Source organism: Hevea brasiliensis, chromosome 10 (genome assembly GCF_030052815.1).
Source record: "Hevea brasiliensis isolate MT/VB/25A 57/8 chromosome 10, ASM3005281v1, whole genome shotgun sequence".
Classification (NCBI taxonomy): domain Eukaryota; kingdom Viridiplantae; phylum Streptophyta; class Magnoliopsida; order Malpighiales; family Euphorbiaceae; genus Hevea; species Hevea brasiliensis.
This window is the reverse complement of record NC_079502.1, coordinates 5,601,187-5,672,499: the sequence shown is the minus strand read 5'-3', so window position 1 is coordinate 5,672,499 and position 71,313 is coordinate 5,601,187. Positions and strand designations below refer to the sequence as shown.

Sequence of the window (71,313 nt, the reverse complement as noted above, 5' to 3'; positions counted from 1 at the left end):
AAGAACTGGCTCTTCCAATTCTTTAATGAAGAAGGGAGATCAGTAAAGAGAGAACAATTGGGCTTAGCTTGGAAGAACCAGAACTCATCATCCTTCCTTCGGGCGAGCCTATGTAGCTCGGCAAAGACTTTGGCCATGGGTTCCAGTCCCTTAGCTCGGCAGAGGCCCCGAAAGGCTATTCGAGTCTGCCAGGAGTTCGGATGCACTTGGGCTACTGAGACATGGTGGAATTTTAGGACGGCCTTATAAAATTCGTCCAAGGGAAAACGGAGCCCGGCCTTCAGTTGCTCTTCATACACCATGATGAGATCGCCCTCATCAAAGAAGTGGTCAGCCCGATGATCGCCATGGCATTTGATCAGTTGAAAGGAGTCGATCCGCAGATTGTACTCCTGGCTTATAGATTGGAGATCGGTTTCTCTCAAGACTGAAGGCAACTCATCAATTAGCAAGTTGTCTCTCCTCAAAGATGCCTCTCGCCTCGATCTGGCAGCCGGACCAGTTACCGAAACGAGGGCCGTGCTGGTTTGACCACCCGATCTAATTACGTCGCCCTCTTTCGAGGTCCAAGAAATGTAGACAAAAGACGGGCTCGCAGCTCTTTAACCCTCAGCGCCGCTCATTCTCAAAGAAACCGAAGAAGTTTAACTAAGAAAAGGATCAAAACTCTTACCGAAATGTGATCGGTGCTGGAAATACTTGAAGAAACGAGAGAATGTTGAAATTGCTAGCAAAGTGCTGAAAGTGACATAAGGGAGCAACTGATTGACCCTCTCCCTATTTATACCCGTCTGAGCATTTAATGCTCACGAAGTCCCAAGCGGTGCTTCGGTTAGCGGAATCGACCCGCTTTCCTGACACGTCGCGGGAAGGTTTCAGAAACACAATAATAAAATCGAATAAAATGAGATCGGCTAGCTAGGGTTATCGGATTGTGCGAATTTTCAAAGCCGCAGATCGGCTAATAATGATTTAGTTAGAGATCAGATCGGATATGCACATCAGAGATTGGAAAAACAACCAATGCAATAATTAAATAATAACCTTCAAATAAAATTTCATTTCATTTCCAAAAGGTCAGATTATATCATTTAGGCGATCTCAAGAGATCGGATTACATCATTAAGAGAACCTTTAAAGGTCAGATTACATCATTTGGGCGATCTCTAAAGATCAGCACTACATCCTACCTAGTAAGGACCTACATCAAAGCTTAGTCTTGCGGCTGAATCAAAAGATGTGTTTGATCAGAAAGCCAGCTATAGGCATCGGATAGATGTGCAGCTCAGATGGGGTGACTATGACTCTCATGATGGTGAGTGGAGTCATCGTCGATGTCATCGACTAGATCCGAGCTGTAGTCGGGACGCCCGATGTAGTGAGGAGCCAAATGAACTTCAAAAGGCGGTCACCGACATTAAGATTGAAATTAATAGTACTCTTGCCCGAGATCGGCCCACCAATTATACTGGTGGACCAATTCGAGATCGGCATGATCGTCGTTTTCGATCCTGATCGATAAATTAGTCCGGTTCCTTCACTGTCATTAGATATTGTTCCCATATTTCTCTGATCGTCGGGATCGTAAATTTTTAGTCGAGGAGCAAAGAAAACAGTCAGAAAAAGATCAAAAGCAATCACTATGATCGGAATTATCACCGGAGAAGCTAGAACAGGAGAAATGGAGAAATGGAAGGAGGAGAAGTGAAGTGTGGAGGAGTTTTTTTCGCTGGTGCATATATATAGGGCCTGATCATTTATTGCATACAGAAACCGAAGCGGATACATCAGTAACCGAAGAATTAATTGCTTTGACTTAGGCAGATCGGATAAAGAGGAAAGTTCTAGAATGAGAGAGATCGGGAAGCGATGAGGGACCCGATATGAGAAAGATCGGAAAAGAAAAGGGTCATAATAGAGAGATCGGAAGGAATAGAGATCGAAAAGCACGGAGAGGATGAGATGACTTCCAATAACTCTCTACATAATCAGAACCGAGGTAGTGAAAGCGTTGCAGGTGTGAGCAAATCTTCACCGCATGCCTCATTTGCAGAATCGCCCACATTGCTGACAGACGCGAAAAACAGTTATGGCAGTTCTGTACATCACAATCTCCACCGTTAATCATACTTGCAAGGACAAACCCGGAGCCCTTGGATCAAAAGCAGATAACAGGTTCGACGCTTTTCATTCCCAGCCCTCGGATCCATCTTGTAAGGCAAGATCCTGAGCCGTTGGATTAGGAAGAGAAAGGACATATATTCTGGATAGGATCCCATGTCACACCTTACCCCTCTGTAAAGCATAACATGATCCCGTAGAGTACCTAATGAACTACCGAACTTCACCTACCGATAACTCATTAAGTACCCTACAAGAGATTTTAAAACAATTTTCTTACTTTTGACAAGTGGTGAGCATTTTCTAATAGGTATTTAAAACATTTGATTAAAAGTAAATCTAGTTAATATTTTTGGTCTATTTTAGTTTTTCACAAATTTTATAAAAATTTTGACAGAGTTCTGTCTGTATTTTGAGAAACCAGTTCTTCAAATACCTGTAAAAAGCACTTCTAAAATTTTTTTCTCAATAACTACTTCAATTTCACAATCAAACTCAATCCATTTCAACAATTCCACAATGATTTCAATCAATTTCTCAAGTTCAAAATTCAATAATCCTCAAAATACTAGCAATACATTTCATTCAAATTAAATAAAATAGTTCCACTCATATTTCATTAGAGACAAAACAATTTATATTCATCATACTAGAAATTTACATTAAGAAAATTCAAACTAAATTTATCACAACTTTATACAAACTTTGTACAAACTGCTCAAGACCGATTTTACAAGTCCATACAATTACGTGCAATGTATATATCAAAATAAATATTTACAGTCAGAGTATAAATTATACCCGATAACTTCTAGCAGGTAACTCCCCTGTCCTCAGCAGCTCAATCTGCTGCTCCTCTAGTCTCTATATCTCATGACAAAGATACAAAGCTATCGCTGAGTGGTGAACTCAGTGGTGCACAAACTAATAATTTAAAACTTAATACAATTTATGTTTGACAATTCATAACAAATAGAATTTTAAAATTTCTAAATTCTTCAAAATTCATGACCTTCAGAAATCAACATTTTCATTCATGCAAATTATTCATTTGAATAACATTTTGATCAAATAGTAACTATTTATTTACATTTCTTTTAAATTTCGAAAAAATACAAAAATTTTTGAATCACTGAAAAATTATTTATTTCAATCACAATTTATCAAATCATGCATAGTTTAAAGGGCGTTGCCAACAATACACACAGTCGAACCCATGACCCAAAATTCACATAGATGCCGTGTTGTACACCACGACATTTCACATTCTCCCAATAACCGAGGCTAAAAGGGAGAAACAAAGACTAGCTAGTATATATGAGTACTCATTCACATCATTCCCCAACTGGCAAGCCAGAGAGGAAGAAACTCGCCCATCAAGTGGAGGAGTTATCTCACTAGACAAGCTAATGAAAATTCACAACATATTTTGTCATGTCAACTGTGGTTTCAAATCATATTCAAAACAATTTCTATTTACAAAGTGTTTACAAATCATCATAAATTCATGCTCAAGGTTGGCAACACATCAAACTTAAAATTTACAATCCTCAAAACAATGCAATAAATCCTTAAATGCATAAGAAAATTTATATTCAAATTATACAATTTCATTCAATAAGTTAAAATTCTCAACACAACAAAAATCATAAATCATACAATAAATTTATTTCAAATCAATTTGGAATTGAAAAATAACAAAAGTGTTAGTTGTGCACAAACCTCAAACGAGTCGCCTGTTGGCCTTGACTCGACTCCTCGGGTTCTGTCGCGGTATGCCTTTCCACTGAAACACACAATTTCACAGTGTTTCAGTACCATAACTTAGCATAAATCCAATAATAAATTTAACTTCACTTTTACCTAGCTCAAACGTGCTAAATTCGACGTTCTTGAAATTTTGTATTTCGGGTTACTATTCACTGCACTATTCAAGTCAAATTATTGACTTTCTAAGGCTTAATAGGCATGGGAACTCCAACTTCACCCACATACCACATTTTGGTCACTAAACTTGTTGGTTTTGGTTGTTTACTCAAATCCTAAGTCTTTTAGGCAAATTTGGTAAATTTCAGTTTTGGAGTCCTAAGTTGCACTATTCCATTGGTCACTTTATTGTTGGAATTTGGCAAAACTTCCTTCATAGAAAATGTTCCCCATTGTCTTAAGTTTATTGTCCTTTTTGAATCACCCCAATTGGAGTTTTGTAGCTCAAGTTATAGCTAAAATAGAGTTACTATTCACGTGCACTGTTCATGCTGCAATTTTGGTTCTAGCAGATTTTTGATCTAACTTCGTTCAATAATTTGATCAAGTTAAGTCCATAATTTGGTCTAATTTCCTTCATACAAAATGTTCTACTATGTCTTAGGTTTCCATCGGTTCAAGATTCACCTAAATCGAAGTTTTCTAGAGAGAGTTATAGCCATTGAAACTTTACTGCTCAAATGGCAATTCTGCAGTTTTGCAGGTTCAGTAACTCAACTTTGCTCAATAATTTGATTAGGTTAATGGCATAATTTGGGTTGGTGTTCTCATAAAAGTTTTAGATCTATATCTTATCTAATTACTGGTAAAATTTTAGGTCATTTTGACCTTCCTAGCTCGAGTTATGACCAAATGAACAAATAATACTGTTCATTTGGTCAGTTTGTGCAGTGGCAGACTGCTCTTACCCAACTTTGGTCAATTGGTTCACTAGGTTTTGGTCAGTTTTTGAGCATGGTTCCTTAATGAAATTTGTGTCATTTTATGTCTATTTTCATCCCCAATTGGTGGCATATCAATTGGACTTGTAAAATTTCCGTTTTGGTCCTTCAAAGTTGGCTTGGTCATGCTGCTAGTAGCATGACCATTCAACCTACGAATTTGACTTCCATTCTAATAATTCCCACACATCTCCTTTGGTCATTATTGACCATTTTTCACTTCACAATAGGTCAAACACATCATTTACTCATTTCTCCAAATTTTTGCCTCAAAACCCTAGGTTTCAAACCCTAGGTTTCAAACCCTAACCACACTAATTCATTGTAATTAACTAATTCAAAGCATATAAACACAATCTTTCAACTCATTCAAGCATTTTAACATGTTTAACTCACTCAAACTCATGCAAATCACTCTCCCCTCCCTGCTGGACGAATTTCAGTTTAGTCCCTCATACATATTTTTTTTCATTTTAAGCATATTACAAGCTAATTTAAGCTAAAAACACAACAAGTAAACTAATTCTTGCACCTTAAATCACTAACCTTTGTGTAGCAACTTCTAACTCTCATTTTTTCCAATTTTCTTTCTTCTTTTCTTCTTTCTTTGATGACCAATCTTCTTCCCAAGTTGCCTAGACAAGCTTTAACTATGGTGGCTTACTTTTCTATGGTGAAATCTTATAATATGCAAGCTCAAAATTAAGCTTTAATGGAGGTTTTGGTGTGGGAGAGAGAGAGTGACGTTTTTTGAACAAGACTTGTGTTTTATTTTTTCTTTTCTTTTCTTTTCTTTTGTCTTTTATCTCTTTAGGAAGACCAAAAATCCAAATAAATAAATTAATTAATTATATTCTTTATGGCATCATACATGAGGTCATGCATGATGTCATGCATGATGTCATCACCTTTTAACTTTTCCATTTTTTTTTTCTATTAGTTCTTTAATTTAATTTTCGATTCCGAAATTTTCTTTTCTCTGATTTTATTTGATAGTTAGGTCAGGAGTCAGCTCTCGGGGTCAATTGACCAAATTGCCCCTCGCCGGTTCATCCCGGTTTGTAATTAATTCCATATTTCTTCTGGCTCCCTGACCTAATTATTTGACTGGCTTAACAGTTCTTTTTCGTGATTTTCTCTTTTTCACTGTGTTTATAAGGGTCCTAAGGACCGCAGCATCACTTTTTACGGTTCGAAATTTGAGTTTAAATTGACTTCACAGTCGTTCCCGAGAAGGTCACCCATCGCTATGACTCTCGGCTCATTTAACTTCTTATGTTCTGTTTTTCTTATTCATACTTAACTAATTGGCAATTACTAATTATTTGTGTTTATGGCTTCTCTAGTTGTCTTAAGTATGGTTCTAATCCTCTTAATTGTCCTGACTCGACTCAATAATGATGAAATATACTGTGCTATACAAATAGGGGTGTTACATCCCAGCCGTCCATTTTAATTCTTTTTAATTCTCAGAAATCGGATCATGTTCTTTGAAATCCATACCTTCCGTCTCTACAGGAGAGATCCTGACCCTTCATTAGAAGCACCCGTTCCCTATAAATATTTGCATGCAATACTGTAGAAGGGACGGGCAAAAAAAGGTGGTGGTGATTATAGTGGAAAGGCTCTGAAATCTAATTCAGTCTTGCTACTTTGCCATTCTGAGCTTTCGGGAAACTTTAGAAACTAGTTTTCTTAAGTATCTATATTGAAGGAGTCTTGGACCCTGAAAATCTTCATTTTCAGTCTGTTCATTACTCTGTGATACCATTTTTTTGTTCGGTTTCGTCTTCATCACCCTAATACCAGCATATTATTCTCCAAGCTTAATCTCATTCCGACCCGGTTACCATCGCTTCAGCTCAATTGCATTCTGACCTGGTTCCTGTTATTTCAAGTAAGTTTTAGTCTTTTGGCCATCAGTTTCCACCTCTATAAGATTCGTGGACACTAGAGTTAGCTCAAGAGTCTCAACCTCCCCACAGGTAAGTGTCTAGACTATTGTTTCACTGGATGCTTGTGTTTCAGTTTATCTGTTTTTATTTTTCAAATTTCCATTAAGTTCAGTAGCACTAAAATCCCAATGTAGATTATTCAGGCCGATAGTTATTTCCTGATGTTTACTTCTTCTATTCGTCCGTGAACCTTATTTATTTCTCCTTAGCTTTCATTTCCTTCGAAAATAGGTGTTCTGGTTGTGGGCAACTTGTAGGTAACTTAATAAAATATTGGTAGAAGTATCTTAACGTAAAAGTTTTTTTTCGAACAAATAAAAATAACCAAAGGTTGAATAGTAGCTCAGAGAAAAATTTATGAGGTCAGGTTACTAAACGAGTCCAGGAGATAGCATAATAGAGCGGGAATCGAGATAAGATTGGATCCCAGATTAGTAACCGAAAGAGATCGGATATAGCTAGCCAAAGAGTTCTGACAAGGAAATCACCTAGGAAATCGGTGAAAAGTTTGATCTTATATCACTAACACTCTAAGAGAGCGGGAGAGAGTTTTTACCTGATTCTCATTTAATTAAAATACAGAGATCGGAGGAGAGTTCTTATCCGAGATCCTTCATCTAAATTTTGAATCGAACACTCTAAGAGATCGGGAGAGAGTTCTTACCTTATTCTCATGTAATTAAAATACGGAGATCGGAGGAGAGTTCTTATCCGAGATCCTTTATTTAAATTTTGAACCGAACGCTCTAAGAGATCGAGGGAGAGTTCTTACCTGATTCTCATTTAATTAAAATACAGAGATCGGAGGAGAGTTCTTATCCGAGATCCTTCATTTAAATTTTGAACCGAACACTCTAAGAGATCGGGGGAGAGTTCTTACCTGATTCTCGTTTAATTGAAATACGGAGAACGGAGGAGAGTTCTTATCCGAGATCCTTCATTTAAATTTTGAACCGAACACTCTAAGAGATCAGGGGAGAGTTCTTACCCGATTCTCATTTAAATAAAACACAGAGATCGGAGGAGAGTTCTTATCCGAGATCCTTCATTTAAATTTTTAAACCGAAAACTCTAAGAGATCGGGAGAGAGTTCTTACCCGTTTTTCAACCAAAACCTCAATAAAATGTGTGGAGATCGGAGGAGAGTTCTTATCCGAAATCTCCTGCCTAAAACTCTTAATAAAACATATCTAGAGATCGGTAGAAACTTCTTATCCGAGCTCTCTTAATGAAATCAAAATTAAAATAATAAAACTCCAATATACAAGATAACTTTATTTGACACCTATTCACTAAAGGGCCATCTCACGAACTCGTGTTCTTGAGCAACCCAAAATAAGTGAAGTATCGAACACTCCTTTTTTATGCACAAAGGATTAACATCATCCCTATCCCAACCCTCTAATTATCTTTTTAATTTATAAAGAACATAACATTAAATCTGTTCACCCTCGTTGAGGGACGAGGCGGGGTGCCTAACACCTTCCCCGCCCGTCTACGGACCCTAAACCTAGAATCTCTTTTTTTTTTTCTCTTTTAAAGTGGTTTCCTTTTGATTTATTTTCACAAAATGGTTTTCTTTAATTTCCCTCAAAATTAGAGTGGCGATTCCTCACTTTTCCCACTTCGGTGAAGAGCTTCGTCCGAGTGACCATAAAATACCTTGCGACATTAGCAAAGTACAGAGATGGTCTTGGGTTTAAAAAGTAATGATATATAAAATAGAAAAACTAATCACTAGAGGCGCCTTTTGATGGAATGCCTTGGAGAGTTAAAAAAACTCCAGGGTTAAGCGTGCTTGCTTGAGAGAAATCCTAGGATGGGTGACCCCTGGGAAGTTCTCCATTCCACCTATGGGATAAAACCGTGAGGCCTATGGCCAAAGTGGACAATTCCTCTAGTGGTTGGAGCCCGACTGTTGAATAGGCCTCACGGATTTGTCCCATAGGTAGAATGGAGAACTCTCCAGGGGTCACCCATCCTAGGATTTCTCTCAAGCGAGCACGCTTAACCCTGGAGTTCTTCCAACTCTCCAGGCCATTCCACCAAAAAGCGTCTCTAGTGATTAGTTCTCCTATTTTATATATCGTTACTTTTTGAACCCAAGACCATCTCCGTGCTTTGCCGAGTGAGATTTGCCTAAGGGACCTTTCTCCCCCCCTTTCGGGACTCAACGTCCTCGCTGAGGTTTGCCCCACCATCGCCCAAGAGGACACGCGAGCGGCTCTGATACCAATTGTAACAGTCGGGCTCCAACCACTAGAGGAATTATCCGCTTTGGCCATAGGCCTCACGGTTTTGTTCCATAGGTGGAATGGAAGAACTCCAAGGTTAAGCGTGCTCGCTTGTGAGAAATTCTAGGATGGATGACCTCCTGGGAAGTTCTTCATTTTACTTATGGGACAAAACCGTGAGGCTTATGGCCAAAGCGAACAATTCCTCTAGTAATTGGAGCCCGACCGTTAAACTTGAAAGGATAGGTGAATGACGTGGGAGCCAAATCTATCAAAAACATTTTTCCTATCTTAAGAAGGATTCTTAATTCTATTTAATTTTTTTTTATTTTATTATATAAGTTTTATTATATTTCTTAATTTATTTAGGATTCTAAAATATTATTCTTATTTAGTTTAATTCTTTTAATTTTTCCTATATAAATTAAAACTTTCAAATTTATTCCTCATTATATTAAAATTTAAAACTCTATAAATACCTTTTCTAATTAAATTAGTTCTTTATTTATTTTTAAACTTTAAGTTAAATATTTTTTTATTAAATTTAAAATTTTAAATTAAGTTTATTTATTATCAAAGATTTGATAGTATGTTATTGGCTTTTACTCCATACACATATGTATGGAAAATTAAAAAACGCGTTTCAAGGATTGGGTTTGCTTAGATTGGTGTGACTCAATTCTAATTTCAGCCTCAACAACAGAATTTGGATTTTAAAATAGATCACATCAAATTCAATGAATTATGTACCGTTTCTCTCCAATTTTCTAGTCACTTTCCATGTGATTGATTTTGGGAAGTGGACATGTAGTAATCAAGAATTAGCCATATGTTTCTGATGTTTGAACTAAAGAGCTTTCTTTTTCAGCATTGCCATTTCATAGTTTTAATTAATAGTAAGGTAATTGTAATTAAATTGCTTGATAACTTCAAATCTGACATGAGACAATATATATATTTCTTCAGTGGAGCCTACAAGGAAATAAAGAATGAGAGAGTGGATCAAGTGTGTGATAATTGTGTTTTATGTAATTATTTTATTTATATTTTATTTTTTACTATTAAATTATATTTCATTAATTTATTTAAAATCCTTTCATCTCAAGAAGGAAAAGGTGAAAAGGATAACTTTTGCAACATCCCAAATTGGAGACAAATCCCACATTGAGGGGAAATAAAAGAGTTAATAGATTTATATAACCCCTAGTCCAACCATCACAATAATATGGGTTAATCATTTTAAATCAAGTAGTTTAGGATATGAAAAGTTATAAGTCATTTAAATTAAGAGGGTTGCAACTTTTCTTTTTCATATGTTTCAAATTATAAGCTAATTTTTATTTTAAAATAGTAATTTATTTATTATTTTATTAATATGTCTATATTTAATATATATTAAAAAATAAAACTTATTAATTCTAATAATAATTTAATAACATAAATTATTTAATTTTTAATAAAGTAATATTAATGGAAATTATATTAAGAAAAGATAAAATAAAATTTATTATTTTAATTATATTAATTATATTAATTATATTTTCATAAATTATATGAAAAGAAAAGTAAGTTTATCATTACGATCGAAACTGAAAGAAATATATAATAAAGAGTATGTCAATAAAGAGTTTGAATTCATATAAGGATAAGTTTATACACTGTTAGATTAAATTTTTATATATAGATTCATGCACTTTATATTTATATATTAATTAATTTCGCACATATCTCAATATAAATATTTAATTTAATAATAATTAAACTCGTTTTCATACGAGTTTGAGCTTATATTAGATGTACTTTATAATAAAAACTCTTTACACTATAGGGCTTTGTGACAATTCCAATACCAATCTTTGTTTTTATTTCATACATATTTCTTTGATTGAAAAAAAAAAAGAGTATATTGCTACCGACTTGCTGAATTTATGGTCCAAAATCGGACAATTTTTCATCTAAGTTGAATATTGTCTAACAGTCTAAGTTGTCTTCTTCTCTGAACAGTCAACAAATTGAACAGCAGTAATTCATAATAATTAGCATGCCATCCGAAAAATTCAACCATATTATTTAAATTTCTGGTAATTCTAGTGATTCCCCAGCTCTTGTGAAAAGGTTATACCAGAATTCCATGCTATCGTACACATTTGAATTACAGGCATATTGGACTGCAGGTTCCATTGCATTTTCTAGTGTAGAAAATGGAATTTGAAATTGTGCTTCCGCCACTACAGTGGTCGGAAAATTGATTTCCGGGCTCGAGTGATCACTTGACAATACTTCTGACCAGAAATTTTCATCCATTTCTGGAAAATCATCCGATGACTCCAAATTCGTGGAAGAAATGTTATTATTGGCATCATCACCTGTGGTCACAGAGGAGATTTCACTGGAGGAACACTGTTGTGGAGAAATCGGTCTATATTCCATGTCCTCAGACGATTCAGATCCAGGAAGATTTGATAAATTTACCAACTCATCAGGTTCGGTTTTCGATTTTTGATCAACTCTGGACATATCAATGGATCGTCTTTTAATTTCTAGGGTGCCAGGATTTTGCTTCGATAATCTTTTCTTCAAGTGGGTATGCCAAACATTTTTTATTTCATTGTCTGTCCGTCCAGGTAATCTTGCTGCAATTGCTGACCATCTGCAAAAAATTAAGTTTAATTAAAAGATCATGTCAGAATTTTATGCACTAATCTTGATGTTCATCCTGCTTGATCTCAAGAATTTAAAATGTTTCTACTCACATGACGATTGATTATTTATATGTGCATAATATGTTGTTTGAGATTAAGAAGAGCTCTTAAATTAAGGCAAGAATGTGCTTTTTTAAACTGGCACATGGGATAGTTACAGACCAAATGGCCTTTCAGTTTCACCATCATCAAGAGATAAGATTGATTATGCGCATTATGCATAGCATTGTTTTGAATCGTAGCTTAGTTGGTTAGAACAATTTGGCAGGGATGGCGATCTATCATTTTTGCTGTTATAGTATTGTTTCAGCAGGCAAATCTGTGTTATATAACTGCAAAACATACCTATTTCCTAGCATTTCATGTAATTTGATGATGGTATCCTCTTCTTCTCTGGTGAAATTTCCTCGTTTAATGTCAGGTCTCAGGTAATTTATCCACCGGAGCCTGCAACTCTTTCCACACCTCAATAAACCTGAACGGAAAGAAAAGAATTAAAACCGAAACATTCTTTGGTGTTCTTGTTCCTAGAGCTTGTAACAGCTCTTAATTTGTTTCGAGGAGAGAAAAGATATATATTTACCGGCTTGTTTGGGAAGTGCCCTCCAATTGCTATGGCCATATTGTTGGATATGATTGATGAGCATCTGATCTTCTTCAGGAGTCCATGGACCTTTCTTCAGTCCCATCTTCTCACAGCAAGGAGCTCTCACCATTTTGTTTTATCCCTAATCAAGAAACCAAATGCCCATATATATGTGATATATGGGTTTGGATCGGATTGGATAGGATAGGATATTCCTCTCTGATAAGAGATGGAATGAAACCTCAATACATAGAGTGAAAGTGAGGGAAGGAGAGGGATATATATATATATACCCATAAAAGGAGCTTGTTTGATGATTGACATATGCATATGGGGTCAAAGAAAAAGGTTATATCCACACACAAGCCATCGCTTCTAGGAAATCTCTCACTGTCTCTCTCTCTGCCTCTTGCTTTCCTCTCACTTTCTCTTCTTTGTGGCTCGTGGGGTGCAGCGATGTGATTGGCTGGATAGTCAAACAAAACGTGGGAATATAGAGTTTTTATTTGGTGGTACTAATATCTATAGCTAAGATATGTTACCATCAATAAAGATAATAAACTCGTTATATGCACGTTAGTTTGATGATGTAATTTTTTAGAATTTAATATATCCTTCCAATTAGTTTTTTACATAATAAAATATTAATTTAAATTATAAAGAGACCTTTCCAAAAATTCTTTTTCTTTTTCATATTTATTTATTATTTTTTTTCTCTTTTCTCATTTTCTTTTTTAGATTTTCTCTTTGAACCATCTAAGTTTCTCTCACCAATATTAAGGGTCCTGACTCTTCTTAGTAAGGTCTCATATTGTTTTTATTTCTTACAATATTTGATGAGTGTTTTGGCGGTTCAAAATATAATATGAATTATTGACTTTTTTTTTTTTTAGAGAAAAAATTTTGAATCTTTAAATATAAATAATGATTTTTTATCAATAGACTCTGGTAGCACTATTTGTTCCTCTATTAGAATTTGATAGTTTAAACTCTTTTGTAGAGCACATAAATAGGAAGTTTTCAAAAGAATATTGTTGCAAAGGTTTCTTTTATTGTCCAAAATGCCACTCTGAAAATTATTCTCCTTTACTTATTTTTTATTTATGATGTGCTTACATTATGATACTTATTAATAAATTATCAATTTTTTTAATAATATGTTAATGATATTTTCATAAATTATATGAAAATAAAGTAAGCTTATCGTTATGATCAAAACTAAAAAAAATATATAATAAAGAGTGTGTCAATGAAGAGTTCAAACTTATATAAGGATAAATTTATGCACTGTTAGATTTATTTTTTATCTACAGATTTATGCACTTTATATATATATATATATATTTTAATTAATACACATACATCTTAATATAAATATTTAATTTAATAATAATTAAACTCATTTTCATATGAGTTTGAGCTTATATTAGATGTACACTATAATAAAAACTCTTTACACTATAGGGCTGTGTGATGATTCCAATACCGATCTTTGTTTTTAGTTCATACATGTTTCTTTGATTGAAAAAAAAATATGGATATTGCTACCGACTTGTTGAATTTGTGGTCCAAAATTGGACAATTTTTCATCTAAGTTGAAAATTGTCTAACTTTAAGTTGTCTTCTTCTCTGAACAGTCAACAAATTGAACAGCACTAATTCATAATAATTAGCATGCCATGCAAAAAATTCAACCATATTATTTAAATTTCTGGTAATTCTAGTGATTCCCCAGCTCTTGTGAAAAGGTTATACCAGAATTCCATGCTATCGTACATATTTGAATTACAGGCATATTGGACTGCAGGTTCCATTGCATTTTCTAGTGTAGAAAATGGAATTTGAAATTGTGCTTCCGCCACTGCAGTGGTCGGAAAATTGATTTCCGGGCTCGAGTGATCACTTGACAATACTTCTGACCAGAAATTTTCATCCATTTCTGGAAAATCATCCGATGACTCCAAATTCGTGGAAGACGTGTTATTATTGGCATCATCACCTGTGGTCACAGAGGAGATTTCACTGGAGGAACACTGTTGTGGAGAAATCGGTCCATAGTCCATGCCCTCAGACGATTCAGATCCTGGAAGATTTGATAAATTTACCAATTCATCAGGTTCTGTTTTCGATTTTTGATCAACTCTGGACATATCAATGGATCGTCTTTTAATTTCTGGGGTGCCAGGATTTTGCTTCGATAATCTTTTCTTCAAGTGGGTATGCCATACATTTTTTATTTCATTATCCGTCCGTCCCGGTAATCTCGCTGCAATTGCTGACCATCTGTAAAAAATTAAGTTTAATTAAAAGATCATGTCAGGATTTTATGCATTAATCTTGATTTTCATCCTACTTGATCTCAAAAATTTAAAATGTTTCTACTCACATGTCGATTGAATATTTATACGTGCATAACATCTTGTTTGAGATTAAGAGCTCTTAAATTAAGGCAAGAATGTGCGTTTTTTAAACTAGCACATGGGATAGTTACAACTTACAGACAAAGAATCTTTTCATTTTCACCATCATCAAGAGATAATATTGATTATGCTCGTTATGAATAGCATTGTTTTGAATTGTAGCTTAGTTGGTTAGAACAATTTGGCAGGGATGGAGATCTATCATTTTTGCTGGTGTTATATAACTGCAAAACACACCTATTTCCTAGCATTTCATGTAATTTGATGATGGTATCCTCTTCTTCTCTGGTGAAATTTCCTCGTTTAATGTCAGGTCTCAGGTAATTTATCCACCGGAGCCTGCAACTCTTTCCACACCTCAACAAACCTGAAAGGAAAGAAAGAAATTAAAACCGAAACATTCTTTGGTGTTCTTGTTCCTAGAACTTGTAACAGCTCTCTTAATTTGTTTAAAAGAGAGAAAAGATATATATTTACCAGCTTGTTTGGGAAGTGCCCTCCAATTGCTATGGCCATATTGTTGGATGTAATCGATAAGCATCCGATCTTCTTCAGGAGTCCATGGACCTTTCTTCAGTCCCATCTTCTGACAGCAAGGAGCTCTCACCATTTTGTTTTATCCCTAATCAAGAAACCAAATGCCCTTATAAATGTGATATATGGGTTTCGATTGGATTGGATGGGATAGGATAGGATAGGATATTCCTCTCTGATAAGAGATGGAATCAAACCTCAATACACAGAGTGAAAGTTAGGGAAGGAGAGGGATATATATATACCCATAAAAGAAGAGCATGTTTGATGATTGATATATGCACATTGGTCCAAAACAAAGGTTATATCCACACACAAGCCATCGCAAGTAGGAAATCTCCCACTCTCTCTCTCTCTCCCCCTTGCTTTCGTCTCACTTCCTCTTCTTTGTGGCTCGTGGGGTGCAGCAATGTGATTGGTTGGATGGTCAAACAAAACGTGGGAATATACAGTTCTTTTTTGGTGAGACTAATATATATAGTTAAAATAAGACACATTTAAGATCTATTACAATCAATAAATATAATAAAATCGTCATATCCACGTCAATTTTATGAAATAATTTTTGAAAATATAATATATCCTTTAAATTATTTTTTTACATAATAAAGATTAATTTAAATTATAAAAAGATCTTCTTTCTAAAATTCTTCCCTTTTCCCATATTCATTCATTATTTTTCTTTGCTTTCGTCATTTTATTCTTTAGATCTCCTCTTTGGATGACCACTGATGCGTTCCCTATCAATAACTATCCTTAGATTAGTCATTTTGGCTTTTTTTTATCATTTTGTTAATAAAGTATTAAATCTTTGTCACTTTGAAAAATATTTATCTTCTCATATATGTGTTTATTAGGAATGAATCTAAGTTTTTCTCACCAATATCAGAGTCCTGTCTCTTCTTATTGGGTCTGATATTATTTTTGTTTCTTCCAATATTTGATGAATTTTTTGGCAATTCAAAATATAATATGAATTGTTGACTCTTTTTGGTTAATACGAGTAATAATCTTTTATCAATGAAATCTTGTAATTTTGTTTGTTCCTCTATTTAATTTGATGGTTTAAACTCTTTTATATATCACAGAAATAACAAGTTCTCAAAAGGGTATCATTACAAAGGTTTCTTTTGATGTCTAAAATGAATACGAACCATTTACTACTCAAAAGATTATTCTCCTTTGGTACGAGAGTACTGAATTACTCATATCAAACGTCCGTTGGTTGGTTGCTTTTTTATTTTTATGATGTACCTACATCACGACACTTATTAATAAATTGTCAACTTTTTCTCTTAAAAAAAATATTTAACTGATGGAGTATATGTTTTATGGTGATTAAAATTATGAATTTCATTTTTTCAAAAAAATTCAAAGTAAAAAAATATCGACTCAGTTGTGATATATATATATATATATATATATATATATATATATATATAATTGGTCAGACAATATTGATTGATAATAATAAAATTAAATCTATATCACAAGTGAAACTTTGTTTAAATTTTAATTCAAAAGAAAAATATTTTTTATATAATTTTTTTTAAAGAAGAGCAGTAAACTCTTAACTTCGTTCAGTTCATCATTAAGAATAAAAAAAATTATAGTATTTGCAAGTGCATGAACATTCCAAGCAGTGAATATTCGCATTTGAACTTCGCAGAAAAATAGGTAAATGAATGAATCGCTGATTGATAATCATATATAATAACAGGAATACATGAATTATATTGGTGAAACGACAAATCTCAGTGATATAACTCCCACAAAATTATTAGATACTTGACTAGATAAATTCATATATCTCAAATCATGAAGATAGTTTGGCCATTACGAAGACTCAGTCACGAATGTGATCCGGGCAGTATGGTATGGCCATATAGATGATTAGACAATCAATGTCATGTCTCAACCAGAGAGATGGTTAGGCTACAAACATCATGATTCAGTGAGGTAGATGATTCGGCACGAATGTCATGGTTCAGCTAAATAAATGATTTGACTAGAAATGTCATGGTTCGACCACCATAAGATTTGCCTAACAAAACAGTTGAGTCCTTGTTATAGTGTAACTGTTATTTTATGTGACATGAATTTTTAAATTTATTTTTATATATTCGAATTGTGATTGGACTCAAAAGTTTAACATTTACAATTCAATTGTAATAAAAAGTGAGGTCTGTGGTGATAATAGAGAGCACAAATGTCATTTTTAGCTCTCTTTGACCCAATCAGTTTTTAACAACCAGGAGGAGAGACAAAAAGAGTCAAAATTAGGATTAGTTAAGGGATTTTCATCTGGAAGAGAGTGGAACGTCTCTTGGCCTTCATAACACCTAATACTCACCATTTTGCTTGAAAGCAAGGATTAGAAGAGGTGGATTGTTTGTCTCTTCAAAAACCCACATACATTCATAATAAAATAAAATAAAACTTTATAATTTTGCATCAGCAATCTTGAAAAATTGTTTGTAGTTTGAACTTTTTGTAAGGAAAGAATGAATAATTGCATACGTTCCAACACAATTGCTAACACAAAACTGAATTTTGCAGCAAAAAAAATTTGAAAATAATAAAAATAAATTATTAATAATCTTTCACCGTTGAGTTTACATTAATAGCACTTTTGTTGTAGTGTATCAGTTTATAAGGGTGCAATCTCCACATTCAATTTATACACTTAAAATTATATTCTGAATGTTATATATATATATACATATCATTTCATTAAATTAATAATTTAATAACAAGTGTTTATCTTATAATACAAGACTTATAAATTCAACCCTAAATATCCATCCCTTTAAAATTTGCTCGAAATATTAAAAAAAAAATTATAACGCCAACCAAAATTGATGTATGAAATGAGACTTAATTTTACTCACTATCCCTCAATTTTAAGAGTTATTTCATTATTGTCCCTCAACTTTAATTTATATCATGAAAATACTTAAATTTTAATTTAATACTATCCAAAGTCTCTCTGACTAGATTTTATTAGGTACTCCAATCAGAAAGTAATCTAGATATGCCTTAGACACAACAAAAAATATTCTCTCTATGTCACTTAGAGAATAGTCTTTTTCCTTTATCTCCAATAAATAGAATCACTTATCTCTCAATTTTTTTTTCTCTCTTTTATCACATGCATTTCGTAGGTGACAAGGAGACTATTCTCTTCAAGTAGTAGAAAGAGAAATACTTTTTATTGTATCTGATGTTCATATCAGCTTCTAGCTAAAGTATACAATGAAATTTGGCCAGAGAGATTTTTGATAGTATTAAATTAAAATTTAAATATTTTTTATAATACAAATTGAAATTGTGAGATAGTGATGAAACAATTAAAGAGATAATGGATGAAATTAAACCTATAATAAATTCAATACAAATCAAAATTTAAAGAAGAAAAATGAAAAGCATAAATAAACAAAGAAATAAGTAATTGAATTGCAAAATATTTTATATTTATATAATTCTATATGTAGAAATATAAGTATGATCATTTTTTTTTTCCTTTTTAACTTGTAGTGACGGTTCAAAATAAAGCAACGCAAGTGTAGAAAGGTAGTCAAAGAAAGAGGCTAGTGGTGCCTTATAGCTATCACTAAGACAAAAATGTAGCTTTCGTGTTATAGCCGTTAGCCATTAAGTCAAAATAAAATTGTAATCATTAGTATTTAATTGGTAATTGAGGCTGCGTTTACCAACGGTAGACAAGTCTAACCCAACTGACTTTGCTCATCTTAAGTATTAACCCAGCCGACATTAACACTAATATCAATTTTGTAAGGTATAAATGAGTCGAGCAGCCCTCAATTTAGACTTTATAAAAATTTGTTCTTGCTTGTCTTATTTATTTATGGAGTTGAATTGAAACTTATCACTATTTAACTCCTTTAAGTTCTCAAATTTGTAAGTTGGGTAATTCTAGATGTGTGAATCATCTCATTTATAAACTGTGAATTAATTATAATTATAAATAATATAATTTTAAGGTTTTAGCTATAATTATTCTGATATTAAAAATTATAATATGTGGTCTAAAATTAAAATATTTAAATTTAATTATCGATTAATAAAAATATTTGATATTTTTTTATCCAATAGGACTTTTGCATTTGTTAATTTATCATTAAAACAAATTTTTTATCTTATAGAGAACAACTTAACAATTAATTTTTGACATGCACTATAATGGCTATAAAGTAAAACTCACATATGAATACACTTTTTAGTTGATAATTAATTACAGGAGCAATTAAGAGTAGAAATAAAAAATCTCTTATTTAAATTTGAATATATCTATATATTTGTAACTTGATGATTAATTACTTAATTTGAAAATAATTATCAAGTAATTAAAACTCATTAATTAAAATATTTTTTATTTAATTTTTTTTATTGATTAAGAACACACGTAGATACACAGGATAAGAAAGGTATATATTTTTGCTTAATTTTTATTAATAGATAGGAATGAAAAAAATAAAAAGAGATTAAAAAAAGAAACTATATATAATGTCAAACAATTTAGGTGAAAAACTATATAAACTCCACTCATTTAGAATTTACCAAAGTTTAGACCTTATTAGAGTTGAAAAAAGTATAATGTGATAAGACTTTTTGTGTCAAAATGTGGAGGAAAAAAAAAAGTCTACTTGAAAAAAAAATAATAAAGTGGGGATACAAACCCACTTATGTTGTCATTAATTAGGTATAAAGTAGCATGTTTGGTGATTTGTCCCACCAAATTTCCTTATTTTCTTTTTTATTTTTCATACCTTTCTTCCTCTTTTCAAAGAAAGGATAATCTTTTTATCATATTTTTCAACAATATTGACTGAATATATATCTACTTTTTTTTTTCACCAAATTAAAATTGTACAATAAATCTTATAAAATATTGTCCTTTCACAATACTTTTTCCATTGTCAACAACTTAGCATAAGTGAATTATTGACATAATAATTAAGATGAGACATATGGCTCAAAATCAATCTCTTGATATTAATAATAATTTATTAACATTTTTTATATAATCAGATTAAAAGTAATTTTATCAAAAATTGAGAATTAAATGTTACTCCCTTAAGTTTTAACTCTATAGATAATAACAGTTAATATAGTCTCTTAAGTTTAATATTTAATCCCTAAAGAGATGATAAATATTAACTAGGTTAAAAATTAATCTAATCTCTTTAGTATCTAAATAATATTAATAAGGGGATAAAAATTACAAGAATAATGATTACTCTAGTTAATCTTACATCAAACACCCCATATTTTATATAACACTTAATTCTGTATTTAAACTAATATTTATGCACTTAGACTATGATATTAATAATAATTCACTAAAACTTTTAGATAAAATTAAATTACAAATAATTTTAGCATTTAATTCAACATAACATTTAATTCTACATGTAAACTAGTTGTTTACGATTGTCATGATTAGAGTTCTCACAAACAACTAACTTACCAATTGAGATAGAATCTAAGTATATAATTTAAAATTATTGAAATTTTAAAAGTTAGTGCTAGTTGATTAACACTTGTATTCTCAAATTAATAATAATTTCCTAGCTCTCAAATAGTAGAGCTAGTGAAAGTGTTACAATCATTTGGTTAATTTAGTATTAAACCCACTAACCAAATCCATGTATGCAATCGCCTTTTGAAACATAATAATAAATAAACAATGAAAAAGGGGAATGCTATGCATATATACACTTTGACATATTATTTTTACTATTTAACTTTCTTAAAGTACAAGGGTTGTGTTTTTATTTAAAAAAATATCTTTATTTTTTTTAATAAAAAAATGAGAGAATGAAAACTCGAATTTAATTTTATCACGTGGGTAATATATTTTAACAATAAGTTAGGCTTAACAAAAAATTATTAACTATTTTTGCCTGTGTTAATTGTATCATGACCTGAACGTGAACGATTGAGTTGAAGCCATCAAAAGCAAAATCTTGCCTGTCTCTAGTGGGATTGCAAATGTCTCATCATTTTATGCAAGGCTTTTTGAATGGGAAAAGAAATATGGCCCTACAACCTCTTCATACACATATAGTAGAATTAAGCAACTTTGATAGTTATATCATTCAGTCAAACTGTAATCCATACCCTACCCATCTTAGATATGCCTCATCTGAAAGGAATATATATATATATATATATATATATATATATATATATATATATATTGAAGATAGCATATTTGTAATTGTAAAATAGTGTTCTAAATTTGTACTTTGTTGAAGCATCATCAATGTCCTAGTTTTTTAATTAGATAATTTGAGATTACAAACTACGCTTTTTGCGCATGGTGTAACTCATTAAGATTGATGTTTATCCTATATATATCTCTCACATATGAAGGGGATTCTTTTTTAAAAAAATAAAAATTTAGGTGAGTAGAACTTCCTAGTTTAAAGTTAGAGTATATCACAAACTTTTTGAAGAAATTATAATAAAGTTTACAGATCCCTTATCAAAAAAGACATTTGATAAAACTCGAATTCTCATTTTAATTGGAGTATTGAATAAGTCTTATCAATTGAATCAACCTTATTAATAGGAAGAATTTCTTTTTTTAATTTGTATACTCTAATTAGTTTTTTATTTTTTTTAAACAGTAACTACGCGGCTCTCCCTAAAAAATTTTTATAAAGATTATTTATTATTTTTGTACCCATATCATGTGAATATTAAACTAAAATAAACTTCAATTTTACAAATTTGTAAGGCCTCCTATACGGCTTAACTCTATTCATGACACTATCTTGTAGAACTAGAAAGTCTTCATTCCTCTTAAATTAATAATTATAGAGAAAAGTTTTTTTTTTTTTTTTTTCTCAACTTGCAATGAAATCCTTCCCCTTTTTTTTTTATAATTTTAAGTGAAATGGTGTTACAATGATTAATAACAAAAAAGTGAAATGGTGTTACAAATTGCAAGCAATCTCGTCAATGGCCATCAATTTCATTTTTATGAAATGTTTAAAAATAATAATTTTATAATTTTTTTAGAAGTATTAATTAAAATTTTTGATTTTATAGAATAAATAGAGAGATAAATTTTTATACAACAAAAATTAGATTTTCTAGCTTCAATATTTAATTTGTTTTCATATTTAATTGTAAAATTAATTTTAAAGATTAAATTAAATAACTTATCTTGTAAATATATTGTCCCTTAGATACGCAAATATAACTTATTTTTCACTTTCTTAGGATCCTATCATCACATAACCTGTGAGACTCTTTCATTTTATCCATCATGTTTTGATCATGTTTTGATACTATGAGTTGTATTCTTGTCTAAAACTCTGTTCTTTTGTATGATAGAACCTAGATGCTTATTAACGAAGGAATTATTGCAATGGAAATCCCTTAATAAAATAATTAAAATCGATGCAGCGGATACATTATATTAGTAATGAAGTTTTACACATCATATTAATTATTATTATTATTATCTCAAAATGGAATAAGGAGGTGGGCAGTGGGGGTAGGAATGCACACAGGAAACACCAAATTGTCATTGAAAATGAGGATGGATGGACAAATGTAATTGTACTCCTAGTCCAAGGTCATTATCCAGAGATGAATATGCGAGTCAAGAGCCAAGAAAATGAGTTATGAGCAAGCAAGCAACACTACTTCTGTTACTGATAGGGAAGCATATTAATTATGACAAGTACCTCTATATTCTTCAAATAATTTTCACATTTGATCTTCAAGTTCAATGGTCGAATGTGTTTCTCGTGGTGAAAGAAATAAATTAAGAATTCAAAATTTAATATATACATTATTTTCCTAATAAGACAGCAATCACAATGATGATAGCTATAATGTAAGATTTTGATTATTTACAAAGCAAACTTCGTTAATTAAGAGGTGTTGATCAGGCTAAAGATTAAAGGGCGATGTTAATATGAAGCAAATTGGTGTCAAAGTTTATGATTTAGGCTGACTTTTGATGCACAAGACCCATGACTAAATACATTAATTAATGATAATTTTCAGCACTTGTAAGATGCTGCTCCTATATAATAACACTATTGGGTAGGTATCTTTGAACAATTCCCTATCTGGGGTTGGAATATTTCAATTCAGATGCTTTATATTTCCTCTTTCTGACGCAGTTGCAGTTGCCAAGCTGATGCATCACTCATCAAGCCAATTTCAACCTCTGTAATTTCAGCAACTCAATTGAACCGATTTCTCTTTTCTCACTTCAATCTTTTCTTTGTTAGAAATTAAAGAGGCATAACTCCGTTCAAAGATAATTATTTAGTTTTTTTCCCTGGTCTTACACTAATTAGACACATCCACTCTATATCTAGCTTGTCAAATGCATGAGCTATCTTGAAATAAACTGATGTCAAATCCATAATTTATATAATCGATTGACGACTAGTTTACGATTAAGGATTAGTGCTTGTTGTTAAATATAATTAAATAATTTATATTAAAATTAGAAAAAAATATTACCTATGGTTTATGCGTTTTATTAATAGGAGCTTGAGTTTTTTTTTTACATTAAAGGGTTTGTATTATTATATCATTATCACTTAAGGACAAAATTGTTAAACGGTATTAATATATGTTGATATGGCAAATTTCTCTATACTCTTAAACTAGCGTGACAAGTGAACCCCACTTATTTAATTGTGTATATAAATATTAGTATATTCTATTTTTTCTCATTCTTTCTAACTTGGAATACTAGATGGATAATATAATTAAATACAACCAAATATGTGAGGTCTACTTATTACGCTAGCTTAAAGGTTTAGAGAGGCTTGTCACATTAGTATATTTTAATGTTGTTTAACAATTCTATTTTTTAATCGTTAACTGCATAATAGCACAAATCCTTTAAAAAAATGAAATATTCATGCTCCTATTAATAAAACGCCTAAATCATAGTTACTAAAGTGTTAAGGATTTGCATGCTAATCGACAAATTATAAAGTAAACTTGCTTGTAAGTTGAGCTAACTTTTAGTATTTTATTGCATTTGGTATTAGGTTAGGCTGATTTAGAGCTTCACTGTATGGCTTTATAAAAAAATTAATAAAAAATAAAAGAGAAGAACGTTCACGTATGGTTTTCATGAACATGACGAATTTATTTGTTCAAATATTTCTTATTCAAATATTATAATAATTAATTAGAAACAGTGTTACCATTTAGCTTAACCATCTTTCTTTCCCATCATAGTTCACTGTTTAATCACTTTCTTTGTTCAGGTCCAACAATGAATCGTCAACAATTGTCCAGTTTGAATTTGGTTGGAGTTTGATCTAACCATTATTTATTTATTTATTTCTCTCCACTTGATATCATGCAATACAGAAAAAGGGTTAGGAACCAAATGCCCTCCTTGCCTCCATCATTTCAAATTAGTGAACAGACAAATTGAAGACAAGGATAATTTTAATCATCATTATTACAGGATTCATAGGCTGGAAATCTTAATTCTAAGAGTAATTTGGTCAGGCTCTTGGCTATTTCTTTCAGATTTACAATTAGAAGAGCCCAACCAGCAGCCTAATAACTCATAAGCACAAGCTGGTTAGAACAGTCTCCAACAAGCAGGGTGTGGAAGAAAACTTCAACATATTTCCAAAGCTATTTCCCTGAATAAAATATAATTTATTGTATAACAATCTTAACCTGCTGCCCTATTCATTTCAAACAAAGAATCTTCCTATCTTGAAGGAGTGGACGGACTAGGACTATCATTCGAATCTAGAAAATGCTACCATGCATAACGGCTACCTGCTCCATCCAAAAAGCGATCGGTATGCCACCCTTTGGCCTGGAGTTCAGACAAGAACGAATCAACAGTGCTATTCATTGTCAAATAAGCATCTTGCAGGACAACATTGCTAGACTCATGGGAAGACTTCTCCATGCTTGCAGCATATGCAGCAACCAGCCATCCCCTCAATGCATCTTCACCTGAGGCATTTTGCTCTAGTACCATGTCAGTCCATTTATTCCCACGATTCAAAAGAAACTTCTCCTCTGGGAATATATCTTTTACTTCGTGAAGTTTTGTAGGCGTAAAAACTTCGTGCAAAGCCCGTCCCACTTTTACATTGCCAGCATCCTCTACAAGTCTTCCGGGAAATATGAGATCTTCATGGTATCTTAGATCAGCAGGACTTGATACCTTTCCTCTCTGATTGGATTGCAACTGTAGAAGTTAAAAATATGGAAATAAAAAGCACATACAAACATACCATTAAGATTTTAAACCAAACCTTCACAAAATCAGCTACAACCATTGCTGTCCTCTGAGGATTTAGTGTATTGACAGGGGCAGCTCGCATTTCTTCAACGACACTATAAACATGCACAATAGAAAGAATAGGGCCAACAACCATCTGCAAGAAAATATTTACAACTCGAAGATCAAAATTGCTTAGAATTCTAATCAAAATAGGACATCATACATCTTGTATGCAAAAGGGGGGAAAAGAGATTTTTTCCTTTTGCAGAAAACAAACAAATAATTGAGCAAATCTGATGGTCTACACTAATTAATCAAAATGAGTTTTAACCTCCATTACATTATGCCAATTGAAGAGAGTATGTAAGGCCAGACTAATGCTCTCTTAATAAACATGAGAAACCACAGAAATAACTTTCAAAATCAAGTACCTGATAACAGTATGTAATAATGGTAAATTTTTATACAACAAAAATTAGATTTTCTAGCTCCAATATTTAATTTGTTTTCATATTTAATGGTAAAATTAATTTTAAAAATTAAATTAAATAACTTATCTTGTAGATATATTGTCCCTTAGATATGCAAATATAACTTATTTTTTACTTTCTTGGGATCCTATCATTGCTTAACCTGCGAGACTCTTCCATTTTATCCATCATGTTTTGATCATGTTTTGATAATATGAATTGCATTCTCGTCTAAAACTTTGTTCTTTTGTATGATAGAACCTAGATACTTATTAATGAGGGAATTATTAAAATGGAAATCCCTTAATAAAATAATTAAAATTGATGCAGTGGGTACATTATATTAGTAATGAAGTTTTACACATCATATTATTATTATTATTATTATTATTATTATTATTATTATTATTATTATTATCTCAAAATGGAATAAGGAGGTGGGCAGTGGGGGTAATAATAATAAAGTTCATGCCTTCCCCTGCATTGATGAACAAATAGTAGATGCTAATTGAATTCCTGCTCCCATTCCAACAACATTGAAAAGTGTTGAAATGGCCTCCCCTTTAGCACATAGGTCACTAAGATTGCCTTCTTTAGCAAATGATGAATATATTGGTAGCCTTGTTGCTCTAGCTGCAACTACTGCCATCCCCTACAAAATTAAAAGGAACAAGTAAAATTAATGTGGAGAAATGGATAAAAACAAAGGAGTACAGAGACATTGGGTAGGGGAATGCACATTCTCAGTAACCATGGAAGGATTAATTGCAGATGAGAAGGAAAACAAGAACAAGAAACCTAACAAATTCCAAAAAATTCACCTTCAACATTTTACATAAAGTTGTCAATAACTAAACATAAGGGAGAAAGAACTTCTTATTAGAAACAGACCTTTGCAAAATTACCAAGGCCAGCCACCTCAAGGAAAAGATGAGGACATAAGGGAGAAAGAACTTCTAAGCCAGTTCCCAAATCATAGAGCACATCAGCTGAAATATGGACAGCTCCTTCTAGTTAGAAACCTTGTAAAAGTAATGCATGACTTGGGCCAACTCCAGCTCACACTCAAAATGTGAAATTGAGCATGAAAACGAGGGAAAAAATGAATATTCCAAAGATAAGAAAGAAACCCAGTATTCTCCAACGTTTTGGTTCTGAATCCATTCTAGCACCCAAATTGCTACATATTAGCTTTCCCATATGCTGCATCCCATCCCTCAATACCTGCTCCTCAACAAATGAACAAAAAGATCTCTAAGGAAATGCTATTAGGCTTAACATACGTTGATCATTTTCCCAATGGAAAACTTACCCAGCTTACAGCTGTTGATTGTGCAGGTGTAGGACGCAAGCCTGCAGCAAATAGCAGTGACTGCAAAGCAGTAAGAACATAGAGAAACAATCCCCATATTACAGTTGTCATTCCTTGTGGAATAAATTATTAAAAAAAAAAAACTACCAGCTCATAGAACCTCAGAAAAGGTAATTTTTGAACAAGTAAACAAGATAAAGATAGTGACATTCAGATGTGCAATTAAAGGAATAACTAACTAGTCTTGAGAACCATAAGTAACATAAAATGGAGTATGCCTGGAATGATTTAGAATAGTGTTCTGGTAATCAGCAGAAGCTTTAAAGAAATTGAAAGAAGACCTGAGTTGACAGCACAGACAATGCTGCACTGGAGAAGTGCTGCAGCGCCCTAAACTGTGTGTATCTAAGGTATCCCTCATTCACACTGCATTAGTAAAACACCAAAACTAAGTAAGGTAACATTCTCTGTCTAGCTTTTTGTCTTGCCAGGCTGCTGACAAGCTTGTGCTTCCAAATCAAATAACTCACCTGTATGGATATCCAGAGGGAAAAAATTTATTCACAAAGGATTCAACTATCCGAAGAAGTATTGATCTTGAATCATTAACTACCTTCATCTATTATCATCACAATTCCACCACAGGAGGGGACAGAAAGAAAGATACAGATTAGACATACAAACAGTTAAAGAACACAGGTTAAACTCAATGAAAAAAAAAGGAAATACTATTCAGTTTAAGTTTAGTACAAATTGAAATATGCTGTAATTATTTATTTCAATATTTACAAACGATTATTGTTTTGGGATCCCCATTTCATAAAAAGACAAAAGAACATTCTGAAAGCCATCACATTAACAATGCAAGATCACAAATTTGATGACCAAATATGGAAGACTAGCAACTGGCATCAAACTAAAGCTTATTTAAAGAGATAAATGAGATCTAGAGACCACATAATTTGTGCGGACTGCTAGCCAGGTAACTAAAACTCAAAGGAGAGAGAAACTGGGTAAAATGAATCTCTGCCTGAAGAAAAGCAATAGATGGGGCCATATTAATTACTTCCACAAATGCTTTATAGCAAATACATGAGCTATTCTTTTTTCTTTTTTTTTTTGAGAGAGAGAGAGAGAGCTATGCTATAAAGTAAATATTCTCTAATTAAAAAGATGATTCCTTTTCATTCCTCTATTTTGGGGTTCTGTGATCTCTTCCCAAAAGCAAATTCTTCCTTTGAGCATTCCCCATTTTCCCACTCAAACATTCACCACCAACTAGCCTAAAATACAACTAAGATAACCCAACATAAACCTCATTCTATTTAGTCATCTTTACCACTTCCTCATCACCTACACACGGTAAAAATTAATTCTGCTTGCAGTTAGAAGCAAATGTGAGCAATTAAACTTAGACTTCCAAAGCTGCGAGCTTTGCATTAATTATTGGCTTGTCCAAAAAAATAAGCCAACCCAATTTTCAATTAGTTCTCTTACCCACCGTTAAACCAAAAAACTGGAGTAATCAGCTAATTTTTTCGGTGCAACCATGATGCACGCCACATGTTCGCAAAATTGCATATGTGAAAAAAAGAAATAATTTAAACAATAACTCACAGAGAGTTGACCATCTGGCTCAAACTGGAAGTGGCGGGAGACAGAATCGGAGGCTTCCATCCAGTATACAGGCACTTGAGGTGGTGCATCAGGCTCCTTCTTCTGCATCTTAATGTTTTTCTAGTTGTAATAGAAAAGTAACGGGTTAAACAGAGAAAGGGAGCCAAAACATTAGAAAGAAAATGCTGGAATGGTACATAAGATATACAAACCAGTAAGTTCATGACTGCGAAATGGAACCTGCGGTGCTGGCGAGGGAAAGGAAGAGTAAAAGATCCTTCTGATTCAGAACTTCAAAGTGGGAGACAAAAACGACAGAATGGGGAGAGAAAACGACGTCATTTAAAACTGTTTATCTTCAGAGAGATAAAAATTTTGTAAAGAAAGATTTTTCATAATTTTAAAAAATTTTATAATATTTTTGTCGTTTGGTGGTTTTTTTTTTAAAAAAAAACTTTTCAATTCAATTGGATGAATTAAAAAATAAAAAATTTTAAATTAATAATAAATTAAATTTAATCATTCATTATTTATTTGAAATACCAAATTACCATCGCTTTATTTTATTTTTATTAAAAATTGATATTTTTTTATTTTTATATATTTCTTTTATTAATTCTAAATAATATTTTTTTAAATCATAATTTTTTATTCTATTATTTATATACTTTATAATTTTTTTCCATGTATTCCTTGTATTAGTTTAAGGTTACTTTATTTTTATATCAAATATTTTATAATTTATAATTATTTTAATTAGATGAAAATAAATAATAAAAATTATTAATTAATCAATAATTTAATATATAAAAATAATTAAATTAATAATTGTGAATGTAAATTAAAAAAAAATTGTATTTTTCTTTATAGCTTTATCTATGAAAAATAAGAGATTAATAATCCTAATCTATAATTATATAAAAAAAAAATTTCTTAGTATTCTTTCCCTATTTTAATATAAATTTATGTCAATTATCTTTTTTATGGAGGTAACTCATCTTTTTAAAAAAAATACACATTAATTAAATTTAAATTAAAATATAATTAAATAAATAATTAAACTTAAAAAAAAAATGTACGCACTCTATGGTGTCAATGCATTGCATACATATAGGATTTAGTCAAATATATGTTTGGATTTATTTTTTTTATTTTGTTAAACAGTAACTTTCTTCAAAATAATTAATCAATGATATCAACCGTCTTCAATTCAAATAAATTAATTTTCTTATTAAATAAATATAATTTTTATTTAATTAATTATTTTATATTTTAAATTTTTTTAATATAATTATTTCTCAATTTTTCATAATTTCTTAATTTATCATAATTAATATGATTGTTTTAATTATAAAAAGAAGAAAACTACCTAAAAAAGAGAAATCAAAGACAATCCTAAAAAAAAAAAAAGAATTAATTCCCAATAATTTTATTTAATCACTTGCAACTTTAATTAAATTAAAAATAAAAATCCTAATTCAACTCTAATTATGAATTTAAATAAGATAACTTAGAAAATAATAAATCTACTAATAATAAAATTTCTAATAAAAAAGTTCTTTAAATTTTCTAATTCTATAATAATTAAAATTTATAAATAAAATTCTAAATAAAATAGATAGGATTTTTTTTTTTTTGGAAAACGTACTAATGGGAACTTAAAATAGAGAAAAAAAATTTTGTTTGTTTCTTTTTCTTTTCAACGGTTTTATTGCGTCATTAATTTTTAATTTTTAATATTTTTAATATCATAAAAATTCTATTTGTTTCTTTTTGCAAAAATTTTATAGGTTAATTAATTTTTAATATTTTAATATCATAAATAATATAAAAGAATCCTATCTATTTTAAAATTAGGTTTAAATAATAATTTTTTAAACTCTAAAAAATTAGTAATTTAAATAATAAAAATTATAAATAATATAAAGTGTTAAGGATATTTAGATATATTATAGATTATAGATAGATATAGATTATAGATTAAATATATTATTAATTTTTTATTTTAGTTAATTACTTTTTATAAAATTTTAAATTTAATTGAAATTAATTATAAGTAAAATTAAGAATTTTAAATTTATATAAACTCTAAAATTAAATATTTTAGATTTATATAAATATTAAAATTAATTTAAATAATAAAATGTAATTATTTTTAATTTATAAAATGAAGACCATTTTTAGCAAAATTAATATTTTCTCTTCTCACATTTATAGATAATATAGATTATAACTCGAGTTATGTCATGATTGAGTTTGAGATTTAAATTTCAGGGTTCGATTGAACTGAGTTAAATATTAGAGTTCAAATTAACCGTTCACTAAAAATTTAAAATGCTTTTTTTTTATCTTATTTTTTTAATATTTCTCTAAAAATAAAATATTTGGACTCAATAAAATATATCAAATTAAATATTAAAAAAATTCCTAATAAAATTGTATTTTTTTATATTCAAGACATTTTACAAATCTTGACATTTTTTTGCCTTCTAGATAATATAACCTAAATAAAATATTCTTATAAATTTATATTATTTATAAAATATATTAAATAATATTTAGTATAAGTTAAATATTTAAAAAAATCCTAATGTAATTATTCTAATAATAAATTGAATTTATTAATTAATAGAAAATATTTTGCTAATGAAGAATATATTTTTTATTTTTTAAGGGCTTTTTCGTTGATTTTCTATTAATTTTTTAATTCACTTAAAAAATTTGTAAAAATAATTAAAACCTTCCGAAAAGTAAAACTGTTTCTGCCAGTTCTTATAGGAATAAGATTTGAAGGCAGACATCTTCTAATTAGAAACTACTTGCTTATAGCCAGAGCATATCCACTCTCACTCTTGCTTATAGCCAGAGCATATCCACTCTCACTCTCACTCTCACTCTCACTCTCTCTCAGTCTCTATATATATATATGTGCATAACTCCAAACCGTCATATTTGGAGATCCTTTATTATTATTTTAAAAAAAAAAAAAAAACCTTCCTCTGTCACATTCAATCTCTTTCGATCTTAGACTCACTGTGAACATGGATTCATCCAATTATGGAGGTACTGCATCAGATCACAAGAACCGGCTACTGCTTAACAAAGACTTCTTGGATAATAGCTCTTCGATTGCCACCGACGTTTATTACGATCAAGATCAAGAACAATATAATGGTCATCAAGAACATCATCCTGAAAAGGGTAATTTGGCTGTTGATTCTAGCCGCTTTGCACCTGCTATCATCAATCTCATGGACTATCTCCCTGCTAGAAGTTGGTCCAAAACGCGGAAGAGAACTTGCTGTTCTTGCTCTTCTTGGTTGTGTCATGTCGATCAAGAGATTCTTGAAACAATCCTGTTAGAACTGAAATCTATGGGTATTACCAAAAACAAGAACATATCAAAGATTTTGCCAAAGATAGTAAGCAACCAGGATAAGGGAAAGGTTGAAGAGAAGATGCAGCAGTGTTCAACAAATAATAACAAGACTAGCTTGGGGTATTCGGATTCGGATACCAATGACCAAGTTCCTACTGCCAGTGGCAAGAAGAGGTGTAATGAATTGGGATTGATTAAGAAGTACGTGAAGAAGAAACCGAAGAAGATGGATATCAAGTTAAAAAGCCTGTCAGAATTGGTTGATCGAAAGGGTTCTTATATTTGCAAGGAATGCAACGAGGTGTTTGATGATTACCATGCACTTGGTGGCCATACAGCAGCTCACAACAGGAACAAAATTCTAGAGAATGCACCATTGGGGGAATTAGGGACTGGAAGAGGAGGAAAGAGAAGAGATACAAGCTTGGCAGAACCAGCGGTTGATGATAGAGGAAACAAATATGTGTGCAATCTGTGCTCAAGGAGGTTTTCAACAGGGCAGGCGCTTGGAGGCCACAAAAGCTATCACCGGAAGATGGCCCGTGTTGAAGCTCAGAAGGGCTCTGGCGAAGTGACATCCTCTGTAGAAAATGTTTCTAAAATTGATTTGAATGCCCCCCCAAGACGAGATGTTTAGGGGTGTTTAATCCATTAAGACAGTGATAATGCAAATATTATTAGTTCAATTTTTGGGCTGATAAAGACATTGATTTTTCAAATTCAATTATGATATGAAAGTTGCAGCAGCATATAGTCTTTAGCCTGGTAATACATAATAAAGACATTGATTTGATTCACCAATCAAAACTAAAAACCACCATCACCACCACCACCACCCTCATAAAAGTCTAGCCCAACCATGATTTGATTCTGGGCTGTTGCCCCTAGGCCTTAAATTGGATTATTCGAGCCAGTTTTAACTTCAGTATGATCACATAGGTTTTTTCCCCCATAATATATTTGTGGATTTTCTTGATAACTTCTCAAGAATATTTACAAATAGAGCAGTTCCATATTAATCAGGCTGTGCAATTTTATCATATGAGCGCATTAGAAAAGAGTAGGCAAATTACAATGGAGACTTTTTCATTAAAAATTGAAAAAGAAAACAATTTTCTTAAAACAAGCAAGAGTAACTGATCATTCCTCATGTAGCATCGTCGCATTAACAATCTTAACATAAAAGCCCTATTTGCATCAACAATGCAGAAAAGAATAATAGATATTGCCAAGGAGTAATTTCAGAGTGTCAAATCAGGATCATCATCATAGTCAAAATCTGGATCAGCTGAAGGCCTGATTCTCTTAGCTTCTCTTGGTCCACATCTTCCCTTCTTTGGTTTTCCTCTGACAATAAATCAGACAAACATATATATGTTCTATATTCTAAATGCGTCATTAGCAACATTAATCTTGGTCTTTCAAACCAAGCCTATAACCTGAATATATTACTTTGTGATACTTACTGCCCATTTGCGTATATTCCTCCTCCCTTTGGACGACCTACACCATAATCTGATCTACCATCTACAATAAGCACAAAAGCAAGTAAACAATAAAAACACCTATGGAAAGGAAAATTGCCAATACATCCACATTCATGGACTCACCATCTCGTCCAGCTGCTTGCTCTTCAGCCTGACAATGGGAAAAGAAGAGTGCAAGTGAATTTTGAATAGCATATTAGACAACTTCCTAGTGGAAAATTTTGGGAAGAAAAGAAGCATATTAGAAAGTTTCTCCATTCCCTTTTATAATATATAGATGCTAGCGGCCTAGCATAAAACCAATTTTCAATTTCCAAGGCACCCTCAACCACATTGTCCAACAAATTTTGAGATGACAGAAGCACAGAGGAGATCAAATACAGAAAATCATGCAGAGTTAATGACGTACAACACACAATATATTTTTGCTCCTCTCTATTATCTACTTAGATCATTCTGCTGTCCAAGTTGATCAAATAGAAACTTTGTTTCATCAGGCACCTCATCCTTCTGAAATTCCTATAAAATTTTGTCCGTATGTTGTAAAGGCTTGAATTCCCTTTACTGCCAGGCAAAGTACAAATTTCATCATTTTCTCTTTTTATACATCTTGATTAATGGAGTTTAAACAACAATGAGTATGAGAGTACATCGAATGTTTCCATTTAAACGACCATGGCTTCTGTGTTAATGAACCATGTAGCCCACAAGCCAGAAAATACTAAGCTGCATGTATTCAAGGATATGCAATAACAGGGTTACAACAACAAGAGACCTTGATCTATGCACCAGAAATTGAGTAATAATGAGACTATGTTGCGTAGCAAGGTTCCAAATGTCTCCAAAATCCAGAATTAAAGGAGAAGGAAATGGAAGAGGAACAAGGGAAAGAAGCAGAGTAGGGAAGAAGAAGAAGAGAAGAGGGAGAGAGAGAAGAAAAAGAGAGAAAAGGAGAGAATTAGCGAGAGTGGGAGAGAGAGTAATTGTTATTGTTGTTTTTTTTTTTTTAAGTTCTTGATTGATTGAAATCAGTTACAATGCTATTCCTATTTAAACAATATATTCTCCTATATATTCTCACAAATCTTATTCTCCTTATTACTCATAATATTCCCCACTTCTTGAGATCATTCTTGTCCTCAAGAACAAAAACAAAAACAATTTGGCCAGCTCTAATGTGAATGTAATTGCTAAGATTACTCCGCCCCAACTTCTTCTGCAAGATGTAAATCTCACAAATGATAATAAATCATTAAGAGACTGAAACCTCTCTTGAAAAATGACGTCAAGAGTTGAATTTGCCAGTAACTCATCCACCATCTCCCACCTAAACAACTCCTTAGCTCCCTTGCACTTCATCAAAATTGCATCAAGAACTCTTTCTTCTAATGTTACTGTTAGATCTTCATGATGAATGATACTGCTAAAAGTTGTCTTATCTGACAAGATGTAGTCAAGTCCTTTTTTTTCTTCTCTTATCTTAGTCATAAAAAGTTCAAATACTCTCAGATAACCATTTGTGCCCATTAAAGTTTGGAAGAAGATGACTTTTCGAGGATATTTAATGTCACTCGCTAATATAATCCCCATCTACTGAAAGGAGTAACTAAATACTTGGTAAAAAATACCAGGCCCATGTCTTAGAATTTTATCACCAGAATTTATATATCAATGTCACAATTCGCTTTATCTATTATTGGGAACGACACAGACCACTCCTCTGAGGAAAAGATGAAAACAAGAAAACAAAATCAAGGAAGCCAAAAAAAAAAAAAAATTGGAACTGTTACCAGTACCAATACAACATTTAAGATGCAGAGTACATACTGCTGGTGAGGTGACTGAAGATAAAGAAAAGAGCCTATCTTCAGGCTGGAACTTCCTAGACCGCTTCAGGCTGCAACAAGAAGTTTTGAAGAAACTCAGGTTAACTATATAGAATACACCATGATCAAACTGAATCCAACCTGAGAAATATGTTTATATTTTTACGCCATCAAATACATAACATCAAACATCATGCTATTTGACCTAATGTATAGCTGGAATTAGTTATTTCTAACAAATATGCTATCAACCTTATAATTCATTTAACATCTATGGTCCACCAGCCGAGAAGTGGTTTGCATGTAAAAGCTTTTGTATTTGCAAATGTGACCAAGGTGTTTTCCTTTCAAGAAACAGGTGTACTGAATAATCTATATATAAGGAAGAAAAAAAAAATCACAAATTTGACAGATGAATGATTCATAATCCCCTCCCCAAGCCAAAATACAAATAATTCAACTATTAATGAACTTGTACATAGGAACTCTATTATTGGGTCTATCTGAAATCTGAATCTTTGTTTTCCCTAAAACTAAGACAGATCAAAACCTGAATGAGCTTATTTAATTATGTGGCAGTAATAATGGTTCTAACTTTTTTTTTTTTTGACATATTCCTGTAATGAAATGCAAACAAACATGCAATAAGTTGATTTAATTATCAAACTAAGATCTTCAACCTCAGATGGGTGCTCTCTGCAGGGGAAGAAAACCTCTATTATGCTAAAATTTTGTAATGCAGAATATCATTGTGTGAAAACATAAAAAACGGTAGAATAAATGCTTTATAGAAACAGGCTTTCTAGGTCTGAATCTCTCCACATAAGAAGACTACACAGTTGAAGTATTATCACCACTACCCTATTCACAACAAGCAATGCAGAACATGGAGGGATTTTAGTGCAAAGAAGATATTTGCTAAGCATCGATCGATAAAGTACTGAACAATGTAACTTTCCACAAATCAACAATTTTCTTTTCTAGATGAAATTCTTAGCATAAATTCTTTCTTCAATATACTAATAAATGGAAAAAAAGGGGAGTCAGATTGTAATTTAACAAATAGAGACCAACAATAAACAACAATTCCCATCAGAGAGGGTAAACAAAGGAAATATTTAAATAGCCTTTCCATACAGTGCAGTGTTCTTAGATGAAGATAGGAACCCTTCGAAACCTTTCAATACATTGCCACACTGGCTTGGATCCTGTAAATAATTTGTCTCCATATCATAGACCTGGAATTAGGAAAAAAAATTAGCCACTTGTGGAGCAAGGGAGAGAATGGAGGTGGGAGGGAGTATGCTGTCTGGCAACAAATACACAAAAAAGAAGTAGAATAATTACTTTAGAGATTAAATTATTTTAATCCCAAATACATTCAGTCAATAGGAAGAATCATTCATCGTCTACTAAACAGATGAGAGCAAAATTATAAGCCCTCTGTCCCTTGTGATTCCTTATTGGCACAAACACCTAATTTTAAAGAAAGATACACTAATGTTCCAATCAATTAGCAATAATTCCATGATAAAAACAAGCAATATAATAAGGCACACAATCCGTTTCTTCTTGAATGTTGAGCATATGCAACCTCATCCTCAGGTATCCTAAATAGCAAAGGTAACACTTTAATTCTTAGCTACATTTCTGAGGTCAAACTACATTCCACATTGATAGCTCAAGTTTAAAAGGAAAAACCCAAATATATTTTCAGCATCATTTTCTAATTACTGCATAAAGAAAAAAAAATTTAGCCAAAGGTGACCCAACACCTAAGTATATAATCTAGTTCACAGTAACCAATTAAAAACATTAAAACCCAGAAACGTAATCGAAACCCATAAACACATTGAAAATTAAAAAGAAAATAGCATACAATGGGAAACGCCTATGTAGATAATTAAAAAAAAAGGGAAATAAAGTAAAATAACCTGTTTTTCAATGTTTCGGAGCTCCTCGTGAAGCTTGGCTCTCTTGCTAAGAAGAGAAGCGAGCACTGCAGAGGGATTTGAAGAGCCTCGTTGCCCTATTATTAGTGAAAAAAAAAAAAAAAAAAAGGAGATGGAGAATTTGAAGAGAAAGAAGAAATCGGAAAGTGGATTCAAAAAGCGGTTGTTCAATGGTTACCTTCATGATCCATTTTTTCGCGGGAAAATTTTGAAGAAGCAGTAGAGATGGAAGAGCTATAACAGTTGTTATTAGAACCCTAAAATTCCAAAATAGAATTAGACAGAAACCATCTGTCGATTTTCTTCCCGATTGAACCAATCAGCATTAATCCCTCGCTAATCCCTCCTCTCACTCTCATTGTCTCAAACTCTCAAGTTCCAAATCTTAATAGTCGGGAAAATATTTGCACGGTAGAGCACAATTAGTCTCACTTAAGAGAAACCAACCACGTTCTGCCACCTAATCAAACGTAACCCGGCCCGAAAATCCGAATATATTCGACCCATTGTTCTGTTTGATAAACGGGCCCCGAAAAAAGAAGGACTGGGCTTTAATAGAAAATAATTAAAAACATACCCTGATTCTATCAACCATGTGTCTTTTCATTCATTTTTAACTAATTATTAAACAATTAAAAATATTTAGTATAAGTAATTTAGTATTTTTATCTCTTAAATAAATTTAAGTATTTAATATTTATGAATAGAAAAAATATTTATTGAGAATATTTTAGTTTTTAGTGGATTGATTAATTAAATTGAAGTTATCTGTGAAATATTTTAAAAAAAAATTTAAATATATATTATAATTTAAAAAATACTTCCATTGAAAATAAATTTTATAAAAGAATTGTTTTCAAAAAATTATTTAAAGAAAAATTTTTCATGAAATTGTTTAGAGAAATTTTCAAGAATTTCCCTTAAAAAAACATTTTTTAATAATAAAATTTGTTTTAAAAAAATACAAAAAAGCTTTTATTATTTGTGGTAATAAATTTAATTAGTTTTATTATTAAATAAGAGTGATTTAAGATGAAATTACTAATTGAGTCTTAATTGGATACGCGGCGAGCAGGTAACGATGATGCACGTGTTTCTTAAAAAAAAAAAACGGGTGATGCACGTGAAGTGGAACCCACAGATGCACGTGTCCACAGTGAGGGTAGTGGGTAGGTGGGTGGTGGGGTCAATGGTTAGATTAGATTCTGTGATGGTCAACAAATTAGAAAAGAAAAATTATAGGATGCGTTAATACAACGCACCGCCCTTCCAACTTTCTTTTCCGCCTTCATGGTGTGGACCCCACCTTTCCTTTTTTTCTAATCTAATTTTTTTTTTCTTTTAATATAAACTCCAAATATTATAAATTTAAAAAAAAAACTTATTTAAAAAATTTATATTTTACTTTTGAGAAATTATTAAAATATATTTCATGTGTATATTAATAATATAATCAAACTTAATTTAAATTATACTATAATTCATATCGTGTCATATCTTATTTTTTTCATATTAATTTAAATAAATTTATTTCTTTTATATTAGATATTTAATTTATATTTTTATATAAAATCAAAATTTAATATTGAGCCATCGGCAATGTGTTTATACGAGAGCATGTTATTTTACATTAATTTAAAATAAAATATTTAAAATATATAAAAAAAACTTTACAAATTTCCTATATTTTCTCTGCATGTCTCTTTCCTTGTTCTCATTTTCTCACCACCCAAGAGAAAAGAGTGAAGGAAAATAAAAGGGATATCGAATTTGCTTTGTAGCATTTGTTTTTTCTTTGGAAGTATCCTACTTTCAGCTGCTTCAAATTTTATTATATTATTTCCCCTTTTTCTATTATTATTTGCCCCCTCCCTTTTGCCTTTCGGTCCAAAAACTGTCTTCTTTATCAACTGCTGATAAATTGAAGTTGCTTCTCTTCATTCCTCACTGTTTGTTTCTGAGCCTTGTTCTTTCTTAGCTGCCATGTCATTCAGGGGACTAAGCCGGGTATCTTCTTTTTTTTTTTTTCCCCTATATCGTTCTCTATGTGTGCTGTTTGATTGTAGTTTCTTTTTTTAGCTTGTTTTCTGCTGAAAAATTCTGGTTTTTGTTGAACTGGATTTGTATTTTTTGATGGGTAGTTTTAAGTTCCTCTGCTGATCCCTTTTGGAGTAGTTTTGCATGCAAATCTAGATCACCTGTTTTAATGTTAATTTAAGATCAGAAAGGTACAGGAAAACGATTGGGTTTTCTTCTACTGAAATCACTTTTATAATTCTTTGATGATCTTGGGTGTTAAATAATGGCAATCCAAGAGATTTTTATATCAGCCAAACTAACCAGGCTTAAAATTTTAATTCCCCAAGCAAATTTCTCATTCATTTGGGTTTTCTTAAGGAGTACAATTTTAATATTTCGAATGGTCTAGAATGGAAAAAATTGGTTTTGCATGCAAACCCTTTGATGATTGTATTTCGAAAGGCAAGAAATTCTCAGTAAAATTCTCTATATTGGAATATGTATATATAGATATTATAGTGGGTTCACTTCTATATAATTTTTTGATTTGATTTGAATTTCCAGCCCAATGCAACGTCAGGGATGGGCGTTGCTGATCACAGCATAAACACATTCTTGGAACTGAAGAGGAAGAAGGTCCACCGATATGTGGTGTTTAAAATTGATGAGAAGAAGAAAGAGGTTGTGGTTGAGAAAACTGGTGGCCCTGCTGAGAGCTATGAGGATTTCACTGCTTCTTTGCCAGAGAATGATTGCCGATATGCTGTATATGACTTTGATTTTGTGACTTCTGAGAATTGTCAGAAGAGCAAGATCTTCTTCATTGCATGGTTTGATTTTGCTTTTGTTTTCCTGAACTTTGCAATTTGATTGATTGGTTTCATCACTTTTCTTGATTGATGGTAGATGTTTGCATCTTCATTTTGAATCTATTTTGTAACCAGCATAATCAGGTCATACATGAATGCCTCTGCAGGCATGTTTGTGCATATCTCTCAAAATGTCTCTGCATGTTCTTTTGGTGATTCATTTTGCAATCGACATAATCAGGTTGGACTTGTTGTTTCAGTAATAGAGGATGGATTTTTGGTTTGCCAGGTGGTTTGAGCTGATGTTCATCTCATGTTTTTGGAGTTTCTTGCTATGTTGTGTTGTAGTTGTAGTTCAGTCACTGTAAGCTTTAAGACCTTCATAGCATATGTACAATGTTGTTCACTCAGCTGAGTGTTTGGAGTTTCTTTCATTGCATCTATCCTCTGCCTAGATAATCACCTAGAAGGAAAGAAAAGAATGTTTGGAATTTTACTTCAATTGGTGTATGCTAATTATGTTGATGAAATGTATATGCAATGGCAAATAAGCACTTATTTCAACAATTTTATGGTCCTTGTTTCTGTAATTATCTATATGCACATATGCAAACCATAAGTTGTCTCTTGACCCCTAGTTGCTAGCATTTCTCATCAGGATCTTACTCTCAGCTACTCTTTCCATGACATTTATCAGGTCTCCTTCAACATCTCGAATCCGAGCCAAGATGCTCTATGCCACATCTAAAGACAGGTTCAGAAGGGAGCTGGATGGTATCCACTATGAGATTCAGGCAACTGACTCTACAGAGATGGATCTTGAAGTGCTCAGAGACCGTGCAAATTGAGCTTCCTCTGCAATTCAGAGGTTTCCACCTCAGGGGAGACAAATCCGCCATTGTTTTTCCAACTTCTGAATTATGCCTCTTCTATTAAGCTACTTGCAGAATCCTTTTCCAAACAAGATAAACAACATATTCCCTAAATAACTAGCACTGGAAGAGGCTGATAAGAAGCTCCCGTACTCTTTGCTGCTGATCAGATAAGAGAAGTTTGTTGTTGGTTACTTGGAAGTTTAAATATGTTATCATAACAATTTGCAGTAGAGACTCTTTTCTTTTTCTTCCTCCGCTTTTCCTTATCTGTGTTCTTTGTGTTGCACAGAGGAAAAAAATTGGACAGTTGAAATGTTGAAAATCATGGAAGCCAATATAAGCCTAAGTAATCTCCTAGTGTAGTTCTAAAATGCTATATTAAACCTTATTTAAAAAAATGCATTAAAGATAAAACTGGGTGAAAAAGAGAAAATAAAGAATTTGATGGCTATCTGATGCTTTGTCCATGGGTTGCTGCAACAGATGAGAAAACATCAAATTATGCAAGTTCTATTTACAAAATCTTGCTAACATAGTCAAAACTATCCTTTCCTCTGGAATTTCCAGCCGCTCTTACTGCTGTTCTTGTTCAAGTTCATGCTCATGCTCATTCTCACCAGACATCTGCTCCAGTGATTTCCCCTTAGATTCTGGCACCAGGAAAGTGAAAAGCATGCCTAAGAAGTTGATCACACCTAACGCAAGAAGTGAATTCCTTACCCCAATGCCTGCAGGGTACCCTGCATCAGCCTTGCTTTTGTCCTGGTTCTGAGCCAAATATAAGAAGCCAAAAGCACCCACTATTGCCCCAAGCTTCCCAGATGCTGCTGATATGCCATGGCAAGTAGACCTTAACCTTGCAGGGAAAATCTCAGCTGGCACGACAAATGTGGTGGCATTAGGCCCAAAATTTGAGAAGAAGAAAGTTAATGAGTACATAACAACAAATCCAATTCGGTTGTCCTTGTGAGTCCAATGGTTATAAGGAATGGCCAGGGCAAACATAAACACTGTCATGAAGAAGAATCCCATCAGTTGAATGGCAAATCTTCCCATTTTGTCAATTAAGGCTACTGTGAACCAGTAGCCTGGGACAGTGCTGCATAAAGCAATTAGTGTTTGTGCTCTTGCAATTTTATAAACCTCCTCAATGGCATTCATAGTCTTGGCTGATGAAATCCATCCAATGGCGCTGAAAATATCCTTCTGGAACAGATTTTGGCTGTAAAATGCAATGTCAAGTAAGAACCATGTCGTTGTTGTTCCTAGCAAGTGAAGTCCATGAAGACGAACAAATTCTTTCGAAAACAAACCAAAAGAATTGGCTGTCTCCTGATTCAACTTCTCAATCTTCTGAGGTTCTGCCTCAATATCAACCTGCAGAACCTTGGACATATCAGCTGCAGCCTGCTTGGCATCCTTGGCAACAAGAGCAGTGTAACGAGCAGTTTCAGGCATCTTCATACGCCAGTAGTATGTAAGTGCTGCTGGTAATGCTCCAAACATCAGAATAATTCGCCAAACATAATCTGCTTGGGGAACAGTTGAGCCAATTGGATCAACTTGATAAGCGGGAGCCTTGAACTTGGCCTTAAATACAGAGGATACAATTATAGCAAATATGCCTCCTCCTAAAATTCCAAACCCTTGCATTGCAAATACTGCTGCAATGAAGGCACCACGAGTCTTTTTATTAGCATATTCAGACATGATAGTGGCAGAAAGTGGGTAGTCACCGCCAATACCAAACCCAAGCCAGAATCTGAAGAAGCAAAGTGTTACCATAACCCCTTTTGGGTCCTTTCCAAAGGAAAGGCCTGAGCAAACGGAACATAACACCATGAGTATAAGGGTTATCCCATAGACCTTTTTCCGACCCATCTTGTCACCAAGCCAACCAAAGAAGAGTTGGCCTGATAAAGTTCCACAGAATGCCACACCATTAACAGCCGCTGATACATTGGGAGGCAAAGTTCCAGGATTCTTTGCACCATCAACATGGTAATATATTCTGCCAAGCAATTTTGTGACAAGGGATATGCAAAAGAGATCATATGAATCAGTGAAGAAACCCATCCCAGCAATAATGATTGCAGTGAAATGATACCATTGTGTTTTTGCCACATCAAGTGCATTAAGCACCTGCAATTGTTCCTTGGCCATATCTAGTAATGCCCACTAACGAAAACGCTATGGATCTTTAGATTGTATATCTTCAAATGCAAGAACTGAACAAAAAGATATATCAAGATTCAAGAACACAGAGTCTTATTGAACCATTCCAAACAGGCATGAACAGAACAACAAATCAAAAGCTAATAACAAGAACTGAGCTGAAGTGTGGCTGCGCTTCAGATTGTGAAAGGAGAGAGATTGAGCGAGATCAATGGTGAGTGATCAGCTGAAGGTGGGCTTTGTTAATTTTATACTGATGAATGAAAACTCTCCCTCATAAATCAGAATATGTGACCCGTATATTCGTAGACTTCCCTCATTCTTGTTGTCATAACCGATTCTTTCTCTTCAGCAAACCCAAATCTTTATTGTATCTTAACCAACCTTAAATTTCTAATGGTACCTTCTGCGGCATAATCCCATTCATTATTATTTATCTCAATCTCTAATAGTTTTAGAGTAATATTAAAACTAATTAAGAAAAATTCTAAGGCGTGCCTCTTAAATTAATATTTATAAAATATACAATTTAATTTTTGATATTTAAATTAACTTTAATATATAATATTTTTACTATTTTGAGATTGTTTGGGTTTAATATTAGTTCTTATAGAGTTAGAACAATACAATTGCACTTAAACTCTAACATGTTGTATATATATATGACCTATTTGATTTGAATATACTACGATTTGAATTAATTATCTTGATACTATTAAAATATATTTTATAATTATTTATCGTTGATATATATATATATATATATATATATATATATATATAGGAAGGGGAATATTGAGTTTGATAAAAATATCCTTTAATATTTTTATTATTTAAAATTATATTTTTTTTATTTTTTAAATTAATTTTAAAATAAACCTTTTTTATCGAAAAATTAATTCTTTTTGAATTTCAAGTTATATTTTGAATAATCATTTATTATATTATTAAACAAAAATAATGTAACACCCCAAAATTTTAAATTTTATGAGCATTTTTGGTATTTTAATTTTATTTAAATTTTAGGAATTTTTTTGAGATTTTTCGGATTTTAAAAATCGGGTTCGATTTTCCGAAAATATAAACTTTGATGATTTTTAAAAATTAATTTAAAGACCACGTGGCAAAACTAAAAATATATTTGGAGTCTACGTATTTTTCTGAGTTTTCTGAAATTTTTTCGTAATTTTTGGACCTCGTTTTCGGTCCCGAGGCAGAGTAAAAATTCAAAATTTTGTATCTTGAATCGGACCGGCCGAATCGAACCAGACCGGATTGGATCGATCGAATCGGACCGGCTCCCTTCCCTTTTTCTTCCTCCCGCGCGCGTCGACCTCTCTTCCTTCTCTCTCTCTTTTCTCTCCTCCGCCCGCCGCCAGGCCACCTCCTCGCCACCCACCCACCGGCGCCGCCACCCAGCCTCCCCAGCCAGCCGGCCGCCACCCCAAACTGCCGGAATACGCGCGTGAAATCCCTCCCTCGCGCGCGCAGCGTTTCGACTTCTTCGGCCAAAATCCGGTCGATCCGGCCACCAATCGGACCGGGTCTTATGTCTAAAATCATCTACTCGACGAGAGCTTTCCATAGACACCAAGAACACCGAAATCCATCGAGCGGTTTGTCCGATTTTTGCTCGGGAAGATTTTAGCCCATTTCGACTTTTGGGCTAGATTTCTCGAAAACCGTGAATCCCACGAGAAAACCGAGGGTACCAGCACGCTCCACTCGTCAAGAGCTTCGCGGCGACATAAATTTCGAATTTTTCCGACACCGTTTTTCAGTGGGTCCCACGGAACTTCGCAGTATTTTTCCGAGCATTTAATGAGCTTAGAAAATTTTGAAAAATTTATGTACTAACCCCCGTGTTATGGGCTTCGTGTAGGTATCCTCAACTTGCGGAAATTCGGCGATTGATCGGATGCGTGAATTTCCAAATGCATGCACTGCTACGGAAAAGTCTCCGAATTGGACCGAGGTTTTGGCTAGCCCCCCATTGTCAGACGTCCCGAGTGCGTCCCCGAAGTCAGAATTGGCAAAGGTAAACCCGAACCTTACTTTTTCTTAATTTTCTAGTGCTTAAATAGGATTAAAAATCCATAAAATATTCGTGGTAGCTTAGAAAATTATGATTCTTTTTGCAATAGCTTAGTAATGTTGCTAAGGACCGCGGGGCAAAGTTTTAGAATTTTTAGAACTTATTTAGGCAGTTTTTGCAAAAATGGTCAATTATAAGGACTAAATTGAAATCTTACATATTGTGATGGATGATTGATTTGATGGGCTCAGGAGGGGCTGTGTGATGTGATTGAGTTGTGGACATGTGGATTGTGAATATAGAAGTGTGCTTTGAGCCATTTTGCAGGTTGGGTAGGTCCTAGGTATAGGGGAGACTCTGCCGGATTTTCGGCACGACTTAGGACGTATTGGTCTTTTTCTTTGTTTGTATTGAGTCAGATTTATTAAATGATTATAATAAAATTGTCAGGTGAGCCGGGACAGCCTTCTTCCTCCGCCCAGCCGCCTCAGTGACCACCGTCAAGTCTGTGAGTAAAATATTAATTTTTAATTGTAATTTCACTATTATTATATGTTCAAGCATGCCCATGCATCACTTATATGCATATATTTATGTAGTTAAACTCTAGGCACGAATTATGTTGCATTGATAACTGTTAAAGTGCCATGATGTTATTGTGGTAATTTGGGGCAGTGTGCGTGCGTTGTGTGCGTGTGATGTGGTGTGGACTATGGACAGGACGGGTAGTCACGGCTTGAGTTCTTCGCTGGGACCCGATCCTTCGGGGGGTAGTCACAGCTTGAGTTCTTCGCTGGGACCCCCGATTTGGTTTATTAAGCGAAAGTCCGGCTTGAGTTCTTCGCTGGCACCAGGTTGGATTTAAGAGAGCTGTATAGGGGATCAGCTCCCATATATTACGATTGATGCTACAGGGTGCGTGAGTGCTCCAAATTACCTTTTTGATGTTATGATGTGAAAATGTTATTGATGTTGCATTTCACTCTACAGGGTGCATTAGTTTTAGATAGTTATAGAGATTATGGTTAAAATTGATATTTTACTCTCTGAGTCGAACGCTCACTCCTGTTCAATATTTTTTTCAGGCTACAGGAGGATTTTATTGTAGTTAACCTGCTTTTCTCCTTCGCAGGTTGTTTTATCAATATTTGTGTAATTTTATTTACTCCTAGAATTTCCGCATGTGTTAGAGATATTTAAATGATTCGGGTCTGTAATATAAATTGTCATGTGGACCTGTAAAATTATTATATGCATGTTTGATGGACTGGATGAGGGAGCTGAGCTCCCATTTATTTTTATGCTGATGAGTATGTAGAGGGTGAGCTGAGCTCCTCAATTGAGTATTTATTGTGTTTATAGGTCGGGTGAGTCGAAAACTCCTCGTTGGAAAGTCCATTTTATGGCCGGACTCTGTCCGTTTGATTTCTTGAATTTGAGCCCAAATGGGCCTTAGAGTTGGGTTAATGAACAGTTAGGCTTACTACGGGCGTCGGGGGCTTTAGGCTGGCCCAGGTCCTAGTGCCGGTCCGGCCCATAGGTTGGGTCGTGACAGATGTGGTATCAGAGCTTAGGCTCCAGATTCTTAGGGATTGATTGTATAAAGTGTTGGGAAGAGTCTAATAGGAGTCACATGCGGAAAAAAAATAGGGTCCACATTCGTCTTGCATTGTCGTCTTTGCTTCTAGTTTCTGCTTCATATATTGTGTGTAAATATGAGTCTATAGAGCTGTGTAATGTGCAGTTTTGAATTTTGTGGGCTAATGCTGCTGAATTTCAGGAAAATGCGTAGAAGCAGGAGAGCTGCCACTGCACCAGAGCCAGATGTGCCTGATGAGGTGTCAGCACAGGATGATGCGCCTGCCCCGAGGAGACGGGGTAAGAGGCCTAGAGCTGCTCAAGTAGAGGAGCAGCCACCCCCAGTACAGGATCAGTCCTTTATGGCACAGGGTCCCATGGACCCAATGGCAGCTACTCTAGCTGGGTTACAGAGAACCATCGACATGATGGCGCAGTATATGGTCCACCCTCCACAGCAGCAGCAGTCCACCGCACCAAGAGGGGAACCTTATAAACAGATAATTAATTTCAAGAAGTTGGTGCCTGGAACTTATGATGTGTCAGACGATGCATATCGGTTTTTAGATTCCTGCAGATGGCAGAAATGTAATTACTGATTGGTGATAGAAGACTGATAGAGTGTATGCAGCATGTCATGGGGCCTATGCCTAGACAATGGATGAATGACTACGTGTTACCCCGGATGGAGGGTTTGACATGGGCTCAGTTTGTGGAACTTTTTATCAATCGGTTTGTGCCAGAAAGCTTCAGAGATCAGAAGCAGTGGGCCTTTGAGGCCTTAAGACAGAATGGCAGGTCTGTAGATGAATATGCTACAGAATTTCTGGAATTGAGCAGATATGCCCCTGCAGCAGTAGCTACAGAAACTATGAAGGTGAAGAGATTCCTAAAGGGGCTTGACAGGAGGTATGCGAACCTGGCCATGATGTCTGATCAGTCTTTTGATGTGGTGGTTGATCGAGCCAGACAGATTGAGATTAGCTATGCTGCGGATGACAGCGGGAGAGCAAAGAAAAACAGAGCAGAGGGTTCCTCAGGTGTCCCTTCCATGGGTACTCCGGACAGTGGTGGCCAGAGTAATTACAGAGGAAAGAGTAGGAACAAGAAAAGTGGTTTTAGACACAAACCTCGAGGATTCAGACCAGGGTACGGATCCAGCAGTGGTCACAGTTCAGGGTACAGCAGTTCTGGGTCTGGTTCAGGATCCTCCTTGGCACCTTGTGCACAGTGTGGAAGAGGACATTCAGGACCTTGTTTGATGGGATCAGGAGTATGCTTCAGGTGTGGCCAACCAGGTCACTTTGCTAGGGAATGCCCCGTGTTCAGCGAGCCACAGATGGGGTCACAAGGTTCTGTTGCAAATGTTCCTCGACAGTTGTATCCGGGTGCTTCCAGCATGGCATGGGCCGATTCAATGGCCAACAGGGCCGAGGACAAGGGGGACGTGGATTTGGAGGCAGATCAGGAGGTAGAAGTCAGTATCAGGGTTCTGCCACTCAGGGTAGGGGTCAAGCTCGGGTTTTCACCCTGACCCACCAGGATGCTCAGGCTTCCAATGCAGTTGTGGCAGGTATTCTTCTGGTCTGTTCTTATGAGGCTCGTGTTTTAATAGATCCGGGTGCTACGCACTCATTTGTCTCCCCTGTGTTTGCCATGAGGTTGGGTAGAAACCCTACAACTTTAGAATGCCCTTTGTCGGTAGCTACCCCACTTAGTGACAACATAGATGTAGATATGATTTTTTCGGGTAGCCCAGTAGTAGTGGATGGAAAGATCCTCCCAGCAGACTTGGTTCCTCTACTCGTAATGGATTTTGATGTAATTTTGGGGATGGATTGGTTGGCAACTCACTATGCCACTTTAGACTGCAGGAACAAAAAGGTGTATTTCCACATACCTGGTGTGGAAGAGTTTAGCTTTGATGGTGACAGGAGCGTGTCTCCATATAATTTGGTGTCAGCAATAAGTGCTAGAAAAATGTTAAGGCGTGGATGCCAAGGGTATTTGGCATTGGTGAGGGATACATCTGTAGAAGGTGTCAGCATGGAAAATGTTCCTATTGTCAGAGAATTTATGGATGTCTTCCCAGAGGAGCTTCCAGGGTTGCCACCAGAAAGGGAAATAGAGTTCTGCATTGATGTTGTTCCGGGTACAAACCCCATATCAATGCCACCTTACAGGATGGCCCCATCAGAATTGAAAGAGTTAAAGGAGCAACTACAGGAGCTGCTGGACAAAGGTTTCATACGTCCGAGCACTTCACCCTGGGGTGCTCCTGTTCTATTTGTGAGAAAGAAGGATGGGTCATTGAGGTTGTGTATCGACTACAGACAGCTGAACAAGGTAACTGTGAAGAACAAGTATCCACTTCCTCGGATCGATGATTTGTTTGATCAGCTCCAAGGAGCTAGATTCTTTTCCAAGATAGACTTGCGATCAGGCTACCATCAGTTGAGAATCAGGAATGAGGACGTGTCCAAAACGGCATTCAGGACAAGATATGTTCATTATGAGTTCTTGGTGATGTCTTTTGGACTCACTAATGCACCAGCAGCCTTCATGGACTTGATGAACAGGGTGTTCAAGCCATTTTTGGACCGTTTTGTCATCGTATTCATAGATGACATTTTGGTATACTCTCGGACCGAGGAAGAGAATGTGTGGCACTTGAGGATGGTGTTGCAGACTTTGAGGGAGCACCAGCTATATGCCAAATTTTCAAAATGTGAATTTTGGCTAGAAAACATCTCATTCTTGGAACACGTGGTTTCTAGTGAAGGTATTCAAGTGGATCCCAAGAAAATTGAAGCTGTAACTGATTGGCTTAGGCCTACAACAGTCACTGAGGTGCGAAGTTTTCTGGGTTTAGCTGGCTACTATAGGCGTTTTGTACAAGATTTCTCCAGGATAGCGGCTCCCCTAACTAAGTTGACCAGGAAGAATGTTCCATTCATTTGGACAGATGACTGTGAGGTGAGTTTCCAGAAGCTTAAGGAGTGTCTAACCACTGCCCCTGTGTTGACACTACCTGTGAGTGGTGAAGGATACACCGTGTATTGTGACGCCTCCAGAGTTGGCCTAGGGTGTGTTTTGATGCAGAATGGAAAGGTAGTGGCTTATGCTTCAAGGCAGCTGAAGAGGCATGAGCAGAACTACCCCACCCATGATTTGGAAATGGCGGCTGTAATCTTTGCACTAAAAATCTGGAGACACTACCTGTATGGTGAAGTGTGCGAGATATACACCGACCACAAGAGTTTGAAGTACATCTTCCAACAGAGAGATTTAAACTTGAGACAGAGGAGATGGATGGAGCTTCTGAAAGACTATGATTGCACCATCCAGTACCACCCTGGGAAGGCCAATGTAGTAGCAGATGCTTTGAGCAGAAAATCTTCTGGTAGCTTGGCGCACATTTCAGCAGAGAAGAGACCGTTGATTCAGGAAGTACATGAGTTGATGGATCAAGGTTTAATCCTAGATCTTTCAGATGAGGGGGTATTGTTGGCTCATTTTTCAGCGAGGCCAGACTTGAGGGACAGAGTTAGAGTTTCCCAGCACAGAGACCAACAATTGATGAAGATCATAGAAAGAGTACAGCAAGGTGAAGGTGGTGAGTTTGGATTTGCCAATGATGGCGCCCTAGTGCAAGGTTCTAGGATATGTGTGCCCGATGTGGACAACCTCATGAATGAAATCATGCGAGAGGCACACTACACACTGTACAGTGTCCACCCAGGTTCCACCAAGATGTACCATGATGTGAAAGATAGCTATTGGTGGAATGGCATGAAGAGAGACATAGCAGACTTTGTGTCCAAGTGCTTGACTTGTCAGAAGGTGAAGTTTGAACATCAGAGACCGTCAGGGAAGCTGCAAGAGCTCCCTATCCCAGAATGGAAGTGGGAAATGATTACCATGGATTTTGTGACTGGGTTGCCTCGTACCACGCGAGGATATGATTCGATATGGGTAATTGTAGACCGCCTAACCAAATCAGCTCACTTCTTGCCTGTGAAGACTACATATTCTGTGGCACAGTACGCTCGACTCTACATTCGAGAAATAGTCAGATTGCATGGAGTTCCGGCTTCTATAATATCTGACAGAGGGCCCCAGTTCACTTCGCGGTTTTGGAGAAAGTTGCAGGAGGCACTTGGCACACAGTTGAACTTCAGTACGCCTTTCCACCCTCAGACAGATGGATAGTCCGAAAGGACAATCCAAACACTGGAAGACATGCTTCGCATGAGTGTCTTGGATTTTGGAGGTCAATGGGATGAGCAGCTAGCTTTGGTGGAGTTTGCCTACAACAACAGTTATCACTCCAGCATAGGGATGGCACCCTATGAGGCATTATATGGAAGAAAGTGTAAGTCTCCTCTGTGTTGGACAGAAATGGGGGAAGCGAAGGTGCATGATGTAGACCTAGTGCAGTACACTTCAGAGGTAGTTCCTTTAATCAGGGAACGGCTGAAAACAGCTTTCAGTAGGCAGAAGAGTTATGCAGACCCCAGACGGAGGGATGTGGAGTTTGCAGTAGGCGACTATGTATTCCTGAAGATTTCTCCAATGAAGGGAGTCATGAGATTTGGAAAGAAGGGCAAGTTGGCACCTCGGTATATCGGACCTTTTGAGGTTACTGATAGAGTTGGAGCAGTTGCCTACCGGTTGGAGCTACCACCCAACCTTTCTCACGTTCATCCTGTGTTTCACATCTCCATGCTCAGGAAATACATTCCAGATCCTTCCCATGTACTACAGCCGGATGTAATAGAGCTAAAAGAGAACTTGACATTTGAGGAGCAACCTGTAGCCATAGTGGACTACTAAGTGAGACAGCTAAGATCCAAACATATCCCTATGGTTAAGGTTTTGTGGAGGAGTTAGTCGGTGGAAGAGTGCACCTGGGAGTCAGAACGGGACATGCGTAGCAAGTACCCTTATCTGTTCAATGTATAATCATATGCTTTATTCTGCCTTGTGTAAAATTCGAGGACGAATTTTCTGTAAGGGGGGAAGAATGTAACACCCCAAAATTTTAAATTTTATGAGCATTTTTGGTATTTTAATTTTATTTAGATTTTAGGAATTTTTTTGAGATTTTTCGAATTTTAAAAATCGGGTTCGATTTTTCGAAAATATAAACTTTGATGATTTTTAAAAATTAATTTAAAGACCACGTGGCAAAACTAAAAATATATTTGGAGTCTACGTATTTTTCTGAGTTTTCTGGAATTTTTTCAAAATTTTTGGACCTCGTTTTCGGCCCCGAGGCAGAGTAAAAATTTAAAATTTTGTATCTTGAATCGGACCGGCCGAATCGAACCGGACCGGATCGGACCAGTCGAATCGGACCGGCTCCCTTCCCTTTTTCTTCCTCCCGCGTGCGTCGACCTCTCTTCCTTCTCTCTCTCTTTTCTCTCTCCTCGCCTCGGCCACCACCTCGCCACCCAGTGACCGGCCACACCCACCTCCCAGCCACTGGCCACGCTCTAAACGGAAAATGCGCGCGAACTCCCTTCCTCACGCGCGCAGCGTTTTGACTTCTCCAGCAAAAATCCGGCCGATCCGGCCACCAATCAGACCGGGTCTTGTGTCTAAAATCATCTACTCGACGAGAGCTTTCCATAGACACCAAGAACACCGAAATCCATTTAGCGGTTTGTCCGATTTTTGCTCGAGAAGATTTTAGCCCATTTCGACTTTTGTGCTAGATTTGTCGAAAATCGTGAATCCCACGAGAAAACCGAGGGTACCAGCACGCTCCACTCGTCGAGAGCTTCGCGGCGACATAAATTTCGAATTTTTTCGACACCGTTTTTCAGTGGGTCCCACGGAACTTCGCAGTGTTTTTCCGAGCATTTAATGAGCTTAGAAAATTCTGAAAAATTTATGTACTAACCCCCGTGTTATGGGCTTCGTGTAGGTATCCTCAATTCGCGGAAATTCGACAGTTGACCGATGCTGAATTTCCTACTGCATGCATTCTGGAAAAGTCTCCGAATTGGACCGAAGTTTTGGCTAGCCCCCCATTGTCAGATGTCCCGAGCGCGTCCCCGAAGTCGGAATCGGCAAAGGTAAACCCGAACCTTGCTTTTTCGTAATTTTCTAGTGCTTAAATAGGATTAAAAATCCATAAAATATTCGTGGTAGCTTAGAAAATTATGATTCTTTTTGCAATAGCTTAGTAATGTTGCTAAGGACCGCGGGGTAAAGTTTTAGAATTTTTAGAACTTATTTGGGCAGTTTTTGCAAAAATAGTCAATTATAAGGACTAAATTGAAATCTTACATATTGTGATGGATGATTGATTTGATGGGCTCAGGAGGGGCTGTGTGATGTGATTGAGTTGTGGACATGTGGATTGTGAATATAGAAGTGTGTTTTGAGCCATTTTGCAGGTTGGGTAGGTCCTAGGTATAGGGGAGACTCTGCCGGATTTTCGGCACGACTTAGGACGTATTGGTCTTTTTCTTTGTTTGTATTGAGTCAGATTTATTAAATGATTGTAATAAAATTGTCAGGTGAGCCGGGACTGCCTTTTTCCTCCGCCCAGCTGCCTCAGTGACCACCGTCAAGTCTGTGAGTAAAATATTAATTTTTAATTGTAATTTCACTATTATTATATGTTCAAGCATGCCCATGCATCACTTATATGCATATATTTATGTAGTTAAACTCTAGGCACGAATTATGTTGCATTGATAACTGTTAAAGTGCCATGATGTTGTTGTGGTAATTTGGGGCAGTGTGCGTGCGTTGGTGTGCGTGTGATGTGGTGTGGACTATGGACAGGACGGGTAGTCACGGCTTGAGTTCTTCGCTGGGACCCGATCCTTCGAGGGGTAGTCACGGCTTGAGTTCTTCGCTGGGACCCCCGATTTGGTTTATTAAGCAAAAGTCCGGCTTGAGTTCTTCGCTGGCACCAGGTTGGATTTAAGAGAGCTGTAGAGGGGATCAGCTCCCATATATTACGATTGATGCTACAGGGTGCGTGAGTGCTCCAAATTACCTTTTTGATGTTATGATGTGAAAATGTTATTGATGTTGCATTTCACTCTACAGGGTGCATTAGTTTTAGATAGTTATAGAGATTATGGTTAAAATTGATATTTTACTCTCTGAGTCGAACGCTCACTCCTGTTCAATATTTTTTTAGGCTACAGGAGGATTTTATTGTAGTTAACCTGCTTTTCTCCTTCTCAGGTTGTTTTATCAATATTTGTGTAATTTTATTTACTCCTAGAATTTCCGCATGTGTTAGAGATATTTAAATGATTCGGGTCTGTAATATAAATTGTCATGTGGACCTGTAAAATTATTATATGCATGTTTGATGGACTGGATGAGGGAGCTGAGCTCCCATTTATTTTTATGCTGATGAGTATGTAGAGGGTGAGCTGAGCTCCCCAATTGATTATTTATTGTGTTTACAGGTCGGGTGAGTCGAAAACTCCCCGTTGGAAAGTCCATTTTATGGCCGGACTCTGTCCGTTTGATTTCTTGAATTTGGGCCCAAATGGGCCTTAGAGTTGGGTTAATGAACAGTTAGGCTTACTACGGGTGTCGGGGGCTTTAGGCTGGCCCAGGTCCTAGTGCCGGTCCGGCCCATAGGTTGGGTCGTGACAAATAATTTAAGTTTTGTTATTAAATAATTAATTATTTATTTATTTATTATCATAATTAAGATAAAAAGAAAAAAAATCTTTCGTACAAATCTACAATCTTATCTTAATATTTAAAATTAATTATTATAAAATTATATTTTTTAGTAAAAGATTATCTCCATTATATACTACTATTATTTCATATTAAAAGTAAATTCTTGTTATGCAATAATAATATTATTGAAAAATAAAGAATTAAATTTAATTAATTATTAAAAATTAATATATCTTAAATAAAATAACAATATCAAAAATTTAAAAAATAAAGAAAATAATTATAAAAACTCTATATATAATATTAGGAGTTTAATGGAATTCTCATATAGTGATATTTAAATGGGATTATAAGATTGTGGCCAATAAAATTACATAAAAAAATTATCTAATAAATAACTATAAAAAAAAAAGTGTAATCTTGATTAATGTTACTCAAACTCAAATTTAGAGATACAATAGAAGTGAGATATTTTTTTTTATTAATGTATAATAATATTTTTAATAAAATAATAATAATTAAATGTCTTAAGTAATCAGTTTATTGAATCAGTTTATCGAGGAATGAATTATTATAATGCATTTAATCTGTCAAAATCATATCTACGTGGGAAGGAAATATTTTACACAAGTCGTCGCTAATAAGTTTTAACGACGACTTATCCGTCAATAATACTTTTAGCAAAAATCTATTTTATATAAATTTATCATTGATAATTTTTAGTGATAACCAATCAATCGCTAAATCATTAAATAATTTTAATTTTTAATATTATCATACAATATAAATTAATATTTTAATATTATTTTAATAATAATAATAATATATACTAAAAATTTTATTTTAATTTTATATTCTTAATTCTATAAATATTATTAATGCATTAAAAATTATTTAGTTTATTATAATAAAATTAATAGACAACATTAGACACCGAATCTAACTTAAATTTCTCTTATAATAATTTATTTTTTAATTATTTTAAATATTTATAAATTTATAATATTAAATTATAAAATTACTATTATTAAAAAATAATTATTTAATTAATATACTCAACTCAACTAAGCCTTTATCCCAATAATTTGAGATCGATTATATAAATTCTCTTTTTCCATTCTAAACAATTTTAGGTTAAATCCTCAGAAATGTGTAATGCTTATAGGTCATGTTGTACTACTCTCTTCCAAGTCAGTTTAGGTTTACCCCTTCCTCTTTTTTCTTTTTATCCTCTAATCTAATGTGCTATACTTGTCTAACTGGAGTATCTGTATATCTATGTTTCATATGACCAAACTACCTCAATCTCCCTCTCTCAATTTATCCTCAATTGGTACCACTCCTACCTTTTCTCTAATACTCTCATTATGGACTTTGTCTAGTCTAGTATAGCTACTCATCCACCTTAACATTCTCATCTCTGCAACTCTTATCATAGACACATGCAACTCCTTCAGTATCCAACACTCACTACCATATAACATGGCCGGTCATATGGCTATACGGTAAAATTTTCCTTTCAATTTATTATGAATCTTGCGACCACATAAAACTCCCGTGGCACTTCTCCACTTCAACCATCCGGTTTTAATCTTATGACTAACATACTCCATCTACTTGAAGGATTGAGCCGAGATATTTAAAGTGATTACTTTGGGGTAGTATCACTCCATCTAAACTAACTCATTCCCTATCACCAATTCCGTCGACCTTGCAATGCATGTATTCTATTGACTCTTTGACTTAAAACCCTTTGACTCTAGAGTACTTCTCCAAAACTCTAACTTTCTATTGACTCCTCTCGTCTCATTTATCAGAACTATATCATCTGTAAACATCATGCACCAAGGATATTCTCTTGGTGTAATCCAACTAAGATAGGAAAATCTCTTGCGTCCCCTCCCACTGTGTGCGCAATAGTAGTTCCTCATTCATACATGTCTTTCAATACTTGTATGTACCTAATAGATACCATTTTTTATTCTAACACTCTCCATAAAATAATTATATTAATTATTTAATTAATATAATTAATACAAATTATTTTCAATTGGAAATGAACTTTTGATATAAAAACTCTGGAGATGACTGGCACCATTGAATTGAATCTAATAAAATAAGTTTTTCCCTTATCGAATGGCCTGTATATTCCATGTTCCCACTCCTCGTTTGGATGCAGGCATAGGAAGGGATTTGAAAGGAAAGGCTGAATGGATAAGAGATTCTTTGTGACAGAGTTTAGTAAAGTTGGGGGGAAAAAATGTTATCCTTCAAATTACACTTCGTTTTCAGTTAAAATCGAGAGAATAATAGATAATCCTTAATTAACATTAAAAATATTTTTGAAATATGATTATTCTATTCTTAAAATCATTTCGAATCCCTGAAAACTATGAAACATGACAGGCCAAAGTGAATATCTCTTATAATATTGTCCTTAGTTCCAGCACAAAGTTACTACAAGAGTGGGGAAGAGAACTACTAGACAGAGAAAGCGAAAAAGTTAAAAGGAAAAAACAAGGAAAAAAAGGGTCAAGATTTTCTTGCCAAAATCAAGAAGACTTATACAGGCATTATTCCAGAGAATTGGCTTCTGAACGAGTCTAAACTGCAATTGTCCTGCTATTATATGAACTTTGCTCTCCAGGTTGATTATCATCCTCGTTCTCACCTGACATCTCCTCTAATGATTTTCCCTTTGATTCAGGTACCAACAAAGTGAAAACCATGCCTAAGAAGTTGACTACACCCAACACAATAAGTGAATTCCTCACACCAATGCCTGCAGGGTACCCTGCATCTGCCTTGGCCTTGTCCTTGTTCTGAGCCAAATATAAGAACCCAAATGCACCAACTATAGCCCCAAGCTTTCCAGATGCGGCTGATATACCATGACAAGTAGATCTTAATCTTGCAGGGAAAATCTCGGCTGGCACAACGAATGTGGTGGCATTAGGTCCAAAGTTTGCAAAGAAGAAGGTTAATGAGTACATCACCACAAACCCAATTCGGTTGTCCCTGTGTGTCCAATGATTGTAAGGAATAGCCAATGCAAACATGAACACCGTCATGAAGAAGAATCCCATCAATTGGATGGCAAATCTTCCCATTTTGTCGATGAAAGCCACTGTGAACCAGTACCCTGGTACAGTACTGCATAGTGCAATAAGCGTTTGTGCCCTTGCAATTCTAAAAACCTCCTCAATGGCATTCATAGTCTTTGCAGGAGGAATCCACCCAATTGCACTAAAGATATCCTTCTGGAACAGATTTTGGCTGTAGAATGCAATGTCAAGCAGGAACCATGTGCTAGTTGTTCCAAGCAAGTGAAGTCCATGGCGACGAAGAAACTCTTTAGACAACAAACCAAATGAATTGGATTTATCCTGAGCTAGCTGCTGAACCTTTTGCTCTTCTGCCTCAAGATCCACCTGGAGAACTTTGGACATATCAGAAGCAGCCTGTTTTGCATTCTTAGCAACAAGGGCAGTGTAACGAGCGGTTTCAGGCATCTTCATTCTCCAATAGTAGGTAAGTGCAGCGGGAAGTGCTCCAACCATTAGAATTATACGCCAAACGTAGTCTGCCTGCGGCACAGTAGAGGCAACTGCATCTACCTCATAAGCTGGAGCATCGAACCTGGCTCGAAAGGCAGATGATACAATTATGGCAAACATACCGCCTGCTAAAATTCCAAAGCCCTGCATGGCAAATACAGCAGCAATGAAGGCTCCTCGAGTCTTCTTGTTAGCATATTCAGACATGATTGTGGCAGAAAGTGGGTAGTCACCACCAATGCCAAATCCAAGCCAGAACCGGAAGAAGCAAAGGGTTGACATCACAGCTTTAGCATTATGACCAAAAGAAAGACCTGAGGCGACTGAGCATATCACCATGAGCATAAGTGTCATACCATAGACTTTCTTCCGCCCCATCTTGTCACCGAGCCAACCAAAGAAGAGCTGCCCTGCAAGAGTTCCACAAAATGCTACACCATTAACAGCAGCTGATACATTAGGAGGCAAAGTTCCAGGCTTCTCTGCACCATCAACATGGTAGTATATGCGGCCAAGCAGTTTGGTGACAAGAGATATGCAAAAGAGGTCATATGCGTCTGTGAAAAAGCCCATTCCTGCAATGATAATTGCAGTGAAGTGGTACCATTGTGTTTTCGCTACATCAAGAGCACTAAGAACCTGTAATTCCTTAGCCATAGCTAGCTTGCTAGCTCAATTCACAAGCTTTTTCCTTTTTCTTTTCCTGCAAAGATTAACAAAAAGTAATTAAGAACTTGTAATGCCACCAAATCAATTATGAGAACACTTCAAATAAAAATATTAACCTTGAGATATAAGGTTCAAGGCCAAAGCCCAATTTTTTATTAAGAAAACAAATTAAAAGGAAAAAAAAAAAGAAGAAGCAAATTTCACTCTTACTTTAGCAGGGAAAAGAGAGAAATTCTTTAGACAAACAAAAAAGAAAGTGATCCTAATTTTGTTCTGGGTCTATTAAAGAGAACAATAAACAGAGAGTTCTTGCTAAATAATACTATTGCCTAAGCATTGGATTCTCTGACACAAATTTATAGAGTGAACATAACATTAATTCTCCACAAGACTTTGCAGAAAGAGCAGAAAATGGCAGGTTAGTAGATCCAACCTCTACACTATTTCTTAATCACTTTTGAAATTTTGAAAGGCTACTAAGCTTCCTAATCTGCTAGAAGCAGACTTGTGAGAAAACGGTTGAAACCAAAGAAAGGGAAAGCAAATAGAAACAGCAAGTCAGCAATCTTATGGGAATCCTGTTACAGGCAAATTTCTCAGTAATGGAAAAAAAATTCATTAATCTGATGGAAAAGAAAAGCCTCAATCACTACAGGAAAAGTAAGTAGAAGACAAAGGAAATATCCCAGAAATTGACCCACATAAACAGACAACACGGTTACCAACTTTCCTCGACCAAGTATTGAATTTATTTAAATAGAAAATTTGTTTCTAGTGATTAAAAAATATAAACACGGGCCAGATCCTAGAATCAGGGCAGAGTATTATATTTACTTAAATGTCACTAATCAAGAAAATCAAGAGAAAAAGACCGCTGATGATGGCAATCTTTACGGATAAAGATCTACATGTGAAAACATCATTCCTTTTGATTTTATAATTCCAGTTTTATTGAAACTTATGAATTATGAGGAAGTGTGCAAACAAACAGCCAAATGAAAACATTAAAGAAAAAGAAGAGGATGAACTCCTGCAATTGAAAGAAAGAAAATTTGTATATAATCTTAAAAAGCGAACAGAATTGTGCATAAAAAGAAAATGAAGAAAGAAAGAAACCATTAAAAGAGAAAAAGAAAGTTGTATATAGTTCTTGTTTTGCATGCAAGAAAGAAGGAGCTCTATAGAAGTTTCTGACACTAACCTCCTGTATCTTCCTGTCCTAGTGGAGAAACTGAGAACTAAAGAGGGAATGGGAGAGAATGGATCAGAGAAAGTGCAGAGAATTGAAGGAAAGGAATGAAAGGCAGTGCTTGTGATTTAAAACATGGCAGAGGAGGAGATTGGGTATTTATATGCAGCGATTCCCACCAAATTATTATCATAAAATAATATAGTGTTGTGGACAACACCAAGGGAAAATATTCCACCGGCATATTCCCCTCCTGTTTCGCTTGACTCTCCTTCCCTGTAGCTACTCACCACACCAGCGCCAGCTTTCCTCCTTGCCTCCCTTCTCTCCTGCTTTTTGAAGACTTAGCCGCGAGGAAATTGTTTTTATGAAACTTCCATAAATTATGTTAATTAAAAAAAATATTAAAATTAAATATTAAATTACCTTTTTTAACATTTAAAATAATGTATTTTGAAAAAAACGTTTTTTTTTACTCTTAATTGTAATTTCAAACAGATTTGAAATCTCCGACCTAAATTTTTATTTATTTATTTATTTTAAAATTTATTATTTTCATAATAAAAAATGGTTATTTTTTAATTAAATCAAATTATTATTATTAATAATACATACAATAAAAAGTTTATATCTTTAAATTATAAGTGTGTTTTTTTTAATAATTAATTATAATTTATTTTACATATATATTATATTTTTATTATTAAAAATTTTATTAGTTCATTTAAAAATAATTATTAATAAAATAAATTTTGACAAAAAAAAAGAAATTAAAATAATAATTTTCTTTTTTAATTTTAAAAATAAGCCTCATATATTTTGTGGGAACAGAGCAAAAGGATCACAAAAATGAAAAGCATTCACACCGTTGACCACAGCAGACTAAATAATATCCACCAAATGACAAAACTGCCCTTACTATGCATAGCACTCACGCCAGCTTTTTTTTATATAAAAAAATAATAAAATACCAAACTAGAATATAAATTAATATATTATACTTTTCTCTATAGAGATAATTTTTTTTATTTATCTCAAATTATAAGTTATTTTTTTAAATAATAATTTATTTACTAATTTATTAATATATCTCTATTTAATGTTTACTAAAAAAATAAAATTTATAAATTTTAAAATAATTTAATAGTATAAATTATTTAATTTTTAATAAAACAATACAAATAAATGATATATTAAAAAATATTAAACAATATTAATTTTTAAATCATATTAACTATATTTTTCTTTTTTTTATTAAATTATATTTTCTTAATTCATATGAAGTGGAATAAATAATTATGGATAAATGAAATTAATTATTTATATAAAAATATTTTTTAAAATAAATAAAAAAGTGAGATTTTTAGAGATATATATATGTAAATTATATATATATATATATATATATATATATATATATATATATATATATATATATATATATATATATATAATTTACATTCATGATGTGATATAGATATCCTTAGATTTTTTTTATTTATTTAACTAGATAGATTTTTTTAATACGTTTTAGTCTCTAATTTTTTACTTTTTTTTACAGCTAATTAATCATTTTTATTCTCTTCATTATGATTTTTATGAGTGTATCACATTCACACATATTTAAAATATTTTAACATATTATTTGACTACAATAATAAAAAAAATGTGTATACACTTAATTAATACTCTTTAAAATTTATTATGTTTATAAAATTAAGTGAAAATCTATCTCAAAATTTCAAATAAATAATTAAATTGTGTGCATTACATGAGTAGTTAATTATTCCCTTTGTCTTATTTTAAGTGTTTTTAAAAGTTTTTATATAAAAATTAAGAAAATAATTGGATAACCTTGATTTTTATATAAAAAATATTAATAATTAATTAAAATATTCTCAGATAGAGAAATATGATAAGAAAGAGATAAATGCATTATGAATAATGATAACTAAGGATAAAGTTGAAAAGAAATAATAATTAATGATTCCTTAAATTTTTTTAAAAAAATAAATAAAAGCGAGAAATTTATTTATTTTTTAACATCAATTGAAATGGGACAGAGGAAGTATTTTTAACTAAAAAAATGCTAAATGACCCAATTATATATGTACCAACTTTGTCTCACTTTTTTTTTTTTTTTAATATTTAGGTTTATATTTAGTTGTTTAGATTTAGCATTTTAAAATTAAAGTTTAGAATTTACAGATTATAATTTAAATTTTAAAACTTTAGTACTTAAAAGGTTTAGATTTTTAGGGTTTAGGGTTTAGAATTTTAAAATTTAGGGTTTCAAATTTTTAGATTTAAAATATTTGAATTTATAATATTTGGAATTAGGACTTAAATTTTTAAAATTAATTTAGATTTTTAGAGTTTAAACTTTTGAAATTTTAGCGTTAAATTTGAGTCATGTAGAATTATCGTTTTAATTCAATTTACATATAATGATCGCCCCCAAAAAAATTTCTGATTTTGTTTTGTCTCTTAATTTTTTTTTTTTACCTAATTAACCATTCTTTTTCTGTTTATTATAATTTTTACTTGTATTACATTCACACATACTTAAAATATTTTTACATATAATATTGACTACAATAAATAAAAAAAAAGAGTGTGCATACACTTAATTAATAATTTTTAAGAATTTATTATGTATATAAAATTAAGTGCAAATCTATCTCAATAATTTCAAATAAATGATTAATTTTTTGTGTTTATCACAAACATATATATTTAAAATATCTTTATTAGTATTATTATAAAAAAAATTTCCAAAATATTATGATTTATGTATATAGAGGTTATCATCATCTAATCAACCAAACTGAATCAAAATTTATAATTGATTTTAGAACTTTTGAAATAATAATAAAATTAAATTCAAGTTAGTTTAGTAAAACATAATTAAATTAATATACTTATTTGATATTTGATTGTTTTAAATAAATAATTCGGTTACCATTTCAAAAGTAATCATTAATGATAGAAAATCATTTTTTTAATGCTAGGTGTGGACACTATACTAATAATTTTTTTTAAATATAATTTTAAAATTAAATAAATTTATCTTTAATAATATTTTTAAAATCATATTATCTTGTCTTTAATCTAATTGCTAATAAGAACACATCTAATTATCTTTAATGGTATACCATCATTTAAATTTAAATATTATTTAAAATAAAAATAATTTAAATTTAAAAATAAACACTAAAAGTTCGAAAAAGGGATCCACTTGTTTACATGACAATTGACATTAGCCATTTCGAAGTGGGGCAAAGGAGGAAGCTTCCTTATAAAAGGAAGGCCAAAACAACGATTTGGGCCATTCCCACGTCGTTTTCTTTCTTTTTTTTTTTTAAAGAAAAACGTTTTTCTTTTCTTTTTACACATTATTAATTTTTTTTATTTATAATTCTTAATTCAAAATTTTAATTTATATAAATAATTTACATTAATAAATAATTAATATCATAATAATAACATAATAATTAAATATTATATTTATTATAACACTTATAAATTTTCAAAATACAAATTTATTTAAAAATAATTTTTAGAAATTTTCAAAAACATATTAGTGTATATGTACACGTATGATGAATATAAATTAAAATTTACCGTAAACACTTTTATTTTTATAAATTATTGACTAATAATGAAATGAAATGTTTAATTTTTTAGTTATATTTAAATAATTCACCGCTAGCATATATATATATATATATATATATATATATATATATATATATATATATATATGGGCGATCGGCAACCTAGGACCAGGCCCAAGGCCCTTAGTAAGCCTAACCATTCCTTAACCAAACTCTAAGGCCCATTTGGGCCCAATTTCAAGAATTCAATCGGACAGAGTCCGGCCATAAAGTGAACCTTTCAACGGGAAGTTTTTTACTCACCCGACCTGTAAACACAATATAAATCAATTGGGGAGCTCAGCTCACCCTCCACATACTCAAATGTCATAAAAATAAATGAACAAACATGCATATAATAATAAGTTAAAATAAATATTTCTAACACATGCGAAAATTCTATGAGTTAATAGAATTACACAAACATTAATAAACAACCTGCGAAGGAGAAAAGTAGGTTAACCACAATAAAAATCCTCCTGTAGCCTAAAAAATAATGAACAGGAGTGAGTGTTCGACTCAGAGAGTAAAATATCAATTTTAACCATAATCACTATAACTATCTAAAGCTAATGCACCCTATAGAGTGAAATGTAACATCAGCAATATTTTCACATCATAACAGCAAAAAGGTAATTTGGAGCACTCACACACTCAGTAATGTCAAATCATAAATATATAGGAGCTGATCCCCTATACAGCTCTTTTAATCCAACCTGTGCCAGCGAAGAACTCAAGCCGGACTTTCGCTTAATAAACCAAATCGGGGTTCTAGCGAAGAACTCAAGCCGTGTCTACCCCAAAGGACCTGGTCCCAGTGAAGATCTCAAGCCGTGTCTACCCGTCCTGTCCATAGCCAACACTATACCACACGCACGCCAACGCACGCACACTGCTCCAAATTACCACAACAATATCCATGGCACTTTAACAGTTGTAAATGCAACATAAAATGTGCCTAGAGTTTAACTACATAGATATATACATATAAGTGATGAATGGGCATGCTTGAACATATTATGATTAAAATTAATATTTTACTCACAGACTTGACAGCAGTCATTGTGACGGCTGGGTGGAGGAAGAAGGCTGTCCCGGCTCACCTGACAATTTTATTATAATTATTTAATACAATTGACTCAATACAAACCAAGAAAAGACCAAATGCGTCCTAAGTCGTACCGAAAATCCGGCAGAGTCTCCCCTATACCTAGGATCTACCCAATCTGCAAATGGATTTAAAACATACTTCTATATCCACCAACCATACACTCACAACTCAATCATATCACACAACCCCTCCTGGGCCCATCCAAACAGTCATCAATCACAATATGTAAAATTATAGTTTAGTCCTTATAATTGACCCTTTTTGCAAGAACAACCCAAATAAACTCTAAAATTCCAAAACTTTGGCCCGATGTCCTTAGCAATATTACTACGCTATTGCAAAAAGAATCATAATTTTCTGAGCTATCACGAATATTTAATAGATTTTTAATCCCATTTAAGCACTAGATAATTATGAAAAAACAAGGTTCGAGTTTACCTATGCCGATTCCGACTTCGAGGATGCGCTTGGGACATCTGACAATGGTGGGGTAGCCAAAATCTCAATCCAATTTGGAGACTTTTTCTGTAGTTGATCTGTCTGGCCAAAAATTCACAAACCCGGACAATTGTCGAATTTCTGTGAATTGAAGGTACCTACACGAAGCCATAACACGGGGGTTAGTATATAATTTTTACAGAATTTTCTAAGCTCATTTAATGCTCGAAAAAACACTACGAAGTTTCGTGGGACCCACCGAAAAATAGTGTCGGAAAATTTTGAAATTTAAATTGCCGCGAAGCTCTCGACAAATGGAGCTCTCTGGTACTCTCGGTTTTCTCGTGGGGTTCACGATTTGCGAGAAATCTAGCCCAAAAATAAAAATGGGCTAAAACTTCCAGGATAAAAATTGGACAAACAGCTCGATGGATTTTAGTGTTCTTGGTGTCTATGGAAAGCTCTCGAGGTGTAGATGGTGTTTGACACAAGACCCGGCTCAATCGGTGGTCGGATCGGCCGAATTTTGGCCGGGAAGATGAAGCATCACGCCAGCGCAGGGGAGGCATTCGCACGCGTTTTCCGGCCACCTGGGACGACATGGGACCGAGGTGGCGCACCGGCGAGGTGGGGAGGCTGGGGAGGCGGCGGCACGGCCTGGGGGTGAGGAAGGAGAGGTCGGGCGCGCGAGGGAGAAGGAAGAAGAAAAAGAAAAGAGCCGGTCCGATTCGATCGCTCCGATCCGATCCGATTCGATTTGGCCGGTCCGATTTGATTTGGTAGGTCCGATTCAAGATATAAAATTTTTAATTTTTACTCTGCCTTGGGACCGAAAACGAGGCCCAAAAATTCCGAAAAAAATTCTAGAAAACTCAAAAAAATTCATAGACTCCAAATATATTTTTAGTTTTTCCATGTGGTCTTTAAATTAATTTTTAAAAATCATCAAAGTTTTATATTTTCAGAAAATCAAACCCGATTTCTAAAATCCGAAAAATTTCAAATAATTTTCTAAAATTTAAATAAAATTAAAACATTAATATTACTCACAAAATAATAAATTTAAAAATTTGGGGTGTTACATTCTTCTCCCCTTACAGAAAATTTGTTCTCGAATTTTTACACAAGGCAGAATAAGGTATTGAATTATACATTGAATAGATAAGGGTACTTGCTACGCATCTCCCGCTCTGACTCCCAGGTGCACTCTTCCACTGACTGGCTTCTCCACAAAACCTTAACCATAGAGATCTGTTTTGATCTTAGCTGCCTCACTTGGTAGCCCGCTATGGCTACAGGTTGCTCCCCAAACGTCAAGTTTTCTTTCAGCTCTACTAATAAAGTGAAATACTTATACTTAGTGAATAATAATATTTATATTGGATTAGGATTTGAGTATTTTTATAGTAATATTAAAAAAAAAAATCATATTTTTGTTCCCATGGGATAAGACCATTTAGTCAAAAGAAGTAAGCTTCCTTAGGATGATCCATTCAACACATACCATAATTTTTAATAAAGTTGTATGGTCCTTTGCTTATTATTGTCAATGACTCATGTTTCAAAGTTTTCAATTCCTTAATTGCTCACCCATTTTTCCATGGCAAGATGTTTAATTTTGCCCTTGTGTATTTTTATATTATATAATAAATTATAAATTTATAAATTATAAATTTTTAATATATATGGAAAGAGCAACATTCATTCCCTCCAAACAAATTGCAATTGATAAATTTGCATGGTGTCTTTAATTTGTAAAATTTGTACTTACACAAAGTGTCTTTAATTTGTAAAATTTGTACTTACACAAAAATTTACATTAATTTCTGATAATATAGTTTTTTCCCCTAAAATAGCATATATTTTAGTTTTTTATTATTTTATTTTAAAATTCTATTACTTATCGAGTTTTCAAATAAAATAATTTTTGAATCGTTAAAAATTAAAAAAGTTGGGAATACAAATGAGAATTTAAACTAATTGAAGTTTATATTTTAAAATTTATTTAATTTTAATTTTTTATTTATTAGCAGCTAGTTCGTTAAAAGATGGCAATAAGTTTTATTTTTATTGATTCGACCGAATCCTAGTAAGGTAAATTTGAATAGTATGTAATCGGGTTTAAGACATGTCCAAATTTAAAAAATAATATTTGTGACGGATTCGGTCAAGTTCAATTTTTGCATCTTGAATATCTGTTACGTAAACCCGTTTATATAAATACTTAATTAAATATAAAGTATATATTTTTTATAATAATATTTATAAATTATATATTATTTTAAATAAAATAAAATTTAAACATTTTATGAAATTATTAAATTTTTAAAATATAAATTATTAATAAAAATAATTTTTTACATAAATTATTAATTAAAATATATAAAATTAAATGGATTCGAGTATTTTTTTAGTAATAATAATCAAATTTGAGACAGATTTTAATAATTAAAAGTAACTTTTAATTAGGTTTGTGACGGATTTAAATTTTAAAAATATTAATCAAGTTTGGATATAATAATTCTCACGAATACCCTATTTATTACCTTCCTTAAGCTGGTTATCTTACGAGTTTTCATGTAATTTCATATTTTTCAAGTTATGATCAAACTAAACATAAAAATAATCTTCACTTATGAGAACTAAATAGCTGAAATAATTGTAAAAGCGACTCAGGATCTGTTGGGTTGCCGTTGCCGTTGCAATTGATTTCAATCCGATTATTTAAATACGATTTGATTAATTTGAGTTTCACTGATTTCAATCTTATTTCAATTTTAAATTGGAACAAATCAATATTAATTCTAAACGGACCAAATCTAATTGACAATATCAGGAAAATTAAACATTTTTAATTTTTTATTTAATTTTATGTATGACTTTAACTCCAGATTATAATAGTTTCAGTGACAATTCTAACATTATTTACCTTTTGCTGTTTAGTCCCCAAATTGAATCTCACATAAATTAAAAAAAAAAATTAACGGGTGTTGAGTTTTGGTGCATCAACTGACGGGAAATTTTGTCTAAATTTAATCTATTATGAATTTAAAACTCAAATAAATCCATTTATATCTCTGATATCTTAAGTTGATGGTAATCCAGGCATAAGCAGTTGTCTTGTCCTTCAGCTAGTGAATTCAAAGCTGGTTGCTGCACGATAGAAATAGGGTAGCCTACCATTGTTTTTTTAGCTAGTTGTTTCTTCATCCTTGTTTATTAGTGCATGTTAGTGGTGGTGGTGGAGGTGGTGAAGGTGGCCAAATTCAGAAGAAAAATAATCAGGATAAAAATCATAAGAAGTTCCTCACCACCTTCCTCTACCCACTAACTAAAAGCGTGCAATCACGCCACGTGGTTTAGAAGTCCATTCTATAGGGCCATAATTTAAAGTGGAGCTTCCTTCATCTTTCTCACCCTTCATTCTTCTTGAAATTTATATAACTCTACAGCGAAAGGCCTCCCACTTTCATACCATAAAAATTTGTATGGTTAGGTGTATTAATTGCTTCCATCAAAGTCTTTAAGTTAAGTGGGGAACATTATGAAAACACATCCAAAATAAAACATTATTTATTAATTTCTGGTTATTCTAACGAATAATTATCTTATCTATTGAAAATCTCTTGTGAATCTGTCATAAATCACTGATGAGTGAATAACACTGTGCAAAAACAAGCATTCAGAAGTGCTAAAATAATGGGTTGGAATTTCTTATTCTTTGGCATTTATTAATGAAACAAGGTCGACCAATAATATAAAGAGCAACCTAAATCCAGAGGAGATGACAATGAAGTTCTAGCTAGAAAGGTCAGCAAGTTGCTGATAGATAAGAGTTGAAATGAAATATAAGTGAAGTGCATGTGTGGTAAAATAGTTAATTAATAAATGAGAGTGATTGAATTTTAGATCTTTTGTGCTGAGGGACTCTAATATCATATTAAAAACCCACTTAACCTAAAAGAGTAAGAACTCTAAGAAAAAACCCTAATATGAGATTTGATGAAAGAAAAAGTAATACTGAATTCAACCAAGATGTAATTTTGAGCTAGATGAATTTACATTTTTAGGAAATTCTGTAATTAAACGATACTTGCTAATGTCAAATCAATCTTGTGGACCTTAAACACTAAGCATTTTAAAAGTGGGTTCTTGGTAAGTCCCAAAAGAAGCAAATGCAAGAAGAAAATATCATTTACACGTACAGTTAAATTATTTGTGGTTGCTTTCTTGAAATGATGTTGTTGGGATTTGAAAGGACACAATTTAACTTCGAAAGTAGGAAAGTGTCATATGTAATTGCCTGCTCAAACATCATTCCAGGAAAGAGAGGGATAGAGAGGCACTCGACTCTTGTTTATAGGTCAGAACTGTATACATATATGGGCGAACATGATCACATGATACTATTATCTTGAGAAAATGGCTGCTCTCCATCGATGCTGATCATACAATTTTGGAATATATTAGCAGAAATAGTTTGCACCAAAATAGAACTTTTCAGCAGAAACAGTGACACCACTTGATCACAATTGCTCAACTGAAATATATATAAATTCAGGTTACACCTTAACATTTAAGTATTAAGATGATATGGAATAAAAAGCTTCCCCTTTTTTTAGAATAACATATACATGTTATATGTAATTGATGTTATTCTCCCTTCTGATGTTGGTTATAGGAATTAAGTTTGCAAGAAAGAAGAGCACCGAGTGGATTAGATTATAGAGGGGAGGACAGTAGTCTCATAAATATTTTTATGTATTTTGAAGGGATATGAGGACAACTTTTGGTAGTAAGGAAGAAATAATTAAGGAAGATAAGTAGTTGCAGAATAAGATGATGCACTTTTGGAAAATTCATGACTAGTCGATGGAGACTGAGATGAAGGCATGAAGCGACTAAAAGGTCATATGTGAAACACATTTAGGCGTGGGTAACATTTAGTACGGTTGTCTTAATGATCGAAATTGATGAATTTGATAAGAAAAAGACACAAGCAAATGAATGCAAAATTTTTACATATCATTATCTTATACATATATGCTCTCTGATTTGAAGTTGCAATTCAATTTTTTTTTTCTCTTATAAATACATAAAAAAAATTATTTAATTAAATTTTATTTTATTAATTCTCATGTTAAAAAAAATTTAAAATTTTTTAAATTAATAATGTCATTTTCAACTTGAATTAATGTTAAACATGTTATGATTTTGCAATAATTCAATTTTTTAAGAATTAATATTTATAAATATATAACTCAACTCAACTCAACTAAGACTTTATCCCAAAAATTTGGGGTCGGCTATATGGATTCGCTTTCTCCACTCTGAACGATTTTGGGTTAAATCCTCAGAAATGTGTAATGCTTCTAGGTCATGTTGTACTACTCTCCTCCAAGTCAATTTAGGTCTACCCTTTTTTTTCTTTCTATCCTCTAACCTAATGTGCTCTACTTGTCTAACTGGAATCTCCGTATGTCTACGCTTCACATGACCAAACCACCTCAATCTCCCTTCTCTCAACTTATCTTCAATTGGCACCACTTCTACCTTTTCTCTAATACTCTCATTACGGACTTTATCTAGTCTAGTATGGCCACTCATCCACCTTAACATTCTCATCTCTGCAACTCTTATCTTAGATGCATACGACTCTTTCAGTGCCCAACACTCACTACCATATAACATAGCCATCGTATGGTCAGCATTTGGTAAAATTTTCCTTTCAATTTATTGGGAATCTTACGATCACATAAAACTCCCGTTGCATGTCTCCACTTCAACCATCCGGCTTTAATCCTATGACTAACATCCTTCTCACATCCCCCATCTACTTGAAGGACTGAGCCTAGATATTTAAAGTGATTACTTTGGGGCAATATCACTCCATTCAAACTAACTCCTTCCCTATCACCAGTTTGGCCTTCACTGAACTTGCAATGCATGTATTCTGTCTTCGTT

At 33.4% G+C, this 71,313-nt stretch overlaps 8 protein-coding genes across 12 annotated transcripts; 2 read left to right on the top strand and 6 right to left on the bottom strand.

The window, feature by feature from the left end:
* Nucleotides 1-11,021: 11,021 nt before the first annotated feature.
* LOC110635299 (transcription factor MYB4-like) lies at nt 11,022-12,609 on the bottom strand. The gene is made up of 3 exons (XM_021784582.2): nt 12,304-12,609; nt 12,066-12,195; nt 11,022-11,668 (listed from the first exon to the last, which is right to left on the bottom strand). Exons 1-3 carry the CDS (start codon nt 12,434-12,436, stop codon nt 11,089-11,091), a joined length of 843 nt encoding a protein of 280 aa, XP_021640274.2. The 5' UTR covers nt 12,437-12,609; the 3' UTR covers nt 11,022-11,088.
* A 1,366-nt stretch (nt 12,610-13,975) lies between these two features.
* On the bottom strand, nt 13,976-15,547 carry LOC110635298 (transcription factor MYB14). The gene is made up of 3 exons (XM_021784581.2): nt 15,204-15,547; nt 14,964-15,093; nt 13,976-14,589 (listed from the first exon to the last, which is right to left on the bottom strand). Exons 1-3 carry the CDS (start codon nt 15,334-15,336, stop codon nt 14,010-14,012), a joined length of 843 nt encoding a protein of 280 aa, XP_021640273.2. The 5' UTR covers nt 15,337-15,547; the 3' UTR covers nt 13,976-14,009.
* A 9,092-nt stretch (nt 15,548-24,639) lies between these two features.
* LOC110635326 (protein root UVB sensitive 2, chloroplastic) lies at nt 24,640-29,288 on the bottom strand. Its single transcript, XM_021784614.2, has 10 exons — nt 29,139-29,288; nt 28,927-29,046; nt 27,840-27,928; nt 27,651-27,735; nt 27,310-27,369; nt 27,128-27,221; nt 26,889-26,986; nt 26,470-26,649; nt 25,559-25,681; nt 24,640-25,476 (listed from the first exon to the last, which is right to left on the bottom strand). Exons 1-10 carry the CDS (start codon nt 29,148-29,150, stop codon nt 25,051-25,053), a joined length of 1,287 nt encoding a protein of 428 aa, XP_021640306.2. The 5' UTR covers nt 29,151-29,288; the 3' UTR covers nt 24,640-25,050.
* A 2,679-nt stretch (nt 29,289-31,967) lies between these two features.
* Nucleotides 31,968-32,942, top strand: LOC110635320 (zinc finger protein ZAT9). Its single transcript, XM_058128517.1, has one exon. It carries the CDS (start codon nt 31,968-31,970, stop codon nt 32,940-32,942), a length of 975 nt encoding a protein of 324 aa, XP_057984500.1.
* Nucleotides 32,943-33,366: 424 nt separating this feature from the next.
* Nucleotides 33,367-37,964, bottom strand: LOC110635325 (uncharacterized). Of its 2 annotated transcripts, none has more exons than XM_021784613.2 (7): nt 37,749-37,964; nt 37,553-37,647; nt 36,756-36,856; nt 35,620-35,689; nt 33,916-33,996; nt 33,772-33,832; nt 33,367-33,652 (listed from the first exon to the last, which is right to left on the bottom strand). In XM_021784613.2, exons 1-6 carry the CDS (start codon nt 37,759-37,761, stop codon nt 33,809-33,811), a joined length of 384 nt encoding a protein of 127 aa, XP_021640305.1. In that variant the 5' UTR covers nt 37,762-37,964; the 3' UTR covers nt 33,367-33,652; nt 33,772-33,808. The 2 variants fall into 2 exon arrangements, with proteins under 2 accessions (XP_021640305.1, XP_021640304.2); XM_021784612.2 differs by having other exon boundaries at nt 33,916-33,943; nt 37,749-37,962.
* Nucleotides 37,965-39,286: 1,322 nt separating this feature from the next.
* LOC110635323 (actin-depolymerizing factor) lies at nt 39,287-41,635 on the top strand. Its single transcript, XM_021784611.2, has 3 exons — nt 39,287-39,577; nt 40,154-40,419; nt 41,096-41,635. The coding sequence occupies exons 1-3, from the start codon at nt 39,554-39,556 to the stop codon at nt 41,244-41,246; spliced, it is 441 nt and encodes a 146-aa protein (XP_021640303.1). The 5' UTR covers nt 39,287-39,553; the 3' UTR covers nt 41,247-41,635.
* A 211-nt stretch (nt 41,636-41,846) lies between these two features.
* Nucleotides 41,847-43,700, bottom strand: LOC110635321 (inorganic phosphate transporter 1-4-like). Its single transcript, XM_021784605.2, has one exon. It carries the CDS (start codon nt 43,434-43,436, stop codon nt 41,847-41,849), a length of 1,590 nt encoding a protein of 529 aa, XP_021640297.2. The 5' UTR covers nt 43,437-43,700.
* A 13,429-nt stretch (nt 43,701-57,129) lies between these two features.
* On the bottom strand, nt 57,130-60,491 carry LOC110652882 (inorganic phosphate transporter 1-4). 4 transcript variants are annotated; one of them, XM_021808496.2, is made up of 2 exons: nt 60,157-60,491; nt 57,130-58,989 (listed from the first exon to the last, which is right to left on the bottom strand). In XM_021808496.2, exon 2 carries the CDS (start codon nt 58,941-58,943, stop codon nt 57,333-57,335), a length of 1,611 nt encoding a protein of 536 aa, XP_021664188.1. In that variant the 5' UTR covers nt 58,944-58,989; nt 60,157-60,491; the 3' UTR covers nt 57,130-57,332. The 4 variants fall into 4 exon arrangements, with proteins under 4 accessions (XP_021664188.1, XP_057985004.1, XP_057985006.1 ...); XM_058129021.1 differs by lacking the exon at nt 60,157-60,491 and adding an exon at nt 59,389-59,575; XM_058129023.1 differs by lacking the exon at nt 60,157-60,491 and adding an exon at nt 59,166-59,294.
* Between the last annotated feature and the right edge of the window lie 10,822 nt (nt 60,492-71,313).

Coding starts and splice junctions, on each gene's coding strand:
- LOC110635299 (XM_021784582.2), bottom strand. CDS start 12,436: ATGGTGAGAGCTCCTTGCTGTGAGAAGATGGGACTGAAGAAAGGTCCA. Junction 12,196..12,303: donor GGCACTTCCCAAACAAGCCG/GTAAATATATAT, acceptor CTTTCCGTTCAG/GTTTATTGAGGTGTGGAAAG. Junction 11,669..12,065: donor CATGAAATGCTAGGAAATAG/GTATGTTTTGCA, acceptor AATTTTTTGCAG/ATGGTCAGCAATTGCAGCAA.
- LOC110635298 (XM_021784581.2), bottom strand. CDS start 15,336: ATGGTGAGAGCTCCTTGCTGTCAGAAGATGGGACTGAAGAAAGGTCCA. Junction 15,094..15,203: donor GGCACTTCCCAAACAAGCTG/GTAAATATATAT, acceptor CTTTCCTTTCAG/GTTTGTTGAGGTGTGGAAAG. Junction 14,590..14,963: donor CATGAAATGCTAGGAAATAG/GTGTGTTTTGCA, acceptor AATTTTTTACAG/ATGGTCAGCAATTGCAGCGA.
- LOC110635326 (XM_021784614.2), bottom strand. Junction 27,929..28,926: donor AGCCAGATGGTCAACTCTCT/GTGAGTTATTGT, acceptor TGATGATAATAG/ATGAAGGTAGTTAATGATTC. Junction 26,987..27,127: donor AAAACGTTGGAGAATACTGG/GTTTCTTTCTTA, acceptor TCCATATTTCAG/CTGATGTGCTCTATGATTTG.
- LOC110635320 (XM_058128517.1), top strand. CDS start 31,968: ATGGATTCATCCAATTATGGAGGTACTGCATCAGATCACAAGAACCGG.
- LOC110635325 (XM_021784612.2), bottom strand. Junction 35,690..36,755: donor TCATCTAAGAACACTGCACT/GTATGGAAAGGC, acceptor TTCTTGTTGCAG/CCTGAAGCGGTCTAGGAAGT. Junction 33,653..33,771: donor GGAATATACGCAAATGGGCA/GTAAGTATCACA, acceptor ATTTATTGTCAG/AGGAAAACCAAAGAAGGGAA.
- LOC110635323 (XM_021784611.2), top strand. CDS start 39,554: ATGTCATTCAGGGGACTAAGCCGG. Junction 39,578..40,153: donor CATTCAGGGGACTAAGCCGG/GTATCTTCTTTT, acceptor TTGAATTTCCAG/CCCAATGCAACGTCAGGGAT. Junction 40,420..41,095: donor AAGATCTTCTTCATTGCATG/GTTTGATTTTGC, acceptor GACATTTATCAG/GTCTCCTTCAACATCTCGAA.
- LOC110635321 (XM_021784605.2), bottom strand. CDS start 43,436: ATGGCCAAGGAACAATTGCAGGTGCTTAATGCACTTGATGTGGCAAAA.
- LOC110652882 (XM_021808496.2), bottom strand. CDS start 58,943: ATGGCTAAGGAATTACAGGTTCTTAGTGCTCTTGATGTAGCGAAAACA.